General features: G+C 35.0%; 1 protein-coding gene across 1 annotated transcript; it reads left to right on the forward strand.

Annotated features, from left to right (window-relative positions):
• Positions 1-10,048: 10,048 nt before the first annotated feature.
• LOC118264549 (uncharacterized) lies at positions 10,049-39,109 on the forward strand. Its single transcript, XM_050705131.1, has 6 exons — positions 10,049-10,322; positions 29,075-29,247; positions 31,025-31,211; positions 31,722-31,808; positions 32,497-32,715; positions 34,369-39,109. Exons 1-6 carry the CDS (start codon positions 10,289-10,291, stop codon positions 34,464-34,466), a joined length of 798 nt encoding a protein of 265 aa, XP_050561088.1. The 5' UTR covers positions 10,049-10,288; the 3' UTR covers positions 34,467-39,109.
• Positions 39,110-72,089: the final 32,980 nt, after the last annotated feature.

A 72,089-nucleotide genomic window follows, 5' to 3' on the forward strand; every position in this document is an offset into this window, starting at 1 on the left:
TGATCGGTCTTCTCGTTAACCGGCTTATACCATAAAAACGACGAATCCAAAAACAAGAATAAAATACATCGTCCACAACCTACTTGACCTGCGCGACAGTTAAGTTGACCAATAAACCCCATCTTACATGATGTCAGCTTCTCAATCCATTCAATAACATATAAACGCTATAAAGTCCACCCAATAGCCAGTAATAGTCGTCTAAACATCGTCAGGTTGTGGCCACGGGTCACTATATGTAGTATGTGTTGTTCGTACGTCTGTTTGTTGCGAGTCGTCGGCCATACTGTCAATATTGTTAGATCACAGACCTGTCTCCAAGTCACTGATTGCTATTTGAGGTGAATTATAAGGTAGGTTAGGTTTGGATAGAGTGGTGAAAAGTATAGTATCATTACTGATGAAATTATGAAAAATAAGGGAAGTAAGTAAGTGCATATGGGCATATGAAAGTGTCCTATTCTTCACAGGATTACCTAAAGGATTAAATAAAGTGAATCCTACAATTACTTTCCCGAAGTGTATTGTTATAAATGTAGTAATAGGTGAGTTTAAAACCGCCAATTCAGAATAACACTTTCACCAATCAAGAAGGCAGTCAATTTCGGACATTCGCTGAATCTCTTTGTATGCTCTAGAAAGTTTTCATTTCAAAATATTGCTTCGAAATATAGAATATTGCCAAAACAAACACTGAGTCTACATCAAAAGTTCTATCTCAATTTTTCTCATAATATAAAAGCCTTGTCAGAATAAAACCGAACATATTTCCTTCAGCTCTGTTCAGCAAATCCAACACAATCATAAAATCTAATTGAATACAGAACCACGAAAATAAGATAGTGTACAGTCCAATTTCATACAGCACTACATCTCTCCGTAATTTGGCCTGGTGATTGATAACCCAGGCCATGTCGCAGGGCTGCCACCCCATCTGTTCACGTCGCGGGGACCTTCCCAGCCCTTGTTAATTTCTCTGATTTATTGTACACTAAAAAGTAGATGTCGTTTTATTTTGTTGTTCGTGGTGTGAACGTCCTTGCTAACATTTTTCCTATTTCGTGAAATTCTAGATTAATTAATTGGACGAAACATGAAATGTATTTTTCATTTGTTGTTTAATTGGATTATGAATAATATTTTTTCAGATAAACGAATTGTGTTTACTAGGATAACATGACGTGCAGAAGACCTCGAAAGAAACACGTTGGGGATCAGTAACTTAATAAAATCAAAAGGCCTGTCGAAGTTGAATAAAGGGAATGCTGCATGCAAAAAGCACTTTTTTAAGAGGAGAAAATCATCCAATGTCTTCTTCCACCTTGGTTAAGGCGAGAGGGAGTGTCAGACTCTTAGTGATAAAAACCACCCCCTTCTTACTGCTGCTTTTCGAGTCAGAGCCTCGGTAACCCGTTAGGCATTCTACAGCTCCGAAAATGCACTGTGTGGTATAAGAATCAATACCAATTTCCTGCAGTAAGAGTTAAAATAAAGAAACACTTTTTTAAGCCCGAGTGTATAGGTTGCTTATGGACAGACGTGCTCCATCGTAGGCCGCATCGTCACTAAAAACGATTCTACTTTTAAATAAAACATACTATTATCCAAAAACAATTTGCAAATACGAAACATAAACCGGGTTTTTAACGAAGTTTTAATAAAAATAAATGTCTGTGCAGTCCCTTAGAAGTGTCCTTGGACTATATCCGTCCCTTTGTTTGACAAAATGCCGGAGGACTTGTTAACTCCCACGGAGTCGAGAAGCTGTGATGTTTTTCTTTATTTCTCAATCGCAGGTTCCCTTGAAAGTTGTTACATGGTAAGGAAATATGTGTTTAATTAAAAGTAATCAGTCCATGCAAAGGTATTGTGTTCATGGATTAAATTACTCAGTACAGAACAAAGGTATTCAGCCCTATTGAAAATACAGAATTACACTAATATTGTAAATGTGAATGTTTGTTTGTTTGAATGTTTATCCGTCAATCACGCTAAAAGTACTGAACGGATTTTGATAAAATTTGGTATACAGGCAGGGTATTAGCTGACTTGGTTGATAGGATACTTTATTATCCACGGAAACGCGGGCTTAGCTGTTGGCAGAAGCTAGTAGACTATACATTAGTGTGTCATATGACTCCTATATTGACTCCAGGTCCAAATGTACCAGATAAGATTATGCATGATTTGCAGCACATGGTCCTCTGTGGTTTTCCACCCATGGAATAAAGGCGTGACTTTATACCCAAGCGTGTGCAACCAACGCAAAAACAGAACGCGAGCAAATAAACCGTCATAAATCTGTATAAATCCGAAAACAACTGGAAATGTTCGAGCAATCTGTTATTAACCACGATTAAGTTTAACCGAGCCGTCGTTCCGTATCTGTGGGTTGTTACAATCACTGTATTTACCACAGATATCATGTAAAACCTTCTTTTATTTAACGGCGCGTGTGTAAGCACTTTTTTGTTCGAGATTACCATGCGTGGGCGTTTGCTTACACAGATGATGTCTTGCGGGATTTTAATTTCATTTTAAATTCCTATTTTAGGTTTTATTTTGAACTTTATTTTTTTAACACAGTTAACATTATTTGATAATTGAATTCCTTAATTAATTCAGTTTTATTTTTGCTATTCCTTTTGCTGATGTTTTTTGACTTAACGCAAATGCCATTAACGAAGCTATAAGTTATTATTTTGTCTCCGTTTGGCGCAATGAATGGCAAATTTTATTCGTAGCAGCTGATATTACCATAAAATACCACTTGAACCCGTTAAGTAGACTTGTGTTTACACGAACCGGCTACGTTTTGTTAGCAGAATGATGTCTCTCCACGATATTAAATTATAAGGCTCGCTAAAACATTTACACGAGAAAAAAAAACCATCGACAAAAGAGTTTTTGGGCTAGTCTAGTAAGACAGACCTGGCCACCGTCATTAAAATCAATCGGGAGATTTATGGGAATATATAGGGGCCATAATATAACTGATTGGAAATAGACAAACAATAAACAGACCTCTGATAACCCCTTGGAAGAATAATAGGCATGATGTTATATGCATTCGCTCCTTTCATCTACGCAAGTCAGTACCACATCTCTGTAAAGTGTCACTGTCTACCATAACACGGTCCTTTATAAATAACATAAACCCTTCGGAAGGATTAAAGGCGTTCAATATTGTTGTACAAGTAGTATGGTGTAGGTGGGATGATAATCATGAGGTACTGTAGTGAATTTTAATACATAGTGAAAATATTCGCGATTAATATATTGTAAAACATTGTGTTTATAATATAAATATGTATAATGTAGATAGTAAGATTGCCTCGTTGGTCGAGTGGTCGGACAAGGGGTCTCGGGTTCGATTCGGTCAGGCAAAGCATTACTGGTTTTTTTTCGGTTATTCGAACATTTTTCAGTAAATAGCACGGAGTCTGGAACCAGTATAATATGACAATAGGCTCATCTTATATTACATGGGACTTATAACACAAATGGTGAAAAGTGGGTGTACATCGTATAGCGGCATTACGTGCCATAATGTGCACCTCTGCCTACCCTTTCGGGGATTAAAGGCGTGACGTTGTTGTAGATAGTAAGAAGTCACTGAAGTCATTTGATCAGGTTCAGAAAATGACGTCTTGTGCGTAGAACGATGATAGTGAATATGACTTCTCAATCTTTCGGGTATGTATTTAATATTCGAACAATAAACTCACCTCGTTACCTGATTTGAACTAAAAACTGAATTGAGGCAATCCGATTAATGAGCACTTGGGCAACCAGACAGTTCCTGCAATTAGCATTTACATCAGAAGCCTTAGTATAAGTTTGCTTTATGTTTAATAAGATCGAAACAAGAGCGCGATTGGCGCTCTAATTGGCCGGCACAAATGAACCAACCAATCAGAGCATCGAATACGCTCTCATTTCAATCTCGTTAAACGTAAAGCAAACTCGAACTAAGTAAATAAATCCACAAAACATTTTTCTTGTGAAAAAAATATACAATATAAGAACACAAACATTTTACATATTTCAGTAATATGCCAAAGAAAACGTTAACAAACATATTGTGTTCAGTATTCAGAGGAGAGTGGATGGAAACAGACAGGCGGAAATTAAGTCTGTAAGCAAAGCCTAGAGCTGAACAATATGAGCTGATTATGTAGTCAGATATAGCAGATCTGGTTTATTAGCTATACCTGTACAATATTTATGTTATAAGCAATTTGGACGGTTAAATGTAATATTTATTTAACTACTTGTTTACGTTCTAGAGAATAAAGTAATAGAGAAAAACTTAAGAAGTTATAATGTTTAACGTTCAATCTTTTGGTGTGAATTTAATTATAAATACGAGCAAACGCATAAAAAAGGAAATTTGAACATCATAACCATGCTAAATTATAAATTTTTATTAAAATTTTCATGATACAAAAGTATGCATAAACATTTATCATACATATTTTCACGAGAAATAATTAAAAAAACATCAATAAACTTGTTTTCTTTTTTAAAAGTGAAGAAATCTTTCCTTTTTAAATTTTAAGTACTAGGATTGCAGATATACGTAAGAGCTTAACAGAAAACTCGACGGCTGTCTACTATGAAAGGTGCCCGAGGCATGTTGCAGGGAAATGCTAATGACAGCGGGAAATGAGTTCTCACTGACCGTCATCCAGCGGTGAACTGGGAATTACTGGGCCGTGTCAAACGTATTGACGGGATTCATGTTTAAACACCTTATGCATGGGATCACTGGAAATGAAAATTGAGTGTAATTGCCCTAAAAGAAATGGCGTTTTGATATAATTATACCTACGCATATTACCTAAAATGCTGAAATTAGGCGTGCCCAAATCTCAAAGCGAGAATAATTTGTTAATCACACAAAATACCTTTAGTTTTAAGTGAGTTTATGTATGTAATGAAATGTAAATGTTAGCAAATAATGCCATAATTCCAGCAATATTCGAAACCTCAATACCAAATGCAATTACATACGAATTAATGGGTTAGATAACTCGTTTACGCAGAAAGCGTATAACAGAACAGGCTTGTCAAAGGGACTGGTAGCGACAGGCTCGCTCCACTTATACTCGGCTAAACATTGAATTACAAAATACCTTTATACTTCTATCTTTTAGGTATCTGGTTTCCATCGACACGTGTCTGTCTACGTCCTAACTGCAGTTTTCATTTATCGACTTGTCATACACAGAACTGGAAGGCCCCTCGACTTTTTGTTAAGAGCCCGCTTCGTTTAAATGTAGCCAGAATAGTAAGGTATTTTTCATTTCAATTTCATTCACCGCTACGGTAGCGTTTTGGTCTATATTTTTGAGTGCATCGAATAGGATTAGTTGTTGATTAGTTTTTGGAAGGTTCTTTGTCTGTAACTGAATTAATATACAATTGTTGGCGAGTTATTTCGATTTTATTTCGGATTTTTCACGCCTATTATCATCATCATTTTTGTGTTTATGGTGTATAGTGCTGGTAACCTTTTCTTCGTGTTTTTTACCTAACACATTTTCTTAGAACGAGAGAGCAACTACCAGGAGATCATAAGTCATTAAGAATTGAGTCTAATCATACTGCCTTTTCCAGTTGAACAAACTAAACTCAGTATGGGCTAACTGATGGAATCTAACTCTGTCAATGAACTATGCCGCTTCGTCCGGCTCCGTTTAATAATTGCAGCATATCGGGTCCGTTCTGTGATTAATGGACGCAGACAGCTTGCTGGCTGGAAATTTGAAATATCATGGCTTCGACAGGATTAAGGATAGGTTTTCAGTTAGACTTTATTTTAAGGGGAATTTGAGTTAGAAAACTCCCTTTATTAATGGTCAAGTTTCCAGTAGCAGCGCGACAATCGCCGCGTCGTGTGTCGCGGAATGCTGCTCATGAATATGACCCTCTAGCATGGCTTGAAACTAGTCGAGTTCCTCGTCAAACAGTTACGTGAGTAAGCCGATAACATAATAATTAATTTAGTATGTCTAAAGTTATAATAAAATTATAGCTCAAGTTTCTAGTTTAGTGTGGTATGATATAAGCTTTTACAGTTTTGCTAGTTTAAAATGGAACACCTGACTTACGGCATAGTAACTAATTCATTTCCACTATTTTTTTATTCCCAATAATATCTACACTAAAAGAAATGTTTACCAAACAAGCCTAGGAATGACAGAACAAATAAAAAGATAATCACGCGCCATGTAACATGTAACACAAACTTCCTTCTCGTGGACTCATTACTCGAGTTCTCCCCGATTGTCGGCCCACTAGGACAGGTCCCTAACGGCACGCGTACGTGATCCTCACGGAATATTCTTCTATTCCACGCACTGTCCAGTACGTGACCATTGCTATGTTGTATTTATGTGGCAAGGAAGAAACGTAAAAATGGAGTGTTCAGTGTTCCTATTTTTTCTTTTAAAACATGTTTCCAAATAGAGATTTTCGCATGTGTTCTGGGTGCGTTTAAAAATTTATAAATTCAGAAAAACATCACACTCAGACCCAGGACAAACATTTGCGGATCACACAAAGAATTGTAAATATTGTTTTTTAACAAAATATTTTTAAATCCTTATTTGTACGACAGTTAAATAATTACTCAATAATTAAGATGTTTAGTATAAATAGGAAAATACTCTTTTCTTTTTTTTACCAATACCTAAGACCAGGTGCTATAGATAGTATCAACCAGTATTTTACGGAGAGCTCAACTCTTCGCGATTCACTTGGCATTCCATTTCTTAGATCATCTGTGTGATAAGGAAAAACTTTAGCGATGTCCCAAAGAATAAAGTTTCTTTGTGCTACGTGAAAGAATGCAAAATCAATTGCTAGATATATATTTTCTTGTGACCGTAAGTTTGGTGTCGTGATCATTGAAATTATTGTTAAATTCATTGTTCAGTTTTCCATGTATTTAGTTTTTTTAGTAAAAACCCTTTTTTAAGGGGCGGAAAATCATCCAATTACTTGGGCGAATCCCGCCTTGGGCGAGGCGAGAGGCAGTGTCAGATTTTACTGCCTAAAAACCATCGCGTTCCTACTCCTGCATTTCGAGCTAGAGCTCCGGTAACCCGCTGGGCAGTCCGCAGCTCCGAGGAATGTAATAATTAATTGAGTAGTCGTAATCTCCATTTTATAGATTACTATGTTCCGGTATTAAAGTGTGGATTGTCTCGCAAATATATTATTATTGAAATACAATAATTTAGTCTTTACCTTTCAATGAAGTGCAGGCGTGGTAATATTTTTCCCACTTTTAGGAAAGAGCGTAATCCTTTTTAAAAGCCCAACGACGCACCTGTGTCTACTCTGGTGATATGGGTGTCCATGAGCGGCATTGCTAGCAAGCAATGCAATGTAGTAGTACTTTATAGTAAGCATGTAGTAGTCTTTATAGTAAGCATACTATAAAGTACTACTACACCTACTTGTTTGCTTCCTATCCCATAAAAAAATATATGATTCGTCTTATTCTAAACATCATCTCGGAACATTCGTTACCCATTTTTTTGTGCGAAACAAGAGCTCAGATTTCGGTATGTTCATGAAAGTTTCTCGGCTCGTTTATTTTACACAGGTCAAAAGAACAATGTGAAGGCTACAACTTTTTTGATTTATGACGCTGAATTCTACGATGAAAAATATTTTCTATAGTTTCACTAAACTTGGAAGGTAGTCCTGGCCTAGAAAAATTAAAAAGCATAAATAAGTAATACCTCTCCCTACCTCGGTCGTTTAGAGGTCAATGGCACAAACTGGGATTATTTAATTTACTTTCGATTTACGGATTAAAATTAAAATTATTAAAATAAAACAATATGTTAATGTATTTAATTTCAAAATTTTCATAACTTGATTGGCAAAGCATCTATTTATTATATTGAAGTGTGTTTAATTTCATTTTTCTGTCTATGCTGTCTCATTTTTATTATTTTAAATTACACTTATTGTATTTAATTCAGGTCGGTAACACGCAGAATTTATAAAATTAATTCAACTATAATAACTACTGAACAAAACAGTTTCTTTAGTAACGGCATAAAATAGTAAAAAAATCACGTTGTTAACAATTTTATCAAGGGTAGGGAAGTTGTTTTCGTTATTCCCGTCAATAGATTATAAAAAAGTTAAAAAGAAAATGGCGGCTGCATGTTCATTTTGCTACAAGGCGCAGTTATGGACATGGGTCAGGATGTCGATAGATCAGCTATTTGTCACCACTTATCCACTATCTTTACATTTTAAGCTCGTATTTTATTCCCACCACTAAGTCCGGTTGTGGTTTATGACGATAAACCCTGAAGAACGCCCTTTTGGTGAACCAAACCATAATAAATAATAATCAGCCTCTTTGGGATCCTGTAGGTAGGAAATATTGAACTTCTTTCTACTTTTGCAATCTCACAAATACGGTTTTAATATCGAAAAGATATAATTTTATTATATCAAGTTTACTAGACATATTTTATTCTTAATATTATCTTACTTACTTTAATTCTATTTAAGGAAATGGGATGAAAATAATTGTAATCCAATACGAGCTACGGATTGCCATTTTATGGTAAAAGCCGGTAAAAGAGCAGATCGATCACCTGATGGTAAGCAATCGCCGCCGGCCATGAACACCCGAAACACCAGATACGTTATAAGCGCGTTGCCGGTCTCTTAGGGGTTAGGAATTTAAGGGTGGTAATAGGGCCTCCGGTAACCTCACTCACATAACGAAACACAACGCGAACTTTGTTACACGTCGGTTTTCTGTGAGGCCGTGGTATCACTCCGTTCGAGCTAGCCCATTCGTGCCGATACATGGCTCTCCCACACTTAAAACCTAACAGAAGTCATTAGATGATTTTCCGCCCTTAAAAGAGTCGTTACAATACGCAATTACAATGAATATGTAAAATTCGTATATCAATAGAAGCGACAACGATAATGCAATATTCCATTCGTTCACCAATAAAGAAAATGAGATCGTTCCAGTGCACAGACATCACACCGTATTGACACTTCACTGTGAATTGAATCTTAGAGGAACTTATCCGGTCCTCATCAAATCCGATAAGACCCATAGATACTGAATTTGAAAGACTTCAAAGTGCAGACCTACGCTATAATATCTCCAGCAAGAGAAATGCAAGCAATCTCCTTCCTTAAGTCTTTCCGTTCATTTTCATAAAACTCTTCATATAAAAGCACGGAGATTTGACTCTGACAAACTATTCTTAGTTCCTACTTTATTGAGCAGAGCGAAACTTTTAAATTCATTGAAAAATCGATATCCGAGTTTTCGTTTCGTTCTGCATGCAACACATCTGCATAATGTAATATTGTATCAGTTACTACGATCTCTTTTAAAACACGTAATGCTATCAAATTTCAACTCGTTTAATAAGGTGACAGTGTGCTTACAGTATGTCCTACTTGATGTTCCCAATTACTATCTACCCAAAATTTTATAGCGCAGTATTATAGACACTAACTTTCCAACAGGATCTTAAACCTGAAGTAGTGTAGGCGATACTACTATTTTACGATCCAGATATAAACCTACATCCTTCCAATAGCTCATTACAGTTATGATACTGATCATATCTTTTTAAAAAGTAACGCCATTCACACAAAAGTCAAGCAAGATTGTTCCTCAAAAAATATGACGATGAAAACAAATCTGAAGTGGGTGGAAACTGCGAGTTGTGAGATGGAAGCCCCATAAACTAGTAGCAATACGGCCGAGACATATTTTCGCGCGGAATTGAAGCACACACACACACAGGCGGCCGTACAAGACAAACAGCATTTACGTAAATGAGCGTCTCAAACGACGCGGAGTCTATTACATTGGCCGACAAAATTCGTCGGGGAAAGAGCAAAAAAACACAGACAAAAGCAATGACATTTATCTAATTACGGGATCGCGATAAGGGCGCGTGAGGGGGTGAGAAGGAGGAAATTTGAGGAGGGCAGGGGAGGTGCAGGACTGGATGCTGTGCCGCAGTCGGCTGAAGGCACCCGGGCCACCCGCACGTCTCGACGTCTCAATTTTCGCAGTTGATCTCGCGTTGCGAAACATATTTCTTGTGGATTTCGTGCGTGTTTCGGATCTAGCTCATGGCTCCGTATGTGGTGTCTGTAGTTCAAAGTTAGGAAAGTGATAACATGGAATAACGTTGGATTAAACATGTGAAATGTATAGTGGAGGAAAAAGTTTTTGCTGTGTTACGGATATTTAGTTTTTATTTTCAATATGCCAGTACTTCTAGTTTTTGGACTTTTTGTGGGTAAGTTTTAGATTTTTATTATTTAATTTATCATTTAAGAATAATTAAGATAATACTCTATAAGTTTACATAAATCTATCTCTCACAAAAAATTTAATGTAAGAGATGCGCACTGCCTTCTAATTGAATAAAAAAAATGACAAAAGAAAGTCTTCCCACCAGGTACGAGTAACAATTAGGGGACTCGGTTACCGCCCTTTACATGAACATTTTTTGTTCAAACTTGACTTTTAATGGGGAAAGTAAAACGGCTAATTAATTTCTTTCACGCGAATAGCCATCGTTATATTCATTTCTTGAAAAAGCTTCTAGCTTAAACCTTTAATTATCGATTACCAACATTATTGTTCTCATCTTAAAGTTCTAAATTACTTGATTGTTCTTAGTCACGATAGCTGAACGAATGAATGAACGATCATGTAGGTGTTCAATTGTGAGTTGAGTGACTGTGACTGATGATGATACGGACGCAAGTTGTGCTCAGTAATGATTGTGGAATTTTAAACTAGATATCCTGCTTTCTGATAGAATAATAGAGAAGGAACTACGCGTTGAGAGGGTAATGAGATCACCAAGATATGAGGATGAGCGGTAATGAATAGCCAATCAACGTCGATCCTGATCAAAGAAGTCTCTGAAAGGAACTGAAAGATATATTGAAGCTGCCTTTATAGAAACTAGAATTCGCCAATCAAGAATATCTATTTCGAAGATGAATAGTCGATATCCAATTGCTACGGTTGACCGAAGGATAATACTTAGGTACCTATTACGACTGTAATTTCGCTTACGTTAAGGGTCTTCTTTATATATCAACTTTCACTATATACACTTTACAATAGGGTTGTATTGAATAGAAAATTGTTTCTACATGTTCTTAATGATTATTAAATCACTATGAATATAATTTTAATTTTCTAATCATTTCAAGTTTTTATAGTATTCATTAGACGATTTCCCAAAAAAGCCCAATCATGTGACGTCAGGCTATCGACTTGCAGCAGGCAGTTTCTTCTAGACAAGCTTATACTCGCAATTTTGCAATAAAAGCTTGATAATCGCTGTACATAACAACAACTGTACTATCTACATACTTACTTATATGCTTATCCAAGATTTATCAACAATCTATGTATTAAAATTATTTATCTAAACACTGATACGAGTCCTAACTACTGTAGGTTGACCGCACGGAACATTACTTTTATGAGATTCAATAATTGTTGTTTAAAGTCTGGATGTGTGATGAGTGTGTCGAATTATATTATGTTTGTATGTAAAACGACCCGTGGAAAAAGCATAAACTTAAAAAAAATACTCATTACTTCCATTTAATTTATTAGGCATAGTAATTGGTGTGTCTCATGTAATAGGGCGACAAAGGCTGTTCATCGTTTAGACGCAAAAACTTCAACATTATTATGCTGTAAGCCCGATCAAACATGGCAAGTATGTGATGATAGAATCTGCTTAGTTTTAATGTGAAAACAAAAAAAAATGCTGCATGCTGGTATACATGCTGGATATGACAGGCTCTAAACAAATTAGTTCCCAAACTACAAAAGTGAAGCTGCAATGTATCTGTCTGAAAATGATAACAACTGATAGCAGGCTCCATTTTTCGTGACCATTCTCATAATAATATATGTTGAATAAAATTTTGTATTTTGCAGTAAATACGTTTATTTTAAGAGCATACATGTTTTATAAAATAAAAACTTAAAGAAGACAAGATTATAATTTATTACAAATTACAACAATATCTTTCTGGTTTTAATCCGTGTCACCTCAACTGCTCGTGATAATCCATTCCTATAGGCCTCCTCTACGTAAGAGGACTATGCAATATTCTCCACGCTAGGCAGGTGAATTGGATTAAATGCGCTGATATCCGATATCCGTTAAATGCGGACCCTTATGGTGCTTTTCCACCAGAGATGTGCTATGTAGCTATGCTGCAAGGATGTAATAACTAAGCTGTGAAACTATGTGACCGTTTCCACTGATACTAAACAATGTAGTGGTGCGAGTAAAATGTACTATGAAGATGCGCAGCTCGAGTATGCGATGTATCGATAGTAGGGAACCCATCCATAGCAAGCAACCATTGCACACATCTATAGCACGCATCTTTCTATATAAAAACATATCTTAGTTGAACCCGTTATCATTGGTACCGATAGCTTAGCACATTATTCTAAGCTCTGTGTAAAAGTGAATGTGGTGGTGGAAGTCAAACGCATCCACAGCAACGTAGCATAGCATATCTATGGTGGAAAAGCACCTTTGTACTCTTATAACTCTCTCACTGTCATACTTTTGAAAATTAAATCGTCGCCACGCTTTTTTATCCCCGAAGGGGTATCCAGAGGTGCACATTATGGCACGTAATGAATTTAATCGAAAATTAAACTCATAAGTAAATCGTCAGAACCAAAGGTCATTTGCTGTGGTCACTCTACCAACTGGCAGGTTGAAGCAGTTCTCATCTCCAGCAAAGAACCTCCTCTAGATGTTAACAGTTTATGTTTAATTTAATTACATGTTATATCAATTGTAAAAATAAAACGCTACGTTTTAAAACAAAGAAATAAAGGTAAAAACTAAAAAGCAAAAAATAACTATTATTAGTACTGATAGGTTACCCACCCACTGATAGGTTAGAAGTCGGTGCCATAAGTTGTAAACAAAATTATTCATTAAAACCATAATAGATACCTAATATTAAGCTATTTACAATTTTATGACCATTAAGTAATATTTTATAATTGGGACCCTTTCGCTAATGAAACTTTACAAACACATAAAATAGTTTTGAAAATCGATTCATAATTGGCGGAGTAATCGGGGAAGAAATAAAAAAAACTAACATTCGAACATAGTACCTCCTTCTTTTTTGAAGTCGGTAAAAATATAGTAAACAGCGACATTTACACGCGAATACAAAGTAAGTGAGCAATACATACATTGAATGAAATTTTGATTAATATTTTTTTTATCAGGCGCTCTCTGATTTCTTTCTTGGCTCTTTGGCGTAACATAATACGTTTTGTTTTTGTTTTATATTGGTGAACAAAAAGTACGTTTTAAGCCCCGAAGAATTCATCAGAGATGTACCGTACATTACGTACATTTACAACATAACATTCTCCTGTCACAATATGACACCCTGGTGGGTGTAAAGTCATAAAGCCATAAATGTTTATGACATGAGTTCTTTGTAAAAGATTAGTATTCCGATATAAAACAAATTAACGTGTAAGAGCCATACTTCTAGTGATACCACAGGCCAGCCTCACAGGAAACCGGCATAAGAAAACGCTTGCATTATATTTCGTAGTGTGTCTAACCCCGTCGAAGGCCGGCAACGCACTTGTAACACCTCTGATATTGTGGGTGTCTCAGGTGGTCGTTTACAACCATATTCCATAAAAACTATTAACGCGGCATTGACTAATGTATAAGCGTCATCATAAAATTATAATTTGAATGCACATACTCCACAATACGCAATGATGCCATAGTTATTTGGTATACTGCAACAATGACTGCACCCATCCGCTCCCGGGCGACTCACCAATATCTATAAAAAGATTCCCAAAATATTTCTCTTTATCATTACATTCCTGTTATGGCGCAGTTTTAGAAAAAAAAGTTATTTAACCAATTATTTTAGCAATAGATGATGATATTGGCTACACGGAGCAGATTTTAATCAAGGCTGTAGTACAGTAGTACTAATAAACTGGTATAAAACCGTAACTATTTTGGCAAATGCTGCCGCATCTCTAAATAATGCTGTATCATGTATACAGACTCGTGAGTTCCGATATATAACAATTAACATCTTTAACTTAAACGCCGCCTACCTACCGGCTACCATACTTCGGTTAAAAATCGCTTCTTGTGTTCGTAGCGTAATTTTAGGTATTTCATCCGACTTATCGTTGAATGCTACTTATATTTATTGCACTAAATCATTTTAGAGCATTAGTCACCATTGACACACCATACTTGCAACACGTTCCATTATAACAAAATTAAAGTTTCGTTAATAAAGTAACTAAAAATGAAGCAAGAAAATGCTGATGGGCCCACACCTGCTAAACGACGATTGTTAAGCCCAAGTGCTAGTGATAACGGTTCAGAAGAACAACGGGGACGCAATACTGGTGAGAATGTTCTGCAAAGGCTTATTTTCTTAAAATATATTAAATAAAAATGTTGGCAACAATTTTTCAAATATGGATTCACAAATTATCAGATGCCATGTGCAAAAAGATTCTAAAAGGAAATTATTCCGAAAGAGTACAACAAAGAAAAAGATAAATTAATAAAAATGTTGTGAGAGACCAGCTCGACGTGTTGGGCTGATGCCTGATCCGGAGCTGCGGACTACCTAGCGGGTTATACTAGGAAACTTTATTCCAATATAAAAATGTTACAAGCATTACCAAAGCTATTAAAGGCCCGATTGACATTTAAAACGTTTCCTTGTAAGCAGGAACTCAGCATTATCAAATTAATCGTCATTCCCAAGCACAATTTTGCAACATGAAAGGAACTATATAAAAAGAATACTTGGAACTTTGCTAGGGGAAAGTAAAAAAAGTAATTTTTCCACTTCTCTCGTGTACTCCAGTCGTTTTGTGGTGTTGAGCACGAAGAGACTACTTCATCACCCCGAACGGATGAGTGCTCTAATGAATGAATGCAGCTGAATTTCTGTTTTTAATAAGAGTCTCGTGCATCCGAAGCCTTTTGTAAGTGATCGTTAGTTTTTATATCATTACTTTAATTGGGTCCTTGTACCGCAGCCTCCCGTCCAGTTGTACTTCGGCTTATAATATCTTCGCCGTTTAATATAATTGGATTATTATCGTCAGCTGAATTGATACCATTGATATCATTTTGAATGTTATGGTGTTAATCTGTAGAAATGTGATCTGGTTTGTAAGGTTCATTATATGTATTCTGTATTGTAATATTTAGTTTTTTTTAATGACATATTATTTAATTAGAATTGAGTGGGGTGACTAAATAATAATCGTTTGGTTGCAATTGCTACCTAATAGTGATTATAAGTTTTTTATATTTTACCATTTGTATTTTACATGACCATAATCTGATGCAGCATTTTATTTTTATGTAACTTTTTTATGGTATATTCCGGAAACGAGCGAGACGGATCACTTTATGATAAGCAATCGCCACCGCCCATGGACACCCGATACACCAGTGGCGTTACAAGTGCGTTTCCGGCCTTTTGAGTGTTAGGAATTTAAGTGTTGTTTGAGAATCGGGGACTGGGAAGATTGGAAAGGGGTTAATTGAGCCTCTAATCTTATTCACACAACGAAACACAACTCATGCGTTGGTTCACGTCGCTTTTCTTTGAGGACTTCGGTCGAGTCGGCCTTTTTTTTTTTTTTTGAGGGGGAAAATCATCCAATGACTTCTCCCGCCTTGGGCGAGGCGAGAGGGAGTGTCAGACTCTTACTGACTAAAAACCACCCCGTTCCTTCTCCTGCTTTTCGACCCGGAGCCCCGGTAAACCCGTTAGGTAGTCCGCAGCTCCGGATCAGGCATCAGCCCTACTGGGCCCCATCTTTGGTGGTCTGATGGCTCTTTGAGGCGGTCGAGTCGGCCTATTCGTGCCGAAACATGACTCTCCCACACTTGTATGTATTTCTATCAAGTAGTAAAGTCCAGTCCTTGTACTATTAATTTGCACTAGGGTTGCTAAGTGAGCCGTTTACACACACACCCAGACACATGTGACAAACTAATCACTTAGAGCACTATACGAGTTTCTTCCTAAACGTGTTGGGATATAAACAGCGAAATAAAATCGCTTTATTATATATATTAACTTTTTCCTCTACCATTTTATACGTTGACTCAGATGAGGCGTGAAAGAATTCAGCCATGTGCGATGGATTAGGTGTTCATCGGAGATTAGTCAACCCTGGCTTTTGATCCTTTATCGTTGAATTCATATGTCAATTCTGTTCTCCTGGTAACATCTTTTTATAGATTCCTACCTATATTGAACTTTTTTAATACATTTATGAGTATTTCCAAATTCTGAAGCTATTTAAAATTTGTTTGAAAATATCTAGAGTACCTAGACTAGTATCAGTTGCTTTTTAATAGTAGTGATGATGATGGAGTATAAAAGTTAAAAATCTATTTAGTTCGTCAGTTAGGTAATGAAAAAAATATTAGAACGCTATTTTTTGTTTTGTCATATAAGAAAAAAATACTCGAATCACGATAAAACGAATCAAAGTTTAGGTGTGCATATGTATGTCATGTAATGAAGTTACGTTACAAATATCTTCGAAATTATTTGATTCCGTAAGAAAATAAAAAATACTTGTCTAATATTTTAAAATAATACTCAAGACGGACATTAAAATAAAAATTGCTCGTCTACCCTATTCTAATTGTTGTTGTATTTTTGGGTTGATACTTTTATGAAGAAGCTCGAATGCTTATAAGTGGTTTGATCTTCCAGATCAAATTAAAGTATACACAGATTAAACAAACTACCAATCTCAATCATAGTCAAAATGAAATCGTATGACGGCAGCTAACAATAATATAGCAACAACTCCCCTTTCCAAGAAAGGTCTTCTAAAATAATATTCAAGTAACAAACTAAACACCTACAGGATATTCCAATGAAATCCTAACCATATTTCTATGAAGTCAAGTCTTAATCGAATATATAATTGAGTTTAGGCAGTTAAATATCGTTGCTAAACTATGCAGACAAACATTTGGGCTTCAGATTGCCAATTTACCTGTACGACCTTCTAAACTGAGTAAAGGCAGTTCCAAGTTTAGTGAATTGATCTAACTCGACTTATTGAGAGTTAGTTTGTAACTATTCAGTAAAAGATTTTAGTGTTTTGATAGTTTACTTATTGATTAGGTGAGAGTGTGTCAATAATATGATGGATCGGATCGGATGAAGGAGAAATAAAGTTTTCTGATTGCAAATTATTACTAAATTAAAAGGAGAACAATCAATTAATTAATTTATTACCAAGTATTTCTGTTATTATGAATGACTAGCCCGCAGTTTTGCTCGCGTTCACGTAGGATATAAAGTAGTCTAAAAATATTCCAGACCGCAGAATCTATCCCTGTTCCAAATTTCATCACGATCTGTTCAGTCGTTTTGACGTGATTGACTAACAAACATACATACATTCTCACAAACTTTCACATTGATACTATTAGTAAGATTCAATAGAACATCTAAATTATGAACTGAAAGACCCTCTTAATCTAGTTGAAAACATCCAAATTGAAAATGTAACATCTACTTTACGTCAAAACAAATCCATCTTAGAATGGGTTTCTCATGAATTAGTGAAAGAGCGAGTGAGTCATCTGCATGGTCAATGGACACACGTACTCAGTCGTTTGGTGACCCATTTCGAGCGAGGGTGCAACGCTCATCGCCACTTATTCACTTGCCCGCTTCAATCCGTCAGTGATTTGATAAACACTACCATCCTTATTCGCTACATCGATAAATGCATTTGTGTTGCGAATCAATTTACAGAGAATGGGAGAAATTCAAGATGCTATCGGGCCATTTGGTTTGGAAATCAATAGTTATATAACTATTTAAAACGTATGAGAAAAAATATTTCCTGATTAAAATATTACATCGTTCTATTGAATGGGCTTTTCATGTGTCGATGCTTTAAATCATGCCCATCTTCTCTTGAATCTAAGGAAAGAAAGATGATATTATCTATTACTTTCACGACTTTATATAGCAGTGACATCAATTGACGGATATAAAAATCCTAGCCCTCAATCAAGTCCCAAATACCCTGAACCCTTTTTAAACCGTTATACCTACCAGGATCGCATAAGATATGGAATATCTAATAAAATTTCATTCCTACACATCTACGGCGTGATCCTTTAGAAGACTTAAAGCCGGGACTTCAATATCTAGAATATTAGCAAGGCCCCGACCTATTTACAGCGACGTTTGGAAGCTATCGGCACGTAGATAGCATTAATATGTAACATAATATACTGTGACACAACCAAAGCCCAGTTAGCCTTATCATATACGAATTATGTACGATGCATTGTTTCGACATAACTTAGTTGGAGTAATTCATCGCATTCTCGCACAAATAGGCGTTAGAATTAGATAAGGATCTAATTAGTAAACTGATGTATAAACAAACCAGTATACCTATGACCATAGGCTCACCCCCTATTGCATGGGACCTGTTACAAAAGTGGTGAAAAGTGGCTGTACATTGTAAATTGGCATTATGTGCCATATAGTGCACCTCTGCCAACCCCTTTGAAGATGAAAGGCGTGACGATACGATAGTTACAGTGATAACTCATCTTCTAATGATTTTAATTTTGGCAAATAAGGATGTTATAAAAATAGATAGTAATAAAACTAACGGCAAACTTGGTACTCATATTACATATTTTTACAGGCTTCATCATCTTTCCGTAAACATATTAAAAAACAAACATCGCAAAACTGGTATTTTATACCTATGTATGACCAAAGGTACTAATTGAAGAAGGTAGCCATTTAAGCACTACGTGGGTGTCGATGAGATTGAAAGTAAATTTAAAACGGTATAATGTATATATTAGAGTTTTCTATCAGAACTTTTAGAATTTTCTCGATTTCTATAAGGAAAAGATTTGAGTTTTTACTAAGTACTTAATTTTGTCGTTGTATTTTGACAAGATTTTTTTAAACGGTCTAGGATTTTCTCCTATATTGTGGATGCGTTTCCAAACATACAATTTCACATGGACATGACACCCGGATCCAAAACAACGATCACACAAAGACTTGCTCCGTGCGGGAATCGAACCCTCTACACGTTGCACGTTACCCAGGCACCGCGCCAACCGTGTAGTCATAATTATGATTAGTAAGTGATAATATATTTCACGGTCTTTGGAGTTATTTGTAGCGTGTGTCTTCACGTTACACATGAAATACGATGGTACACTCTAGTAGGTACTTGTTAGAAAACAAACTAAGCCTGCCTACGGATATTTTTGTCTTAAATAATACGTAATACGAGCCGAATGTCAACAGAATTTATCAAAATCCTTCATCAAGTAAAGCGTGCTCATAAATATTTTTGCCCTTTCTGGAACTTTCTTTTCCTTCCACGTTATATGGCAATCTAAATAGAGCAGGGGTTGAAAACATTCGATACCAACTTCAACCACTACGGAACCACATTTTCGCATAGTTAGTTCTTAATGAATCATTAATTACACAAAGTTTTTCACAGAAAACAATTGTGAAACCGAAAACAGACTGGAAGCCATTATCACGTTGGAAATACTTGTTCTTGTTAAGTCCATTAGCTTCTCTACAGTTTTATGAGGCAGAATTGAAAAAAAGTATATGAAATAAGCGACTCTCTTTCTTTTGTTGTTCTATTATATTCTCAACAATGTAGAATGTAGATGAAAAGAGAATTGTAGAGTAGAATAAAAATTGTGCATTATTTATTTAGGTATTATGTTTTCGAAGTATTTATTTTTTAATTCAATATCATGATTGTTATTCGTGGTAACTATAGACTGGGAACTAAACCCAGAGTTTTTTTATGGTATCTATAAGCCGGTAAACGAGCAGACGTATCGCCTGATGATATCTGACATCACCCGAAACATCAGTGGCGTTACGAGTGCGTTGCTGGACTTTAGGAATTTAAGGGTGGTTGGGTAATCGGGGATTGGGAAGATTGGGGAAGGGGTTAATTGGTCCTCCGGTAACTCACTCACACAATAAAACACAACGCACGTGTTATTTCACGTCGGTTGCCGGTGAGGCCGTGGTATCGCTTCGGTCGAGCCGGCACTCTTATATTATATCTATTTAAAAAACGGTTTAGCATGGAAATAAGTAAAACAAAAATGAATAAACATTAGTTGATATTTTACTAAAACTCGTTATTTCAAAATCTAGCTTTAGAGATGAGTATACAAAATGCCACAGTTATTCTATTTTCTTATCTACTTATATCACAAAAAAATTACTATTGTCTATTTTAACCGATTTACTCGCACTACAAAAACATCAAATAGATTTATAAGATTTTCTCAGTTACTCGTGATTGCATTAGGATTTATATCAAAACACTATTTTGTCGAAGAACTTCATCCAATATTCCGAGCTGAACTCATTTAAAGAACTCGAGCTTTGCGAAGAAAGTCTGCTATAAAAATGTTTTAATTTTTATTATTAATTTATATCCTACCGATTCTGGTTGCCTAGTACAATAATTTTTAAACAAAATGTATTTAGGTGGGTAATTTAATTTCGTAATTAAATGCCTCGATGGGTGAGTTCAATTCTCGGTTCAGACAGAATTAACGGATATTAGTTTTACAAATTACTTATGTATGTGTAAAATATCATGGAGTAAAGAATGTTTCAGGTGTATACATTTAGTAAGCTTATCTCCTAGTAGACAGACATGTACTAGGACTGAAGATAATATAAGTATAACTAAAAAAAAAACATACATAGCTACCTATTACGTTTAATATGGGTTACGGAAAATGTTCAACATTTTCAGCAATTATTTCGTAGCTACTCTGAATTCGTTGAAATTTATACATACTATATTCAAATAAAAATTATGCTTAGTCTGTTTTTACTTTAAATAAACAATAATTATTAGAACAGAAATCAAAAGCCTTCCTTCACTGTTCTCGACAAAACCATTTCTTCCTTTTTTACAATATCCCGCTAAAAATGTGGATAGATAGATAGAAACCTTTGTGGTGGCTTACTTCGTGTCAAAGGAGATTGTTTATGGTTTGAGTTTTCAAACCAAAGTAATATTTATTTAACGAACTATAAAACTACAAATATAACAATACATTAAGTGTTAACGATAATTTATTTTGTATTAATAAATGTTCTGTCGGCAATAACACATCAATTACATTGTTTGACGACATTAATTAATCGCCGATTACTAATTACACCTGTTACAATAATTTCCAATCCGACAGAAGTGGCCGCCATCACTCACTGTCACACAGACCTACCTACCTACGTATTATAATAATATCTTGATTAATACTATTTATAGATAGGTAGATTCCTATTTGTACCTCTAGGATTGTCATTTCATTATCATCATCAACATCAATAGCCAATAAGTAGCCACTCAAATCTCAGATCAAAGGCAATCTTGAGCTTTAATCACCACGCTTGCTCAATACAGGTTGGCTATAACAAATTTATTATTAGAAAATGTAAGCACTTCACCGTTTGTCAGTGGTGTCTAAATAATCTTAGAAAGTAACTCAGAAAAAGTCACCTTCTCGCCTTTTACCTGAGATCCCTTGTTGCGTAGTTGCGTGGACCACTCGACTACAAATGCAGTTTCACATAATAGTGTGGTAAAAATAACTGCTAAAATATGCTATGAAGAAATGAAACAAAAAATCGCGTTATTTTCTCATAAAAGTTATAAGAGCATCGTCATTTAGTAGTAACAAATTCCGACATGTCTACACCTAGTCTATGCGACCCTAGTACATGAAAATAGGTCAAAAGGTTGTCACTTAGTCAACGGCCATGATTTATTTATTTTACGTGCCCAAGATCAAAGGCTGGCCACTGGGCAGAAAATACGACCCTTTTTTATGTCTCCCAGCCAAAACTGGCTTGAAATTATTCTCCACTTTCAAGTTCTATTTTGAGTACAAAGTATTTGTGAGTGCTTTAACTATTTTAAAGGATACTTCAAGTTAAAGTGGTCAGGGATTAAACACTAAAGTAATGTTTCAAAGTCTCGAGTATGCGATATCTTGTCCCTATGACCGGTCTACAGTTATTGAAAACGCTTAAATACGATCAAAGATATTTTAAAACTCCCATATTTCTAAACCCTAAAAAGCCGACAACGCACTTATAACGCCTCTGTCCCTGCGCAGCAGCGATTGCTTGCCATCAAGTGATCCGTCTGTTCGTTTACCGGCTTATACCATAAAAAAAGAAATTTTAAAATAAGCTCCACAGATGTTAAACATGAAACTAAAGGAAGTAAATACGCAAATCAAAGAAGCTTTATATACTTACAGGTTTGCTTAATTAACTAGCAAATAAGTAGAGAAGAGCTCTTTGTAGGGAACTAAGTACGGCATTAAATGGATATTACTGCAGTCGAGAATTTTCACAGTGGAGTACTTCAAACAGTATTGATGTTACTGCAATTACAAGCAGGGAAGGAAAAGGAAAGGAAACGAAATCTATTTTTATTTTATCATCGTTGAGAGATAAAATTATTGAGGTGTTCTCAACGTTTACCTATATGATCGGAAGACTAGTAGGTATTTTGGAACTTAACGCGCGCATGCTAATGAAATTTTGTAGTTTTGTTATTCTGATAAAAAATAAAACTAATGAGTATACAAAAAAGTTTCTTTGGGAAAGTTGTTCGTTATCATGAGTACAATCACGTGTTAAAATATCGTTCACTAATTACCAGTCACCGTATATAAGGATACATATACATAACAAAAAAAATCTTACGACTAATGTCATGACTAAACTTGAGTGCTTACTCATGAAACTAATCTCAATTTCAATGCAATTTAAATCCAATAATTATTTAATGTCAAAACTATACAACCCCAATCATAGCTGTTTAAATAGCATTCAGAGTACGGAATTTAACGCCAAATTGAATACCATGTCGTACATTCAATATCCGCGCAATACGGATGCAACGGGCAACACTAGCGTGTTGCTATTCAACAATATCAATGTCGATCGATCGGAATTGAATTCAAAAGTAAGCCCCCTGGACCTGTGACTAATAGTATTAATGTGCCTGTTTCGAACAAATGTTTTTAATACTAATTTTTAAACTCTATGGGAAAATCTATATCCTTATAATTATTGCCCTATAAATATGGTATATGGTTCGTCCTTTTCATGTTTCGTCAATTTCATGGGACTCATACACATAACTTGCAAAAATTAGTTACGTTTGATTCTACCTATACTTCAGATAATAAGGAATAATAATTTATGTTATCATAGAATACATTATAAGATACGCAGAATCTACATTAGTCAACTATATGCATAGGAATAATAACAACAGTTCGACAGACAGACTGCTTTGACGTGTATTCAATTAATTGCAACTAATTAGGCAGGTGATTAACTGCACTCGAAGTGGTAGGAAATGGAATTGATTGCATGCTTGATGCAGTAGTAGAAAAATACTACCCAATTTTATCCCAGGTAGGCAGAGGCGCACATTACGGCACGTAATGTCACTGTACAATGTACACCCACTTTTCACAATTTATGTGGGTCTTCGGCCAAACGGAGACTTAACAACACTAAAAAAATTATAATTCCCATGTAACAGGGGATGAGCCTATTGTCATATACTGGGCACAATTCCAGACTCCGTGCTACTACTGAGAAATTTTCTGACTGTCTCGTTGATCGAGCGGTCGCAAGTACGACTACCGAGCAAGAGGTCTCGGGTTCAATTCACGGGTCGGCCAAGTAAATACTGGGTTTCTTCTGGTTTTTCAAAAATTTCTTATTAGTAACACGGACTGGAAAAATACAAAACGACAACTACGATGATTAACTGAATTTACATAGCCAAGAGTTTAAACCCGTGACCTTGCGCCCACTAGCTGAGCACACAACCGACTCTACCGACGAGACAATCCTCGTATCATATGACGTTTACTCTAAAAGATTAGAGAGAGAGAGAGGTGTTCTCCGCTCGCTATAATGAAAATTTCATCAGAGAATTTCGTCTTACCTAGTAGACCCACTTATCCCCGTGCTTAACCTTTGTTAATAATTTATGTGGGACTTAAGAAAAGTTATCAAGTACCTTCGTGCCTTTTAACAAAGAACATTACTGTATAAAATATTCATAAATTATACCGTGAGAATGGAATTACGCTGTGTAGTCATAGTCGGTAATCTGCTGCGTAACATGAAGAGAGCCTTGTTAATCATCATCTTTTACTCGGCAGTGTGGTTGGGACCACCACATTATGATAGCAAATAAACAGCTTGATCTGAAGTATCAGCTGAAGTATGATTGCATAAGAATAAGATATGGTTTTCTATTTTTTTAACCATGTGTCATATGCGGGTGTCCATGGGCGGCGCTGATCGCTTACCATCAGGTGACTCGTTTGCTCGTTTGCCTCCTATTCCATAAAAAAAGGATTTTTAACCGACTTGAAAGAAAATCATTTATTCTACACGCTAATTAAAGAAATGATTTGTACCTATTGTATAGTTTACACAAATATTCGTTAATACATGAGATTTTATAAAAATGTTCCAAGACAGACAAGACAAAAAGGAGGTTCTCAGTTTGTATGTATGTATGTTTGTGTTTGATTATCTCACGTTTGGCTAAACTGATTTCAATGTGGTTTTCAGTATAGTTTTTTTCAGACTTAGAAGAAGGTTTTAGGGATATTACCTACCTGACTTAAAAAAAAAATGAGACGGTAAAGTAAATTGAAGGCGGAATTGAATTTTTACTTTATTTACGCTTACCTAATTTAGTTATTTGAAAAACAAGATGCCGCTTCTAAAACAGCATTTTTTCGTTTTTGAGTAATTGATATCAATTTAATGTAATCGAAGCACCGAAATCCTACCAAACTTAATACAGACGCGTGCCAAGAAAATGGGTATTTTAAATAAAAACTCTCATAATTGCTGAGGCTTCATCTAACTCGAGTGAAGGAAAATCCTCGAATAAAATGTACTTAGACTAAATTTTTCCCGAAACCCATTACGCCGAAAGGTATACACGATGCCTACGGAATATAGTGAGTAATAAAATCTTATTCCGTTCGAGAGATCTTACGGCTACCATCTATACATAAACCGGCAAATATCCCATAAGGACATAAACAGATTCATCAGCATAAAAATATTAGCAAAGGAAATTTTTACGACTACATTTTGATGCAAACTCAGTTTCCTTATATCTCATAAATTAATTTTATATTCATTGTTTGTGTGCTATGCTCTCCTGGTAATAGTTGTTGGTAACTCGAAGCGTTTTGTTTTAATTATGTTTTTCTTCGCAACTACTTTGTATTTGCGATGGAGAATTGCCCGGTGCTAAGTTTTCTTAGCAAAAACTTAATGTACTTGTGAGCGGGATGAATTTTTATATATTACTCGCTTCTGCCTGCGGCTTCACCCGCGGTCCTGTGGGATAAAAAGTGTCAAACTTTAATCTTTAATCTACCTCTGTTCTAAATTTTATCTCGGCTCCTTCAGCTATTTCGACGTGATTGAGCAACAAACATACCTACACACAAAAATTTGCATTTAAATATTATGTAGTAAGATCCTCAGCGCTATGTCTCACGCCACGTGTAAACCGCGAGTGGTTCAAAAGCTAATTTCGACTATAGGGCCGATAATCGTAATACACTCACCTACCTATATCGTAATCGTCGTCCAATTTCTTTAATATTATTTCTGTCTACAGTGAACACAGGAATGTGATTAAAGCTGAATAGATTCAGTAACAACTGGAATGTTTAAAAATGTATACTACTATATTTTTTTTTACTTTTTCGTACTCACTTAATTTTATTAATAAAATGAAATTTCCTGTAACTACATTTAACTCCGCTAAACAGATAAAATATGTACCTATATCGAAGTTCAAAGCATTACCAAAACCTGACGAATGAATTCTAACAAAAAATATTTCGCGTTGGACAATTTTTTGCTGCAAAATTGTCACCAGTTGGTTTATAAAGTTTTAAAACTCAGTTTTGTGGAACTAAATAAATTGCTGCGGATTGCATGGAGGTCCCTAATCCGTGGTCGGAACTACAAGTTTTTCGTCGCTTGGTTTTAGAGTTTTTTCTCCATATTACGTTAACATAATTTTCGTAAAATTTTACTGGGTAACATAAGTTCCTAACGTCAAAATGGTTTATGGATAGTTTAAAACAAAACAATTAATTAAAAGACTGCGCTGTTAGTACAGTAAACTAAGCTATGAAGTTAATTGAGCTTAATCAGTAAACAATTACAACATGTGCGATATAATGACACATAGTGAACTCATGCGACCCCAGTCTGATAAGTTCATAGAATATGCCTCGAGTTTAACATAATTTATTACCAAGTCCAATTTCTATTTATGATATTATTCCCTTAACAAATAAACGAGAATCTGTCTTTTAGTTAATTTCCTAGATATACATGACTTTAGCTCAATGTTTTTCTTAGATTCTGCAAGTCCAATACGAAGAGTTATGAAAACAGTTGGTTGTTTATTCTCAATCTACCTACGCAGCTACGCCCGAGGGGTATCGTCTCAAATCAAAGATAAATAATTGAAGAAAAACAACTACTTGCTTGCTTTAAAAAATGTGTCAGAAATATTGAGATTTCTATCATAGCTCTAAAACATTAAGAACATGTTATTTCAATTATATTGAATTAGATATGTCGTGGTGGCCCGGAGGTTTAAGACGCCTGCTTCTTGTGCATTAGAATGCGGGTTCGAAACCTACTAAAGAAAGAAAGAAAGAAAGAAAGAAAAAAAAATATTTTGCACCGGGCACGATGCACCAAAAAAAAACAAAACGAAAATTAAAACAAATATAAAAGTAGCAAGTACCAATGTAACTTTTTCCGAGTTACGAGTACATATATGTACTTTCTAAGATTATTTATAAACCATTGACAAACGGTGAAGGAAAACATCGTGAGGAAACCTAGGCTTATAATGTCTAATTATAGGTTTGAAATCGCTAACCCGCGTTGAGCGAACGTGGTGATTAATGCTCAAACCACCCCCATGTAAGAAGAGGCCTTTGGTCACCATTAGTCATTTATTAGTATATGCTGTTGATGTGATGATTGATTTAGAAAATCCATATTTTGTTGATAGTGGAACTTAAAACGACTGTAAGTAGATACCTAGATACATTGAATCACTTACGGTTACAATTCTGTCCGTTGCCAAACAACATTCCCAGCACAATGAGCCACATAATTGATTAAAATTCTCACCAGAACATCGGAACTAAGCTATTAAATCGCTTTCCTATTCGGTGCACGGCACTAATTAGCCAGCTATCGCATACTACAGCAAAATTGGGGTATTATGCTAATTCTACAATCTAGCGCTTTCAGCGTTGAGCTGGCAATCTGCTAAGTACAGGCTTAGCGATAGTTGCTACATCATGTGCGATATGAACGCGATTGTGCTGAATGGCGATTAGCATGTATAGGTGTCGAAGTTATGACTGTTGTATCGTTTATGTCAGCCTGGTAGGTCAGATGTGGCGAGACAATCTGTTGATACATTTCCATTCTAATAGCCTGGAATTAATAATATACATTATAACGTCTGATTATTTAGAATTGATTTCGTAAATGTAACATATAAGCTAATTAGATAGTTGTAGTTTGTAGACGTAGTAATTAGAGTTAAAACAACATGACATTAAACAAAATACCTAGTACAATATCGAACTTAAACAACGTAATTCTAATAAAGACAGTTCTAGAACAACAAACACAAAGTTTCGAATAATTTCACAATACACCGATACGCAACACAAACAGACACTAACTAAAATGTGTTACATTTTGCACATTGTGCAAAATTAGTTCGGAACTTCTTAATCAGTGTCCGTCGCTTAACAAAAACTGCACAAACTTCGTGCAAACTTGTATATTGCACAATGTTATCGGTATTGTGAAATCTTCGCAATGGGTTCGCTTGTAGTGTGGTATTTTCTTTGTTATTGTGAACACTTGTAAAAGATACGATTCCTGTTTAAAGTTTTGTTTAATGAGAACTGATAGTCAGCGAATAGGAATGAGAAATACGAAATATGGAAGGAATGACTTCTTACTAAATTCTGCAGTCCTAGTACAGTGCTGAAAGTAAATCTAGCAACTGTGTGTGTGTAGTCGAAATCATTTTTTATTTCTATTAAACTAAGGAGACACTTTTGACGGTCTAAAAATAAAAAATATCTGTTATAATAAATTAATAATGAAACTATTTCATCAAGCTAATGTGTAGGTAGATTCTTATAGAAAAGAATGAGTCAGAATAAAAGTTACGTGGAAAAATAGCTGGCATTATTTAATTTGTTGTGAGCTGAACAGCTGGTGGTTTGACCTTTAAAATATATTCCGTCTTCACAATAAGGGTTACTTTATATTGTGATCTAAGCAATACAATCCACAAGGAATATTTCTAGTAAATAATCAAAATACTCGTACCTGTAGTATTTATATTATTTACTGGACTAGATAATTTTTGAAGCAAGATATTAAAATTAGTAATTATTTATTTTAATATCTATCAGCGGATTTTTTTCATAAGACTTTGCCCCCTTCTAGGATTTTTTCCTTTGTCGTGAGTGCGTTTACAAACATACAAGTTCACATATACATGATACCCAGACCCGAAACAACAATTTGTGGACCAAACAAATAGTTGCTCCGTGCGGGAATCGAACCCGCTACGTGCTTGCTCGGCAGTCAATTGCTCAACTACCATACCAACTGTGCAGTCAGTCAGAATATAATTGACTAAAAAGGTCCCGCGGAAAAACTTGAATGTTTAAAAAATCACCCTTTCTGAAATTGATATTATTTGTATACCTAACCTTTTTACGCATTTAACCAATTTCTCTATTGTCCACAGTGATAGCCACAGCTCACAACATCACGTTTCTGGAGGTACCGATGTACGGCGACCCCCACCAAGAAGCGAACCTCGTGTGCCACTATATGAACGACCAGGGCGACCCTGCCCTGCACTCCGTCAAGTGGTACAGAGGTAGCAACGAGATATTCAGGTTCACACCAGGACAACAGGTGGGTGTCTTGCTTTAACTTCGTTGTATTTTAATCAAATTTTTATGATGATTGACTTCTTAGTACATTCTGCTATCCTAGTACAGTGATGGAAGGATAGTACTGAGGAGGTTTTATATGTATTGTGGGACATCCATCATCCATCACTCAGTTGATATCTAGTTTTTCCCTCGCTTTTGATTTCTTGGTCTAATATAATAAATACATGGCTTACAAAATAAATTAAATGAAAACTACATCAAAACATCAAAATGTTTCGTAAAAACAATATTCTTAATTGTAACGTTTTTAATCCCTTTTGAATAAATTAGATGAAACTTGAGTAAGTAGTGGAAATGTTTTAGGAAAATTCCTTTGAGCTTTTTGTAATGGAATCTAATGTGCTTTAGATAGAAACATCTTTAAGACATGTATAATTTTATAAGTAAATCTCGTGACTAAGTAACAGACTTGTGTATCGATCGCTTTTTCAGTTAAGAACATAAATACCTAAGCTTATGTATTCATGCTATAATTATGTTATCAAATGTTATTATGTATACTAAAACAGTCAGATATTTTAGTTAATTCAAGTTGTTATAAATTTAGAGACAATCTCAATTGCATTGTGTATAATAACTTTCCATATTTCATCATACCCATTAACACTCAATCGATATGAGCAAGCGTTTGTTAGCGAATCTCTTCAAGTATTATGATGCCCTGGTACCTAAAACACGTTCACACAATGTAAAGTATATTTTTGTACAGAACCCGTACATTTTAGCTGGATTAAATAGAAATGGGGCTGTTGTTGGTTCAGAAAATAAATAGCAGTGAATTAAACGGGAATATCAGGTTTATTGTGTATTTTTTCAGGATTGTAAATACAATGATTGTGTGTTTTGAGATTTCGTAAATGTATTTTGATTCCCATTATTATCTTTTGTGTGTATTTTTTGTCGATGTTATCCTGTGTGTATTCTGTTTCAAGCTAATCTTTTAACAAAGGTTGTTGTAATAATGTTTCAATATTTCCTTCTTCCTTACATGTGGACAACATTTGTTCTTTTAATTTGGATAAATGAATATGTGAAGATAAATTATAAAAGTTTTTTAAATGTTGCCCGACACTAACATTTTCTCCTATGTCGTGGGTGAACAATTTCTGGCTCACACAAAGAGTTGATCCGTACGGGAATCGAACCCGCTATACACAGTAACCGGCTGTGTGTCAGCCACTGAACCAACCGTGAAGTCATATATTTTAAAAGTGTAGATACTTTATCAGCATCATTGCTTAACTCTTTTTCATTAATTTTATCTGTTACCGATACATACACTTTAGTATTAGACGTCTCAAAAATATCTTAGCAGTACCATAAACTTACCTTCAGCGAATATTATGAGAGACTTAACCTTCAGTTTATTTCGCAGCATTTCTTCTCAGACATGGACGATAGGAAATGCCGGCCTCAGCTAGTTATTTAAGAGATTTGCAACGTGTAACAGCTGTGCCATTGTATTCTATTTGGTAAACTCATTTATCAGGAATTATTATGTTACCAAGCTCTCGTTCACTTGTAAGTGTCCACCGAGGAACTCCACTAGTTTGCAGCCAGTGCTAAGGCTCAGACCAAGGAAGCAGCACTTACTGCGACACACGACGCGGCGATTGTCGCGCTGCTACTGAAACATTACGTGAGTAAGCCGATAACATAATAATTAATTCAGTATGTCTCACGAAAGTTACAATAAAATCATTTATTATTATTTTAACAATCACGTTTTCTCGCAGCCTCCAACAAGGACGTTCAACTCGACAGCGGGAGGTGTTTCCAGAGGGTCCTGCAACCTGAACAGCTGTGCCATCAGCGTGGTACTGCCCAGGAATTACAACACCAAGCTCTCGTTCACTTGTGAAGTGTCCACCGAGGGCCCGCGGTTTGCAGTAGTCAAGCAGACCAAGGAATTGACAGTGGCTGGTAAGCTATACATATTTCATGTTAAATACTTATCTAGTTATGAAGCATTAAATTAAATGATATCTTAGCTGATGAGCATGCATGAAAAGACTGATGACTGTTGATGAAGCGAAAGAGGTGTGTAAGATTCGTAGCAATTGGCATTCCATTGTCTCTGCCTACACCCATGGCGACATAGGCGTGAGCGATATGGCGTATCCTACTGATGATAAATTTATACATACGCGTTAAGAATCGAAAATTAAATTATAAAGAAAACGTTCCGTTCTTTAAAATGCATGATAATAAAGTATGTATTTATTTAACAAGAAGAATTTTGATACAAATCGATTTTATCTAACATCTTGTCTAGTTACGGAGATTTTTGAATTCAAAGTTAACTCTATTTCTTTTTTTCAAATCACCGTCTCTATGTCTTCACAGTATTTATGTTACTTTTAATCGATAATACTAGTATACTGCAACATTTCAGAGAGTTAAGCAAGTGCCTAACGTGTTCATTTGTTGCAGTGACATTGAAAGAGGACCCGGTGATATCGGGAGTGCCGGGCACTGTGCAGCTGGGTGAAGACGTATTGCTTAACTTATTATATCAATGTGACGTTTTCTTCCTTCTTCCATTCGCTTCCTTTCATCGTCTATATCCCTCTCTTTCACACATAACTCTCTCTCTTACACTTCTTCTTACGTTCCGTTTCCCACATTACTATAACTGACTGCCTCGTTGGCCGAGTGGATGCAAGTGTGATTGTCTGGCAAGGAGTCTCGAGTTCGATTCCCGAGACGGGCAAAGTATTGTTGGGATATTTTTCGGTTTTTTCGAAAATTTCTCAGTATTAACAAGGAGTCTGGAATTGGGCCCAGTGTATGATAATAGGCTCACCACCTATTACATGGGACAGTGTATAGTGTCATTTCTTGCTGCCTTGCCTGCTTACGTCTGGTAATGTGCACCTCTGCCTACCCCTACGGGGATAAAAGGCGTGACGATATAAAAAAGTATTACAATAAAGAATGACATAAAACTCAGTTAGACGTCATAAAAGTAATTTAGACGACACCCATTTGAGCTTCCTTATTACTACTCATATTACTAAAAACTGCAAAAATGGAAAGTCCATTGTTCCTTTTTCAAATCTTTGGTTGCGCTGAGGACTTTCTTTTTCCAAACGCATGTGGCGAATCGGTTTTAAATGCTCTACGATAATCTTATAAAAAGTAAGTAATAAGTTTTGTAAGTAATCTATCGTTTAATTCGTATTTTTTACTTTGTCCTAACAGACAGATTTTGGTACGAGGAATAATAACACGCCAGTCTCGAACGCCAACGACTTCAACCTCCGATCGAGTTGGCGGGCCATCCGACTCCGAGTGGCCACCTCTAGGGGCTTCATGGCCCTACGCTGTGAAGCCATTCAGCCAATGCAACCCCCCTACATAAGGGCCACGAATGCGACCCTGGTAGTTGCGAGGTCGCCACATTTATCTATGTTTACAGCCGCAGGTGAGTTACCGATACCTCCTATACAATTATGAAACCTGGGTATACTTTATATTATTATGTAGTATTTTTTTCATATTATTTTGATATGAGTTTTAAGCTTAATTTTTGATAACTGGGTTTTACAATTTATTATTACAACATTCAAAATACTATCAGATGTGGAATATAATAAAAGCCCAGAAGCCTAATTTTTAAATAAAATAAATAAGCATATATAGTTTCCATTTGAAGAAAAAAAATATTCAATACCCGTTTTTGCAATGAAATTGATCTCAAATCTGAAATTCTACACATCCTAAAATAATACGACCAAAAAAATTCAAATACAATTGTCTACTTAATGCCTAAAAAGATTTTTTTACATGGTAGGTATGTAGAAAAATATTTTTATCAAATCATGTTTTCGCGGCACGTACCTACTTTGAAAAAACTCGGGCACAGTTTGTTACCGAGTTCCTTCAGAATTATGCTCGCCTGGTATTTTCATATTACACTCGTACACCATTCTGGAAACGGCTGTAAAAAGATAAAAAAGTATAACCGACAAACTTCATCTGTCACCGACGGACGCTATGATGCTGCAACGCGTTCTCTGCCTGACCCAACTGTATAAAATGTATGATAGAAGATGCTTAAACTTTTGTAATTAGATCTCGGTTTTGCAGCACATGTAACTTCACCTACTGTAACTACGACAGCTTGTTCCATCAAGCTACTAATTAACATACTATGCTACCCTGGTAGACGTAATTAAGACATGGCAGAGATGACTTGCATTCCGTTCCACGATTCTGGTGAAAACCACTTAATTTTCTTAAGGGTTATTTGTCTAATTTCGCAAAGGGTCTGGATAGCGATAAGTTTTCGAGTCTGGCTGAGTTTAAGTGAAGATTCTCAACTATTTGGGAACTTGCGAAATACTCTAGTAAAGTTGGTCTGTTTATCCTATACATTTTGTGTGCAATTTAATTTGGCGGTGATGACAGAAAGTTTTGCCTATACAAGATTTTGAAGATGTAAGCCACAGCATAATAATAAGCTAGCATGTCATCTATAGCCATGTTTTTTACAGTAAAAAGAGAGAAATATAAAAAGACCAACTTTCATATTTACAACTTTTTACGCGTACTCGAGCAATTTGATTTATAAAAAAATGAAGTTGAGGCGGGCTCTCTTCGTTTCATATGCTGGGATATTATAGTACAATTTTTGATTCAGATATTCGATATTTCAAAGGGCTTCATCGAGGCATATGCAATTTCTTGCTCAGATGGACGATCAATGGTATATCGGCAATTATGACTGAATATGGACGCACATGATTCTCGAATAACTTCGTTTCAATACTCGATAACAAATCTGTTATTGGTCGAGTGGTTTTCTCTGTTATCAAAGAAAAGTTAATTGCCTGAATGTGTATGGCTCATTGAGCGAACAAATGATAGAGTTGATGGGTTTGTGATACATGGTCGTAGGATTTAATGGTCGGCTACTGAATTGTGGAAAATATTAGTATATCACATGATACAACTTTTAAACTAATTTAACAATTTTTTATCGATTGTATCGTATTTTTTCATTCATTTTGATCGAGGTTGTCTTCTCTTTTTGACAAAAATATAAAAATTCTAATCGATATTCTGTTGTCCACAGGTTCAAGCTCAACCATGTTGGAAGCAACAGTACTGATTCTCACGTTGTGCATCTCAGTACATATATTTTCTAAATACAGTGCCTTGAGTGAAGTCTAATCGATACTGTAGGTGTCAGCTTAAGTATCGAGCGTTTAGTATAGTTAGATATCCATTCAATCACTGCAATGTTTACACGACAACGCTATCCGAGGATTTGAGAAATCCTTTCGATATGTAAATACGGTATTTTTCTAAAGAGGAAAAAATATCTGTCGGTAAAAAAGCAAGGTATCAATTTGATAAGGTTCCTGGAATTTTAGAAGAAAACTTACCGATCGACTTTAATGGGCCATTCCTTTGAACTTAGAGACGTACTGTAACTTTCCGATACTGGGAAATGAATGAGGAAGCTAAAACTGAACAACTTCTTCAATTTAAAACAGTTCATTTAGACGTACAAACTTAAAAATCTACATTTTAAGTCAGGGAATTAATTCAGAAGATGGGTAGAAACGGAGGTCGGGAGTAAAAAATGTAGATTTGCTACAGCAACAGTTGGCAAAACGTTCAGTTACTCTACTACTCAACTACATTTTGACGTTTTCCAACATCACTCTCCTAAGTTCCGCTGTTCGCCTGGTACCACTCAACAAACACGAGAAGTGAAGTAAAATGAGCTATTAGATGCGGAACTGAAGAAATGTTACCACTATTTAAAACTGGTATAAAAGCATCATTTTATAACTATATTTATAGTTAATGCTGGAAATAATTTCGCAGAGAAAATAACAAAAGAACTTTAGCTTTATACCTGCTCGTACGCGACAATAATAGTTCATTGAATTTACGATAAAATAAAGCGTGTCCGATCTGCATGGAAAAATAAGCTACCGTGAAATTGTGCGCTATATTATTTAACATATCCGTTCAATACTATAACGATTCACTCACAAACAAAGCATCAATAAAATGACGAATTGTATATATGTATGTACATTGTACATGTATGTGACTATGCCAGACAGCATCAAAGAGTCTCCGTATCAATTGTATCTTCGTAAATACATAACACGAACAATCGTAGGAACATTCAGTGATCTTTTATTTTCGTTCCCCATTCAATATTTATGAAATCCTGGTACATTGTACAATCAAATGTGAGTCTGTTTTGGCGTGTAAACATTGCAAATGTTACGTAGCTGTATTTTAGTGGTGTATGATGAAATTACGAAGTGGATGTGATATAAAAAGGTTGTTTTCTTCCCAAGGAATTCTATTATTTTTAAGTTTATTGTTGTTTGTTATAGGTGATGTTATCCTAAATTTTTATTCGCAACTTAGTATCGGTCCAAAGCAAATTACAAGAAATACTTTTAAAAGAACAGAACATTAACATGTTTTTGAAATTCATTAAGTATAATTTAATAATTATGCGCCTAAGGAACTTTTGTTAAAATACAATAAAATAATATTGTTATGGAACGAAAACCATACAAGTTATTAATTTTAAGCGAACTATTCAAAATATTTGCTTTCAGAGTAAACCATGAGATAAATAATTGCACATTATTAAAAATTCCACATAAAATTCTCAAATGTATATTGGTAATGTGAGAATTTTACTAACTAAAGCGTGGAATATCTATGAAAATATCTATTCATATATTAAATATAATGTACCAGGAGAATAGAACGCATAAAGAAATAAAACATGTATTAAATTTGAATGAATTTGCAGTGTCCGCGACCCGCGTGCGTCTGTTGTCTGTTACATTCTTTGAAATGGCGCTGGGAATTCGAGGCTCAATCCATTGTCAGGCCCAATAAGCTTTTAGAGCTCTTTGACCGTGCCTGCCTACTGTTTTACTCGCAATAACGCGCTGTTGTCTGTTATCACGTTCATATTTGATGTGATATGACTTTTCATGGGGGTCCCTATGGAAGTTTACAAGGAAACGACAGAGATTGGAAGTTAGAAGTTTGTTTTCCTGTAAGGCATCGCGGGGAGATGTGATTTAGATAGGTGTTAATGTGAAAATAATGCTCAGTAATTTGTAGATAGGGAGGTAGCATGTTATTCTATAATAGCATTTTATTTTTAACGGGTGTTGGATATTATTTTTAAAGTCCATTTATTTGATAAAAACAAAATACAGCTACGTAATTAGTGATAATTGTAATAAAAAATGTCGTAAAAATAAAATTATATTATAAAATCAATTATTCTATAAATAGCAAGCACTGAATTTCGATGTTTTATGTCACGAGAAAAAAATAAAAATTTGTAATATTTACATATGTTGGAGAGAAGCTGATGCGAATAAGATTAAGTTAATGTAATGTACAGAATAAGGCCGGGACGAGTTGTGTTGACAGTTTAGCGCTAAACCTACGTTCAACTTCAGCGTTAAGTTCGCACGTTAAGTTACTGTAATAGGTTTTTAAGTCACCTCACTCCAGACATCTGTTGAAATATAAGTTTTGGAACAAGTAACTGGAAAATTGTGTAAGATTTTCGCCATTGGAGATTGCTATAGTAGCAATAGCCAGTTTTACTGTAAGAAGGCTTTTGAAACGACTAGATTCAAATCTAAAGTATGTACGACAACTAATTTCAAGTTGTTCTGGGTTAGTATTGAAAGCAAACAGTTGGGCCAATAACAAAATGCTCGGAAACAATGGAAAGGAAAACATCGGGAGGCGACATTCGATGCGAGATACCACTGCTATTGTCTACTTGTATGTGACTCGTACCTTTTCAACGACGAAGCTATAGCACTCCAATCTAGATCGTTTATTTATTTAATAAATATTGAATTCTTCAGTAAAACTTGTCCTCTATGTATATTAAGTATTAATAATTAAACTCTGCTTTGATGTTTCACTGCCGCCATCTTGTCCAACTGTCAACATGACAACGTCAAATTGTTGTTAGAAAAAATGTTAAATCAAATTATTTGTACGTTGTTTAGTTTTATGCAACGAATTTATTACTTTTTTGTATTTTCATAATGCTCTAGTGTTTTTATTGCTATTCTTGAACAGCTATTATCTTAATTATTTTTGGATAACATCCTAGTCCTTTTTTATTGAAAACATACAATTTCATTTCATTTTCAATATTCCTGGTAATTGGGTAAATGAGTAAATTAAACCCGTTCAAAAATCAATCTGTATGAAATTATGGGAATAAAATTCATTAGTTTGGACTGTTTCACTGACATTATTTTAAATATCAATATTATACATACTTACAATAATATTTTCACGTAATGAGATGATGTACTTTTTATAACCGAAATAAAGTATAAAGATTCATATTTTGAAGTGCGTAAGTACGTACCCTTCCGCAATCAGCAACCCATTTACCAGGAACGCAGTTTATTGCAGGAAGTCTTTTGTATATTTTCAACATCCCGACGTTCCTAAAATTCGTCTCATGTACATAGTATTGTATTTAATTTGTGCCAAATTCTAGGTAATTTTAATAGTGAATCACTGAAATTCTTATCTTTAGTATAAAATGTTTTTCACAGCTGAACGATTTTGTAAAGGTGTAAATTAAAACCTCCATTATTTAATCCTGTTTTCAGTTTTCCGAGGCTCTGGTAAAGTTTATTTTATGGAAAAAGTAATTTAATAAATTAAAAATTCCTTTTTCACCAAAATAACAACAATGTCTTTGATATATTGAAAATATATTTTTCATATTTAACACTGCACAGCTGCACGAATGTAGAATCCAGAGAAAAGTGTAGTGACGTCATCAAAATTCATGAAACCGAACAATTCCGTGCGTAATGTGATTTAAAAACGACTGACGGGGCGCGGAACGGTGGCGCGTGACGTCACAACGTGTTACATACAAACATTTTCTGCAACCCTAGTACTACGGAATCGCTCACGTATTGAATCATAACAAACTTACATTAACTCCAGACATCTATGTTACTTTACTATTACTATATTCTATCTAGAAAATAGAGATGTATTTATTTAGGATTGATTGATATATAGAAATTCTCGAAAAGATACGTAGGGAAAATGAGTTTTCGGTTGTGATATTCGTGGAAAGATCATACCCATTCCTTTTTGGTCTTATCTCAATATCGTATTTTCCCGTTAGTCCTAAAAACGAAGAAATATTTTTTATCAAATCCAATTTTGCCACATTGTGTCACTTAATGGTCTTACGAGTCATGAAAGTGACAAATCCTCTTCATCCTTCGTAAAAAAGTCAGTTTCTTGGATTAATATAGTTCCTAGCATTCACCAGCAATATAGATAATACAGTCTCCAAATATACCGATCTAGATCTTCCATTCCAGTTTTTTCTTTGACCTTACATAAGGGTGCTAATGAAGGCATAAATTTGATTTCTATCTTTGGAGCCAAATTCTCACGTTCGATGGTAACAAGGTCAAGAAAGTCGATAATAAGTACAATGGTAGCAAATGACGGTCCAGATTGTTGTCATATTGTCTACTGGATGTGACACTTGGCATTCTTTCTACTTGTTACATATTGTGAATAGTTTGAAATGTAATAAGGTAAATGGAACATATAGGTTTATCGGAGCCTGTAGTCATAAAATGTCTAGAGATGGACATTGAACTTATACGATGATTTATTGTTTATGAAGGCAAGGATGGTCAAAGGTAGTTACAGAATAATATGGACGATTTGAATCGATTTATTATTGTCATTTTGGTGATATTTATATTGTTAATGAAGAAAACATTCTGTAAGGTTGATACGTAAATAATTCACTTCAACTTCTTGTAGTACTTCACTGTTCTGGTAGTAGGAATGACAATGATCGAGAATTTTATTAGTTGACAAAAATATTTTTGAATAACAAAATACAATGTAAACTTGACCAGAGCTCGTTATCTTGTTTCATCTTTTTTATTTGTTACGTAAACATGTAAAGTTTCATCGTAAAATCTTCTTGCAATGTTGTACCCAATACAAAACTAAAGTATAAAAACGTAGCAATTTCAGTTCATTCACTTAGTTTGCTTGTAAAATCACAATCTTCCCTTCAAAGGAATGTAGAAGAGAAACAATTTCAGCTGTGTCAAACATTTTCGTACAAAGAGCTCTTCTGTCACTCGTCGTGCCAACTATAAATATTAAAGTTATTATTGTGTAAATTGTATATAAAATTAAAGACAGCTAGGTAGTTAAAATGTCTAAATTTAATAAATCTATAAAAATCTATGACGATTCGTTTGTTTTTTATATTTAATTTTAAGTAATTGGGAGATCGTTCCAGTGTGTGTGTTCGTTCGTTATTAAATAATAATATTAAGCTCATTATGCTAGGTTTTAATTACGCAAAATGTTGTCTCTTTATTCGAGCTCAAAGAAAATTTTAATTAGGTTTAATATGTTATCTTTTCCGACTGTATTTTTTCGCTGTATTTTTTATATAACACAACATTTTCACAAACTTTGATAGTGCTCGCTTTTCTAAAAGAAATATTGACATTATTATTACTGTGTACCTATATTACTTTGACACGTTTGTGTTTTTAGTTAAAACGTCCCGTATGTTTAACCGTACTTTACTGAGAAATGTTCTTAAAAAGATTATGTGTGTAAATCTTTAGCCTGTTTATGGAAACTCATCTAGGCTTTAGCGTTACTTAGAATATTATGTGAAATATTTTGAGGTAAAACTAAAATCCTGCGTGAATTTCTGAACTCCGGGCTTTAGCTTTGTCGAGAGGAGGCAAACAGAAGGACCACATAATGTCTGCATCCTCTTGACAAGGCTTTATAGTGACATCGTCGGGACTAGTACGGTGACTTAAACCTAAGTTGCATTTAAGTTTAATAAGTCTCCCACTATAATTAAAATTGTATTGTAATATAATTTCCACGTGACTGTAATTTGGTTTCCTTAGTGATCGTCCATGTTGTATAAATATTGGTCAATTTTGAACACTATCAAAATATTCTGTGATACATTTGTTTGTTAGTTTAATATTGCATTATATGGATATATGTAACATATTAATATTGTCATTGGGTGTCACGTTCTTAATGGCGATAAATAAATGTATTTAATGAAGTTTCTGATGTTTTATTTGTTGGTCCGATTTAATTAAAGGTTTGGTAAACAAAACCAGTAAAATATAGCTTGTGTATATTTAACTATTGAAAAAATATACTGGCTCACTATAAAATGTAACGTAACCCAGTTAGCAAAAATAGCACTCACAAAGTGAAACTAACGAATAGCTAAACAATTGCAAACACATTAATATAAAGCTTCTCCGAGCACAAACAGCATTCATTCTTTCCCATTTTATAGGTAACTAAAAATATATTTTTACACGAACTCAACACTGCAATTTTTATCCCATTCATACAAACATTCTGTACGGTACAATAACACGGAATCGCAAACCAACCGCGTATTAGAAGAAAAGGGGGACGCTAGCAACGATTTACGGGTCGAGAACTCCGAATAGAGCGGTTTTTTATCGCAGAACCACGTCGCTTCATGTTCTCCTAGTACTTTTTATCACAAACACATACACAGAATAGAATTTAGGTTGAGCAAAGAACTTTTAACGAGTGGGACTCGTCGCATTGTCTCCTAGTTCTTATGACGGTCTGGTATGTTAAATTCCTAAAAGACAAAAACATGCTTTTCCTTTATGGAAATTAAAAGCAAAAGAAAAATGCATGCTGAAAGGCTTGGAGTGGAGCAAAAGGATTTATAAAGTCAGGTTTACCATAAAAGTTTGCGTACATATTTTTAAAAACAGTCTTTATTAAATTATACATTATGTACGTCAAAAGATTACATTATTTACTGTCAGTAACGTTAATTAACAAAGAAGGAATACAAGTATACAGACAGATTTACACCCTCTTTTCCCGGTAATTTATACCGTGATTTTTCTCGAACTTTCCTCCCGCTACAATTTCCACCGCATGCCAGCCGCACGTGTCTACTTGTCAGTATGTGTAAACACGTTGCGAGTAATTAATTCTCGCTCAACGTGATAGCTATGCGCTTACTACCGCAGTAACAGCTCTCGTTAACTTACTAACTTTGGAATTTATCATTAACATGAGTTGTAAGTGAAGTGGAGTCAACTCAGTCACTACAGCGAATGTGTAGCTGAATATGTAGTCCTGGTACGCGTGATTGAATGAAGGCCATTTAACACCTATTGGTGTCTGAGCTTTGAAATTATATAGGTACTGGGAAGTTACACCGAATTTCAGTGACATTTAACGATTTGTCAAACTTTGTGTTTGCTATTTTGAGTGAAATTCTATGTATTTCGATGTCACTTGATTAATTAAACGATTACAGAAATGGTATTGGATTCATTATGTAAATAGGGAAACGTAAGGTACATTTTATTAATTTAACCTCTATTGCTTGGTGAAAAAAAAAGAAAAATTAGAAAGAATTAGACAATAATTACGATCACAATCACCTATTTATTGGCTGACCTTTCCTTATAAGTAGTGGCTATAAGCGATCATCGCAGCTATAATGATTCCGTTCGACCTTCAGCAAATTATTTGTCTATCACAAAATGATGTTATTACTGCAACATTTGATGGTCTCTGATATCCTTTCTATAATCCCTTAGGCGCCTTTTGTATCCCTGATTGGAGGAGGAAAAGAAACAGGAACAAATTGTATAAGTAAATAAACAAACCATGGTATCTTGGGATCAATACAGCGTGTAAGTTCATTCAAGTAATATGAATGACTGACAAAGATTGATTGACTGCTTGAGTGATGGTCTCCTGGTACCCTGTGTTGAGATTTGCATGGAATAAATTAATGTCGTTACATTGCGGTTATAGAAGATTGTGGTAGTAAGTTCATTTTAATAATCTTGTAACGATATTTAATGCAATAATGATAATCAGAACATGAATGCTTAAATAAGCATACGATTATAAAGTAAAATACTTATCAATCTTGTTTACATTATTTAATAAACATCCTGATATTGAGCTAATACGATATTCGAACATTACAATGCAAAGCCATTTTTTAATATTTTGTAAATAAATAATTTCTTCAGCTTCTGGTGTCCTGGTATACATTGAGAGTAAAAGCCGCCTGGAATCAATACCGTGGCAGACAAGCTCCTTAACATGACGTAAACATTCTTAATTACATGATACATGTCAACCCGCGTCAGATGAAAACATCGCTCACATGTCTAATAGAATTAAGTTACATTTTAATAACAAACCAAGTTTTTATTACCGTGTATAAATAAATATAGAGTCTTTTATTTTCTGACTGCCTGGTAGGAAACGCGACTTTTTTATTTAATAGGATGAGTTTTAGCCATGACAAACTGGCGACTGGCTTAGCAAGAGGCTTCCGGTTCGACTCCGGAGCCAGGCAAATTAATATTGCGGTTTTCTATTTCAGTTTTAATCATAGCAAGTGCCAATGGGCCGCCTCGACCGGAGTAATACCAAGGCCTCACAGAAAACCGACGTGATACAACGCTTGCGTTGTGTAAGTGAGGTTACTGGAGGCCCAATTACCCCCCTTCCCAATCCCCGATTCCCCAACAACCATTAAATTCCTAACCCCCAAAAGGCCGGCAACGCACTTGTAACGCCTCTGGTGTTTTGGGTGTCCATGGGCAGCGGCGATTGCTTACCATCAGGTGATTTGTCTATTCGTTTACCTGCTTACATCATAAAAAAGTACCAGCCGGTTGTCAAATCATTGCGCAAAGCGTAACTTTCTCACTAAAGCGAAAAGTTCAAGGTTTAATAATGTAACCAAGTACATATTTAACATATACATAAGTACATGTTCATGTTTTATTTAGTCTAAAAAGTAAGTTTTATTTAATAGCAAAGCGTGGCAGCTGTCGTAAAAGTTACAACTGATGCTATAATAAACTTTTTACAGAATACATTTGCGAATAGTAAACTAGGTTTCAGTAGAACTTCTAAAAGTGGCGTTTAAACTTAGGATAGTCGACACGATAGTAGTGGATCTTAAAACAAAATTAAGCCCCCTTAAGGCTTGTGTAACAATGTTCTGTAGCATTGGTGAAAGTCAATTTGTTTGTGAAACAGGATTAAAAAGAGATCTGCCGAGTTCAGAAAGAGTTCAGTTGGCATCGTTTAATATTTTTAGTATCATAGAAAGGAATCTTAACATATAGCTAACAATATAGGTACCGTAATCTGTACCCTTAGTGCGAGTTTCCTTTATGTTGAACGAAAAGGAACGGGAGCGCTCGGCGCTCTGATTGGTTGTTTCATTCGCGCCGGCCAATCAGAGTCGGCGCTCTGATTAGCCGGCGCGCTCTTGTTGAAACTTGTTTCCATTCAACGTAACTGTTATGAGGTTGACTACGTTTTGACACTATGTTTTATTTTATAAATCAAGATATCTTTCGTTGGTCGAGTGGTTGCAAGTGCCACCTCCGGGCATGGGGTCCCCGGGTTGATTCCCTGGTCAGGCAAAATATTGCTTTGCTTTTTTCGGTATTTCGAAAATTTCTTAATAGTAGCGCGGAGTTTGGAATTGTGCCCAGTACGAGTATATGGCAACCGGGTCACCCCCTATTATGTGGGATTTATACACAAAATTAAATGGTGAAAAGTGGGTGTACATTGTACAGTGGTATTACGTGCCATAATGTGCACCTGTACCTACCCCTTCGGGGATAAAATGGGTAACCATGATGACGATGACGTTTTTTGTCAGTATAAAACTTATTAAGTTTAAAGATTTTATTAATTTTAAGTTACATAATATGGATATGAGCCTATTGTCATATACATCAATCAAATTTTTCTATGATCGTGTAGCTTATAAAATATGTAAAAAGAAATACCCGTGTATTTTTTTATATTTCAAGCAAAATCTTCTATTTTAGACCACTTCACCTTATTTCCATATGAACTTTAAACCTGGGAAGATGTTTAGATAAAAATCTTATCCATACATCCAGTGAATTGGGTTCTACGTAATAAAATACAGGAGTGTGCGATGCTGCGCATACATTTTTAAATTTATTGCTAACCAACCTGACTACCTTTATAATGCAACATGTGGGATAGTATTCTGGAGGTCTTCGGCGATACGGAGGCGATGTTGCTCCTAAAATATTGCTGATAGGAGTTTTCTCTTATCGTAGCAAAGTTATTATGAAACACTATTCATAACATTACGCTCATTGTCGATGCAGTGATAGTTATAAATATGTCAACATTAGTATTTTTTATTTTAAGTGAAAACATTGTTGACTTTTTAGTAAATAAACCTTAATGCCATGGGTGGCAAACAAGCTCAAGGACTGCCATATTTGGAGTTGAAAAGACCATCCAATGACTCTTCCGCCTTGGGTAAGGCGAGAGGGAGTGTCAGACTCTTATTGACTACCGTTCCTTCTCCTGCTTTGACCCGGAGCCCCAGTAAACTATTTCATATCGGGCATTAGCCCAACTGGACCCCATCTGTGGTGGTCTGATGGCTTTTTGAACGTACGCACGGGTCTGGTTCTAGTATATATCTATACGGCGGCCGGAGATCTTCGCGCGACGCCGCGGACTACCTGACTGCCCAATTGCAGTCCTTTTCTAATATACTTTTTTGCTACATTAAGCATTGCCACTTGAGGAGTTGGTTACTTGCTTTGTCACCACATTTATTGTTGTTAGTTGTTTCATAAAAAGGTGCACTTTTATTTGTATCTCAGTATTTTCCATTTACAATCCAACAGTGAACAAGTTAATGTAGATTAGATTAAAATCGCTCCAATGTTAATAACAGCACAGACAGAAATCGCATCAAAATTACAAGCCATAAGATAAACACAAAATACCCACGAAATCATCTCGACGAAACCAAAGCGGTTCTAACTCTGTAATTATTTATGAACGAGTATACCATAAATATTAATCAAAACATTAATTAGAGGTCTGTACTCGAGTAAAGCTGTTTGTCTAATGAAAAAATAGCTTCAGGAAAACAATTAAACCATAATTACAATAATTGCTATCAATTATTTTCAATTCGATATTACAGAATTGTTTTGCTAATGTTTGTTGTTCGAAATAACATGATCGCGAGGCAGGATTATTAAAATTCTACGTTATTTTGATTTTGTATTAGTACAAAACAATGGTAATTACTGACGATAGTTACAGTGGTAAATTGATAGGGGCCTTTTTTAAGGGGTGCTAATCATCCCATGACTTCTACCGCCTTGGGTGAGGCGAGAGGGAGTGTCAGACTCTCTCTTTCAGCTGGAGCTCTAGTCGTACTGGGCCCCATCTGTTGTGGTCTGATGGCTCTTCTCTTCAAGGCGAGTGCAGAAAATTTTGACATGATTGGGTGCAGCTAATATTTTAATTATTAATTTTTGAATGTTCGCAGTTTTTATAGGTTTATAGTTTGTTTTTCATATTCAAGTATTTAAGCAAATTATGTAGAGTAGTAGAGTATTGTAATTATTAAATTGTAAGATATTAGTATCTGTGCTAAAGATATCTGCTATATTACATGATGTTATATTATACTAAACAGTATACTCATATTTTAATGTTAGCCATAAAGTGTTTAACGAAGTGTGGGGCCGGATAAACGCAGTGTGCTACCTGAAACAATAGAACGCGTTCAAAACATACTGAACGTTCATTTTATACATACTGTTTGTGTATTTATAGGCAGGTGAAATGAAGTGTATAGGTAGATAGATAATATTCTAATATCAAAATAAACGTCGGCTCCCTTTCATCGCTTTAAAAACATCATAAACCCCATGTAAATAATAAAAAATGTTTACGTAAATAGCAAAAACATTAACCTATTTGACTTTAATATTTTCTTCTTCACGATAAGCCGGCAATTTCGTACTTATTCAATAAACGAAAAAAAATTGAATGAATAAAACACAAAATATCTCAAAGATGAACATTATTATGCCTTTGAAAGAGCTAATAAACTCAAATTACTTACTTTGTGCCCGAAATTAGGTAATATCATACGGTAGGAGGGAAGTTCTTGACTTCATTTCCAAGTTATCATTGAGTGAGTATTCGAATACCTAAGTTTGTTTGTAGTTTTATCTGATTACAGTTATTTGAATGACTAAGTTTCTACTTGAAAGTTGTTTGAATAATTTTATTTCGATCACGAGGTTCTCCGACCTTACTCACCCTTATTTGTGCTGTGTTAACTTAGACTACATGCGTACGTGTTATGCACACATGGTATATAAAAATTGCTTATATGTATTTTGTGCGTATCTTGAACGTTCATAATAAAGTTATAAGATTCTGTACAAACAGATCACCTACCGTAGCTTCAATACTGCCCCAAATAGAATTTAATTGAATATGACATGACACGAACTAAGTTTCCTTCGTCTCAAGTAGACAACTCCATGGCCCCCACAATACGGCTGCGGCATTAATATAATATGACACCTCGCATCGTCCGCCTCGACATGGTGGGCTTACAGCCGACTTGGCACGTTTTCGATTCTATTTAAAGCCTCTGAATAGTTAATCGGCGGACCTCTCTAACGGAGCGTTAGTCCAAGTTATCGTGGCACTACGGATAGTATTCAAATATTTAACGTCTAGTTAACTCTGAGATAGTTATGGGACATTGTTTTGCTTGGTGACGTAACCGTTTGAGTAGGGTTTTTATGCTGGATTGTGTTCGGGTTTTATGTAATCGGGGTCAGAATTAGCTTGTGTTTAAATGGTATGCTTACGGCTATGATGCCCTGGTACATTGTTAGTTGAAACGTGCAAAAGGGTTAGTTTGAGCTTAGTGATGCTTTCGTTGCTCGTGTCAAATGTGAAACTGAAAAGAGCTACACATACATACGTCAGACACAATTTTCACATACAAACACAGATCAAAATTACAGGCAGTTTTTTTTTCCGAAAAGACCTTCGTCATTATCATATTTTTACTCTCAGTTTCGCAATAAAAGCCAGTAAAATCATGAATACATATAGTTAACTATATCATATAACAGAAATATAATTTTCAGAAACCAACACAAAATATTTTTAACCAAAAGCATGCAACTATAAATACGTATTTTAATAAAATTCTTTAAATATTGTGCAGTTAATTATAACAATAAAGTACTATAGGCAGAAATATTATTGAAACAACACTACTATTACTTCTCTATAAATATTCCTTTTTAGTGTGGCTCTTGTAAAACAACATTCTGCGTTCCTAGTCCAATATATTCAGGTAAGTCTTCTACATATAATTTCACCTTGACATGTTTTACATATAATGACGAATTGAATATCATTTACCCGATTGTAGTTCGTTATACTATAGACCAGCAGTTCCTAAAGTTGTTTGGACTACGACCTACATATCTAAATTACGTTAGTAATAAAATACAGAATGGTTGGTTAGTATGCCTTTCTACAGACAAGGCCCACTAAAAATTCGCTTGCGACCTACCAATGGGTCGCGACCCATAGTTTGGGAAACCCTGCTTTAGAATAGAGGTATAATCTTTGAACACAACACTACTTGCCATTAAAGCCGTGGCCGACACATTAAAATTACCTTAGATATAACTTACAACCTACATAATTTTAAAATTACACACGAACAATTCAAGAACCATTTATTTTTCGAATGAAAAGACAACTGTTCCTGTATAATACAGTACAATACATAACAATACCAGATAATACGATTTCTCATTTCAACATTAATTTCAACGCAGTACACATTGTGTTCAATATGATCATCCGCTAAAATATTGTTCAAACAAAACAATAGCTCATATGATAGCCAATGAATTGAAAGATACGTTTTCGGAAAGTGTAGCATATAGCACATAGCATATAGCATGTAGCATGCAGTGGCTATATGGAAAACTATTGAAATGGCATCGCCCGTGTATGATCACAGTGGGTAGCCATTTTAAATATGTTTGAGTTGCTTCGGAGCGTGAAACAACGTTGTCATACGTGGCCGCGTCTGCCGCTAGTTGGAAATTTAGATTTTTGTTATGAATATTTTTCGAGCTAGAATTAATGAGTTTTTTGTACCTACATTGTTGTTGTTTTTGAATAGAGTTTGGTCGTGTACTGGTATTGGTCGATGTACATTTCAATTTGTCATTTTGTTTTGTGTATTAAAATCTTTTCATGTCATCAGCATTAAATGAATATCATGGATGTTCAATGAGTCTCTGTATTTTATTTTTACATTTAAAATATGCATGTTACGACCTAAAAAACAATCTCTCTCAATATTTCCTTGTACTAAAGGTAAATTTAGCTACAGTTAGTTAGTCAAATACGATATCAATATTTTGTAATTATTATATCCATACCTACTAATTTCAAAACAAATTAACTTTCCAATCAAAAACATTAAACTAGTTTGAACATTTAAATTAAAGCGTAGAAATGTAGGTAGTTGGCAGAATGAACTAAAATATAGTGAATTTGTTTATTTAGGTTCAAAAGTTAAATACTAAGGTAAATAGGTAGTAAACCTACACGCTCGTAGTCGCGGTTAACGTACAGTTTTACTTTAATGTTATTATCTCTTGTCGAGTAATGTCGCCCTGGTACAATTATTTTATTATGAAGCAATTGGCGTGGCGGCTGGACAACTAGTAGCGGGTTCGATTCCCGCACGGATCAACTCTTTGTCTGATCCACAAATTGTTGTTTCTGGTCTGGCTGTCATGTCTATGTGAACCACCCACGACAGAGGAGTCAAAATCGAGGTGTGGGGTTATGTTTAAAAAAATATCGAATATCAGCGTCAATTTATATTCTTTCATAGTATTAATGCGAAAGTTTGAGTTTGTGTGTGTTTGTTACTCAATCACGTTAAAACGGCTAAAGATGAAATTTTGAACAGAGGTAGATAATGGTCTGGAAACAAATATAGGTTCCTTGGTACATGGGCGAAACCGCTGGTAGAAGCAAGTGGTATTATAAAACACATATATGAAACAGATTCATAATTATCATCGTTGGCGAAAGAAAACAAGTGTTGAACAAATTCATATCCCTAAAATGGTTTACGATGTAACTATTGATGTAAAACAACAATCACAGAGCAATAAAATCCAACCAACCGCCACAATTCTAAGATAAAAACGAGAGTATTTTCTAAAATATCTTCATACAACGTAAACAAGTTTAGGGAGACCGCGGAATACGACACAAATCCCATATGTTTTTACATAGCTTAGGGTAAATCGGGGTAAAACCCACGCACCCGACGTGGCGCTGAAGTGTAAACCCTTTCGGTCCCGACTTAATACAGCCAGCTAGTGGAAACGATCGCCCACAACTACTTACAAATCATTCCTAATAGTATTATTTTAGTTTTTGTTTGAAACCTGTTATATTGGACGTTTGAGTTAGTTGTGACATTATAATGTTTAAGGGTGCTTTTCTACTAGACTTGCTAAGCTACGTTGCTGTGATGCGTTTGGCTTTCAGCAATTATATTCATTGGTACGCATAGCTTAGTACTGGTAGAAACGGACTCAGGTATGTTTTTTAAATACCAGGATGCGTGCTATTGATGTGTGCTATAAATGGCTTCTCTGCTATCAATCTATCGTATACTCGAGCTGCATATCTTCCTCTCACAAATACATAGCTTAGTATCAGTGGAAACACATCTTTAGTGGAAAAGCACCCCATTATATTGTCATAATACATCTTTTATTAGTTTGATGAGTAGGTAAAAGTGATACCGATAGTGCTTACAATATTTTTATCTAATTGTGTTATAAATAAAATACCTATCAGTGTTTCTATTAGGCGGCGGATCTACTTTCGAAGAATTCAAAGATTTGAAATTCAAAAAACATTGAATCACTCTCTTTTTTGCTAGTTTAGTCCAGTACGCTTATACATACGTTCGGCGCTCTGATTGGCCAGCTTGAATAAACCAACCAATCAGAGCGCCGAACGCGCTCTCGTTTCGATTACTTTCAACATAAAGCAAACTCATACTAAGGGTACAGATCACGTTCCTTTACACTAGAACCAACTAACACGTTCTGTTTGGAACCAAATCAATAACAATATAAACCCCATTGTTTAATTGACACATAACATGTGACTGTAATGGTCAGGAGTTGATTTTATAACGTACCTACGTGACTACCGTGCAACCAAGTGACTACTACGTGCAAACAAGTGACTACTACGTGCAAATAAGTGACTATGTACGCAGCTAGGGCATGTAACTCCACTATTGATCTTTTAGCTGTTTTGTAGTGAGCTTATGTACTAACTCTAAAATGAAACGCCGAATTGCAGACATTACATTCATTATTAAAACCTCTTTTTACCAAATATATTATCTTTTTATCGTCAATATAAAACGTGGTGTAATAAAAACAAATGTGAAATACTTTTTAGATGTAATATTAAGATATAAGATAGTAAAACAGTTGAATTACTAAAAGGGTAAAAATCTATCTTCAAGGAGAACGTGCATTGACCACCATTATGAATTTATTATAAAAGTTTTTAAAATTAAAATTACTTTTAACCTGATGTATTTTATAAATATGAACGAGGAAGAAGATTTGAAGAATAAGTTCCATTGACGTCAATGATAAATGATATTTATTTTGCAAATAGCAAAATACATTTTGCAATGTAACTCTTTTACACGTCAATCTCTTAAATAACTAGATGAGGCCGGCATTCCCTATCGGACTGCTCTGAGAAGAAATGCCGAAACAAACTCAGAGGTTAATAGTCTCTTTTAAAGTCCAGAAAAAATCAATTAAAGATGTCATATATGTAAATACATACATACATACATACATACATGACCTCACACCTGTTTCTCATGTAGACAGGGAGACTGCGGATCGTCATGATAGGTAACCTATAAACGTATGACCACCCACATCACATTAAACATTTCATTCCATTTAATGACAACTGTAATATAGTTTAACCTACTTGAATTTACGTCTCTTGAGTCCAAAGTAAAAACTAGTTCTAACATTTAACGAATATAACTCCGAGTTCTAGTGTAAAATCCCAAACCTACTTACACGTGTCGACCTACAAACTGTCCAAATAGCAGCATGTCAAGATACCCTAATCTGTACAATTTCGCCAAAAGACTTTCGACTTTCAGCAATAGTCATAAAGTTGTGAATCTATTGGAGATATTTGACAGATTTTATAGGTGTATAGGTATGCTGGTATCTATACCTTAATTATTTGAGGGTCGTTCGTCTAACTAACAGTTTCCGAACCACTATCTATGACCATTTCATTATCCCTATTATTTTAAATGGAGAAGTGAAATCGACACTTTAATGTTTGTTAAAAGTATCATAATAGGATACAATTTCTGTTATTCTATCTTTATCAGCGGTTTGCGAGCATGACTGCCTCGATGATCGAGTAGTTGCAAGTGCGACTCGGCAAGGAGTGTCAAGTTCGATTCCCGGGTCGGACAAAGTGTTGATGGGTTTTTCGATATTTCTAGTAGTAGCACGGATTCTGGAATTGTGCCCCGTATATGGTGCATAATGATGCTCACCCCCGATTACATGGGACTTAGTTATAACGCAAAAATGTGGATATACATCATTGTACAGTGGTAGAGTACCTACAGGTGCACATTTTCTCCCTTCGGGGATAAAAGGCGTGACGATATCAGCGGGGATAGTACAGGGAATTCTTTAAAAAGGGTTTTGATGTTTCCTGCTATTGAAATACTGAGTAATTTGGAAATAGCTATATATATCCTTATTACATGGGGCTCATAAGAAACTGGTGGAAAGCGAGTGTTTATGAATAGAGGTCAGAATTTCTATCAATTTATTTTCATGAAAATTCAGTATGATTTCCCATTCTCACTGACAAAACTTAGACAACAAAATAAAAAATAGTTTTGATTTTTAAAAGAGTAACGAATGGAATTTATGTCTTTATATGTTGACGTTTCAAAAGTACCTAAGTTTTTCTTATAGAACACGTCTTTTTTCACGAGCAGACTTATCACCTGATGGTAAGCAATCGCCTTAGTATTTATGGTGGTTTAACTTAAAAAAAAATTAAAAAAATTATTTATTTCATCCACTTATTTCATTAAATGTACATTTTTAGGAATTGCCTTTTAAGCAAGTTTTTGCTTGTGATAGGTAATTCCGTTTTTCTAATTTACAGTAACGACATACATAAGTGTGAAAAAGTAACAATTCAAAACAGTTGGCAAAATAAAATAATATAAAGCAAGTAAAATTTAGTCTTTTAGTTTTTAGTTTGCGCTCTTAAGTGTATGTGGGTATGCGTATGTGGGTATGTGTGTGTGTGTGTGTGTGTGTGTGTGTGTGTGTGTGTGTGTGTGTGTGTGTGTGTGTGTGTGTGTGTGTGTGTGTGTGTGTGTGTGTGTGTGTGTGTGGGTGTGGGTGTGGGTGTGGGTGTGGGTGTGGGTGTGTGTGTAGGGGTGGGTGTTGGTGTGGGTGTGGGTGTGGGTGTGGGTGTGGGTGTGGGTGTGGGTGTGTGTGAGGGTGTGCGTGTGTTGGTGTGCGTGTGTGTGTGGGAGTGCGTGTGTGGGTGTGCGTGTGTGGGGGAGGATGAACGTGCGGAGTGTGTATGAGGGGGGAGGTGCGTATATGTGTTTTGAACTATATGATAGTATGTAAAATTGATTCTATTTCGTTATAAGTTTTGTTAGTCAGCCATTGATTGATTGTTTTTTTGCAGTTGTGGTATGACATTGAATATATGTTGGTTTCTTTATTAAGTATATTGTATATGTGTGAGGATTGCTTTGTATATTGCCTTGTAGCAAAAGAAGTTTTGACTGGTGTTTCTGGAGCGGCTTTATTCTTCCTCCTAGTTTGTGTCCTGGCTGGGATGAAGGGAAGAGATTTATGTTTTTTTAGAACGATCTGAAGGATGTATAGTTTTCTAACTGACAAAAGGTTTGTGGCTAAATATAGGCTTTCAGTGGGGAATCTCAGTGGTTTAAAGAACATCACCTTCAGGAGTGCTCTCTGCGCCCTCTCCAATTCTAAAAATTTTGTTTTTGTGGCTCCGCCCCATATTGGCAAGCAGTACGTTATTATAGACTGACCCAGGGAGACATAGATTTGTGTGATAAGTTCTTTGGTAGCCACCTGTCGAAGTGACTTAAAGGTCCATATGAGCTTCCTAACCCTATTCATTATTAATTCCAAGTGTAAGTGCCATGATAGCCTTTGGTCTAGCATAATACCTAAGTATTTGGTGCTACTTACTTTTGAAATTTTGAGGCAGGTACAGGTGTTGTTGGAAGGTTCAGAGCATGTGTGGATTTTAATCTGTAGATCTTGTGTGGGTTGTGAACTATTATAAATAGAAAAACAGATATAATTTGTCTTAGAGACGTTTAATGTTAAGAGATTGTGATCGAGCCAGGAAGCTATGATGGACAAGCCACGCTCCGCGATACGGCCAACACTGTCCCAAGATTTTCCCGAGAATACTATTGCTGTATCGTCCGCGTAGGAGAATATATGAGCATCTTCTAAGGCCATGTTACATAAGGTGTTTATGTAAATGAGGAACAGTGTTGGCCCCAGCACACTACCTTGTCCCACGCCGTAAGTCACAGTTTCTTCGGAACTGGTGGCTAATCCTATCCGAACCACGTATCTGCGCTCACTCAAGTATTCCGCGAATAGCTTTAGTGGTATTCCTCTCACGCCAATGTCTTCTAATCTGTGTAGAAGTGTAGGAACAGAGACTGTGTCAAAGGCTTTTTTGAGATCCAGAAAGACTGCTAGGCACTTGCTTCCACTGTCAACTTTTTCAGTGACAGCAGAGACAAGCGCCAATACTGCATCCTCTGTAGATTTGCCCTGTCTAAAGCCGAACTGTGAGGGTGAAAGAATGTTGTTTTTTGTCAAATAATTAATCATCCGTTGGTTTATTACACGCTCAACTACTTTAGACAAGGACGGAAGGACCGATATCGGCCTATAATTCGACGAGTCAGCTCTGTTCCCACTCTTGTACACAGGTGTTATAACAGCTTGTTTTAGGGCGGTGGGGAATATTCCCTGTTCAAAACAAAGGTTAATTAGATAGGAAATAATTGGGGATAAAATTTGCTTTGCAGTTTTGAGAAAACTTCCTGGGATTTTGTCCCAGCCGGTGGCACAATTGGATTTTAAACTTGCGATTACGGTTGCAACTTCATGGGGGTCCGTATTGAAAAATACAAAAGATGAGACTGGCGCATTTGCATCCCTTAAGGGTAAAATGCTGTCATTTTTAGCGAGCCTTTTGGGGTTATTTAATATGTCGTCTGCCAGATGTTTACCTATTGTGGAAAAGTAATTATTAACCTTGTTGACTGCTTCATGAGGGGTAGCGGCTGTTTCCAGTAACTCTGTGTTTTGAGCTTTAGGTGGTTTGCGTTGGGTAATTGTGTTAATACATTTCCATAGTTTTTTAGGGTTCTTTTGTGTTTTGTACAGTAGATCGCGATCATGTATACGTTTTTGTCTGCGTAGTATGCTGCTGCAGAAGTTTCGGTATCTTTTAAAGGTGATTTTCAAAACCTCATTGTCCGGGTCTAACTTTAGCTTCCTCTGCATACTGTTGCGGTTATGTATGCAGCGTAGTAAACCTAAAGTCATCCAGGGTTTGATCAGCCTATATTTTACAGGGATATTTTTAACAAGAGTGCTACTCGTGAGACATTGTTGCAACAACCCTATCAGGGTATCGGTTAGGAGATTAGGGTTGGTTAGGTTTAGAAGTTCTTGTATATTGTTAGTTTTTAAGAGTTCTATGGCTTTATCTAAGTTTACTATTGTTTTAGTTTTAGTTAGTTGATGTTTCTCAGTTAAATGGGATAGTTTTAGAAAAATCATATTGTGATCTGTAATTGTGGCGTCTACAATACCAATAAAAGCAGATTTTTTACTTGGCGCTAATCTCAAAATGAAGTGATCCAAACAACTTTTACCTCTAGTTGGAAGTGAGTGTCCAGGGAGTAGACCGTGCAACGCCAACATGTTTAGATAATTAAGTCTATTTGAACGCTCGTACGATTGTTCCTCTTGCTTAGGGATTAAGTTTATGTTGATGTCACCAGTTATTATGACGTTTTTATTACTTGATGAAATTGTATCCAAATGAAGAGACAAAGAATTAATGAAGTCATCTGCATTTGTATTTGATGGAGAGCGATAAATACCTATGACTATAAGATCGGGCTTGATGTTTACTTGTAAGCAAGAGGCATGGGTCAATCTAATTTCCTTCACTTTAAAATTATGTTTGCTGCAGACGTAGACGACGACGCCGTCAGCCTTGTTTAAATGTTTGGTGGTATGGTATGCCGAGTAATTGTTTAATTGAGGGATATTTTTATTAGTATTTAGCCTGCATTCACTTAGCACAACAAGGTCAACAGCGAATTTTAAATAAGCTAGGTTGAGTTGAAAGTCAGAGAAATTAGAGTAGATACTTCGTATATTCTGATAACTAACTGAAATAAATAATTTGACTTTGACTTTACAAACAACAACTACACCTGATTAAATGTTATTACACATAATATAAGTCCTATTATAAACTCAGTTTCATAAAAGATCGGCCTAAGTGATACATAGGACCCTTATCACTTATATTTATAACTGTCGCCCAAGTGCTGTCACAGATGTCTGACACTCGAGTCGGTACACAGATAGTGCTTTAAAACTTAGGCCTTTTGGCGATACATTTTCAATAACATCTAGAAGTAATAAGTAGTTCTTAATGTAGGTGTAGAAAAGAATATTATGTAGTAAAATGTGGAGTTGAAGTGTCTAGATATTTATTATATGAGATTCTATATTATTATAACTCTCGTGAGATATACTAAATTAATTATTATGTTTTTTCGGCTTACTCACGTAACTGTTTGATGAGGAACTCAAGTAGTTTCTAGACTTGCTAGAGCTATTAGCTCGTAGAAGCGCGACAGCTGCATATCGTGTGTTGCGGAATGCTGCTCATGAACATGAGCCCTTAATATGGCTTGAAATTATTCGCGTTTCTCGTGAATAAGCCTTGCATTTATAGTGATAAACATAGTAGTATAAAATTGTTTACAAGTTGGTTGCTTCAATTATGCGTTTGAAAAGTTGCTTAGCTAATGTAACAAGGGCTTGATTGTACTTGGAGATTGTAGGTAACACACAGCGTGTATCAACTGATTCACTGTTTAAAATTCATCTCACAAAAACAAACTTTCTCATTCATAATATCAGTACGATTTTATCAGGGAACGTGATGTCAGACGGGCCATTGGCCTAATTTGCCTCATTTAACCCCCTCACTGTTAGCGCGTAAAAATTCAGCATGCATGTTTGTTCGTAACAGCAAAATGGAACAGAAAGTGACACAAAGGGGCGCCCGACGAACTATTGAACCACTTCGCTGATTAACTCCTACAGAGCAGGGCCTTCAATGCTATTTGCTTTGACGACAAAGCTCCATGGATTTACTCCGAAATAGTAAAACGTTATGTTTTAATACTCTCTTTCTGTTTTCGTGTAAAACTAATAACGTTGACCGTTTTCTACGAGTGTTTAGTTAGTTCTTTTAATTGAGAGTCTCTTTATTAAGATCCGATTCGTAAGCGATTGAGTTATGAGTGGGATATATTTTCTTTCTTCATTTTTATGACTAACCGATATAGGGAATATTGACACAAGTTTTATTAAATAAGCTGGCTTGATTTTCAGAGCTTGGTGTTGTAAATGGTTGAATACGAGAGTAGATCTGGTCGCCATTACGTGGAACTTATAATGAAGTTGCTATAAAGTTACACGATCTTAAACCTGATAGTTGATTTATAAGTGTGGGATAGCCATGCTTCGGCACCGCTGGGCCAGCTCGGCCGGAATGATGCCACTGAAAACACTTGCGTTGTGTTCAACTGAAACAACGCTTGCGCTGTATTTCGTTGTGTGAGCGAGGTTACCGGAGGTCTAATTATCCCACTTCCCAATCTTCCTAATCCCCGAAAACCCTTAAATTCCTAACCCCCGAAAGGCCAGCCACGCACTTGTAACACCTCTGGTGACCATTAGCGGCGGCGGGTTCTTTACCATCAAGTGATCCATCAGCTCTTTTATCAGTTTATGACGTAAAAAAATATTTGTATTCAACAACCACTTTCAACAGTTCCCTACGAAGCCAGGTCACATAACTAGTTATTTCTATCCCAATATTAATAGTATATAGCCTTCAACAACACTAGACATAACGATAAAATTTTATAGCCAACCTATTATTTATTTAGACCGAAAATGGAATTAGGGGGTGAGGGGTGTCTATTAATAAATTAAAATGGGTCGGAGTGAGTGTTTTACGATACTTAGGTACTATGTCTATCTACTGGTATAACGTAGTATGTATTTCTGTCTCATAACCTATGAACAGAGCTGTTTGGAGCTTATATTTCTTTGTTTCTCGGTTTCAATTCTTGGGTATTTTTGAGAATAAAGTACCTATTTTTAAGTTTGTCAATTTCTGGTAGCTAGAATATAATAACAATAAAGATTTTTTTTGCATAATACATTAAAAATCAAAACAATTAGCTTAGTAGGTATCTAACAATACCCAAATTACATTATCACCTATAAAAACTTCATTTATAATTTTAATTTGTATTATTTAGATTATTATTTGATTTTATTTACGTTTGGCAGCAATAATACAGATTACACATAATAGAACCCACATTATCAAAATGTATAAATATCCCTAAATAATTTAAGTCATTGTATTAATAGGGATAGGTCACAAACTTGCTTAACAAAAGAAATCATCAAACTTTTCAACCACAACTTTTTCAAAACCTAAAATCTCAAGTTTGATTCACAACAGAATAAACATAAAACTATTTAAATACAAGTAATTATTCCAGCGGCGGTTTATTTGTCTTTGCGAAGTTCTTAAAGTCCTCGCAGTAGACAAACACAATCGTTCCAAATGAGACTTAGTCTTGGAACATAGGCAGACTTGTATTTACTTGCACAGATAGACGCATTATTTGGACTATCTTAAATTACTTTCAGATCTTAGAAACAACGTCATGCCGTTTATACCCGAAGGGGTAGATAGAGATGGACATTAAGGCACGTAATGCCGCTATACATTGTACACCCACTTTTCACCATTCGTGTTATAAGTCCCATGTAATTGGAGGTATACGAAACACAACGCAAGCGTTGTTTCACGTCGGTTTTCTCTAAGGCCCTAGTATTACTCCGGTCAAGCCGACCCAACAGTAACGAGGCATGCCTCTCCCACACTTACCACCATGTGAACTACACCTGAATTTACATCATTTCTAACATGCGATTAACATTAAATTTAATATTACATATGTGCGTAATGTGAACAGAACTCACCTAATATTGACTTATGACCCCCACAAATCATAATTTATTAACAACCTTCATATATACCAACTATCCCGAGCCCCTAACTTCTACACCTAAGACCCCAACAGGGGTCATTATTTCAAACGTAATTAACTCGTTTAACCTGTTAAGGGGTCTCTTGGGGGGTCGAAATCAACACAATAACTAAACAGCAAGTAACCCAGCCTGATATTTATTTCCCTCGGGGGACATATTTGTCTAGAAAAACAACGCGAGAAATATCTAGGACAATGTTCTATTGCTAAATAAATCATAAAGCTATTGGGAATAAGTGTTTGAATTACAATTTTGAATGCGTAATGCGTAGGTTGTGCATTATGTAATCTATTTATTTGTATTTATGACCTTATTTCTTTGTGCTTATATTATACCATTAGGTTATGCTCGCGGCTGCCCCGCGTTTCCTTGGGATAAAAAGTAGCCTTTGTGTATTTTAAACCACACCATCATGTTCTACCCCTGTTCGAAATTTTTATCTCGATCCTATCCTATCACCCAAATTAGCTCATACCGTGTCTGTATCATCAAGATCTGTTCAATAGTTTCAGCGTGATTGACGGACAAAAATCCAAACACACAAATGATTTATAAATAGTAATATAAATTACACTAGTATTATAAATGTGAAAGTAAAGAAATAAAGATACAGTTGTATCAAAGGTTACATTGACATTTTTATTTTTAGACAAAAGTTCCTTCATAGTTAGTTCATGACGTTAGTTAAGTACGTCATTTATATGTCTATACGAAATTCCAGACTAGTCTAGGGAAATTGAAAATGATACAACACAATGTGTCTATCTAAATTTCAATAAAATACTAATTTGATGGTGATAATACGACGAGAAACTAGTTAACATATATTACTGGAGACAATACGTACTGTCTATTAAAGACAAATACGTATGTTCCTCGAGATCCGATTATTCAAGCATAATCTGTGCTCGGTTCAAAAGCAAGCGAGTTCCAAATGTTAATCTGTCGCCATTAATGCTGTCACTAATTGAATTGATGACACTAGAGTAACTACGACATTCGTTTTTCTAAGGAAAGTCTGACTTTGGCGGGTTTAAAATAGAATATAATCTTTTGTATCCTATTCTATGTTGTTCGAGCGAGTGAAAGTGTTGCCCCATCAATCAATTTGCTGAACAAAAGGAATTTAGAGAAAGATAGTTTTTATGACGTGAAAATCTGATTTAGGTATAGACTAAGTATTTATTTTAATTAGAACAACAAAAGGGCTTTTGAAAGTCAAAAATACAAATATTTAAAGGACGTTACAATTTCTGTCTGTGAGCCTTTGGTAAAGTTTTGTAAAATTAAATTTCTAGGTTTTTTAAAACAGAAAATAGATATTTATTTCTTATTTTTATGCGATATTCTTCAATGCTTAATTCCTATGACAAATACAATCTGTTAGATAAATCGAAAATGTCATGCACCCGTTCACATGAACTTCCATTTAAAACCAGCGTGGTCGCGTATTTAAAAAAAGAAACCTCAAAAATGTCAGCCTTTTCACTGTACGGTTAGACAGTTCACATAACTGTCTTTTTTATGGAAATTGGTTTTTCAAAATGTTCTATGTCGTGCAAAGAATTTTGATTTTCCATTCCTGGGAGGCTTCGTTTTATCAACATATTTGTGGCTTCTTTGATAAAAGGACTCTATTGTAGTGAACGCCATGGATCCCTTGGTCAATAGAACTGGATTTCTAGTCATATAAAGTTCTATGTGTGTACTGTGTAGCCAAAGTCAAAATCATATATTCCGATTACATAAAATAAGGCATTTTTGGACGTCAAACAAAATTAAAAGATTTTCGGCCAGTCCTCTATTGAAAACTGTTTGTTTGTTTCAAAGTTTAGATTTCTATGGAGAATAATGAGCAAGAAACTTCATGATAAGCGGTACACATATACTAGGTACCTTCCTATGGTGCAGGATTGAGTCTTATCTGACTGACATTTACAGTAACAACATCACCCACTATTATTTGTGTTGGATATGGTAACTAACTAACAAATTGTTAAATAAATTCCGCCTGGTAGATTATTTTAAAAACATTAGACACGTATGTTTTATTTTCTTACAAAAACAAGTAATTTCGACGACACATTGATTTGAAATATCACATGAGGTCAGTGTTGAGTATAAAACATACTAAAAAGCTCTCACTCCTATACTTTGATTCGTATTATTTAAGTTTTGTTTTCTTAGACGACAAAATGAAAAAAATACATGCCTAATATTTTTTCATTACCTAAATTACGCACTAAATAAAATTTTAATTTTCATTCCCTGTCATCATCCGTATTGTTCTGTTCAAAACATCATGCCTACTTCTTTTTGTATAATGGAAATAATTCCTCTTTTGTTATTTGAAGACACAATACCTTAACACTGGGTGCTATAAAGCCAATATTAGTTACATATTATATCATCGACAAAAAAACACATTGTCATGAAATAAATAGTAACGAGAAGAAACTAAATTTCCAAAGGCAACACAAATTGCTTTCACTAGCCTCATTCACACAATACAGGGCTTATTTTTTTTTCTATCAACGACAAAGCCTTTTGTAGCACACGTCTATTCTATTATTGTGTACAAATCCACATTTGCGACAATATATAGCTTAAAACAAATCGATGTAGGCCTTCAGTACTTATATAAAGGGACTGGTATCGACGATGATCGATTGACGGTTTGCAACAAACATTAATGAATAGCCACGTTATAATACAATTTTGTATATTTTGTGTTTATTCATGTGTTAAATAACTTGTTATAATAACTTAACTCGTTGTAATAACTATCGTAAGACATACTAAATTAAATAAAAATCATGATTTACCCACTAAAATATTTGGAGAAAATGCTTTACTAGTTTCGAGTCGAGTCGAGTTACCACGTCTGCGCACGCTACTCATGATGAAGAGTCCCTCTGTGACTTGAAACTAGTAGTAAGAGCTTTTTCTTAAAATATTTACACTAGTACCTAAACCGTGATTTTTAGTTAAAACTATTAACCGTAGTATTAAGCTTTTGTACCTTTTAATGACCTTGATGAGCATAACTTATTATTTAAGTCACGAGCTTGTTTTCAGATAGATTTTTGCCTATGTAATTTTTAACTCATCACGTTTACCTACGCTTAATTCCTTGCTTATTATAGTCACCCTACCGTCTGCGGCATAGGACGATAAAGTTCCTCTATTTCCTATCATAATCCTATCCTCGTAACGTATGTATTTTGTCATCATACAATATTATGTGTCTGACGGTTGCTAGCGGATAATTTCAACCGATATAGCACCCAGTAATTAAGCGTAAAGATTAGCCTCTGTAATCGTTTCTCACTGTTACTTAGAGACGGGACTGTTTTGATTTGATTATAGTATTGTTATTTGTAAATAATTTTGTTAGAGTTGTAGGTGTGATAAGGGATCGGTTGAGTTCTAAGTTATTAGGAAATGGTTGTACATATAAGTGGTGTTATGCGGCCATATTAATCTATGAGATACATAGCATAGTGATTTCATTGGTCCTATTTTTGTGAATTAGCCTGTATATAATGTGGAAAATATTAGACTCTATAAATAACCTGCATCAAAAATAAATCGTTCCACAACAAATTCGCTGATTTGCGATTCATGGGAACGAAATATGAATGTGCCCAAACCCCATAAATGTAACCCAAACGTAATTCATTTTACCGACACCTTGAATTTCCCTTTAGTACCAGGCTAACATAAAAGCTAACAGTCCGTTACGTCGCACATTTGATACATTATCAGCCCGTATTCGGCTAGTGTCCGCGTCACGCCTGACGGATTCGCGGTCCTACCGTAATTGTGGTAATGGGGGCTCGATACCACACGGGCTTCATGCTGTCCTGGTAATTATATAGTGGAGATTTGATGGCATATTGAAGGTTCGGAGTTTAAAGGATTTCAATAATGCCTGCCTGAAAATGGGTAACAGAAATTTGAGTTTATCTTTCGCTATGTATTTTGCACATTATCATGAAACATCATTCTATCGTTCCAGGAAAAGGTATCAATTAATTGTAATTAATGACCTTGCTCACACGTCCCGTTATTGTTCCTCAAACTTTGATACAAGAAGTATCAAACTACAAAGTCGATGAGCAATATTAACTGCAAATTCTGACTACCCCCTTAAGCTCGAGATAATACCTAGTGATACGGCGGCGACTTAGCTCGCGTCTCCGTCTTCCATTAATTCCGCCTTTGACACGCCGTAATGACAGGCCTGGCCCTGACGCCTATATTAACGACGTATTCAAATAAAGAGCGCCCGAAGCTGACACACAGATAATGTATTTAGATTGAAAGTAACCTTAGACCTTTATTATAATTATTATTTTATTTTACGCCGTGTAATTGGCTGTTTATTTTAATTTTTTTTCCTTCTAAAATAAGTCAACTTCTAATTTGTATTCGCGTAAGGTCGCTTCATGTTTATGTGCGCCTAGTCAATTCAATCGACCGCCCGTACATTATCAAAACTATTATCTCTCCGTGATTGATTGTTTGGCACTAATTAAGTCAATGAACCGGTTAAATTGTAATTAGTTTGCATAATAATTATTTCTAGGTAGTAGTAGATACAAGGGTACATTATTAATTAAAATAATTTTAGATCTTCTTGGATTAAACGATCCTTTTAATATTTAGTTATTTTATACATCAAGAAATGATATTAACTAGTAAAGTAAACAAAAAATATACGTATCCTCTATTTGCTCGTAATATTAAACCTCTATTAGAGGTTAACAAACCGTGGGAGTTTTACACCCAGTCTCTGAGACAGATACGTTGCCCTTAGGCCATAAGTCAGACTTATCATTTTACACCAATTATATCTTCGTCGTAGTCTATTATGCTATTAATTATAAAGTGGGTGTGTTTTCTAAACATTCGTAGGGCATGGAGTAATTTTATGTTATGTCATTAGGTTATATATGTATATATAAGTTTTAAAATGAGTATAGTATATAATATATATTTTTTACTTGTACAACTTGATAACAATTTATCCTCATCCATGCAAAAGTACTCACACAACGACCTAAATGTATCAATCCAAACAATTTAAACATTCAAAAGGTTTAATAGATTGCTGTAAAATAAGATTAAGTTAATGGACAAAACAAAAAAGAACTCTCGAAAACATTAAAAGGACTGGAACATTTACTTCATAATAAATTAAATTTTATTTTATCCATTTAAGTGATCGCATCCATCTTCGTTCCATTACTCCATTAAGGGTACATTCCACTGGCCACTCTCCAAGCGGCGCGACATAAACCGTCCACGGCCCGCCGTCCGAACTTCACAGATTTGTTGACGGAGCTATAACATTCTCTAGCTTAGTATAGAAATATTAATACGTGTATGTATTTCATGTACTTAGATAGACATGAGTAGTCATTAATAGACCTTTATTCAAGAGTCAAGAGCTATAGTTAGATCAAAAGTGCCAAAAAATTCTACACGGATACTTAAATTTTACTCATATGTCCTGCCAATAATATTGCAGTTTACGCAACTTCTTTTTACTAGGAGCCGCATCCTGAGCCTACGCTCAGTAAAAGGTGCTGTTGGTATCCTCCGATATGGCGCTAGTCCATCAGAGCAAACGTTGAACCTCTATTCTATATAAAACTTCTTTTCTATAGAATATTTTAATGTTCTCCAGACGTAATATGACACTGTATAACATATTAATCGACCTGACATAGTTAACAACTTCGCCTCAAGTCTCCAATGTTTCGAATTTCAGGGCTATAACACTAGGTACTACAAATAACTTTAGTTCTAAAAACTACAGCACACAGCTATGCGAGCGAGACCTTTGTAAGCGACGTAAACGGATCTCGTCGTGACTTGAATTCCCTTAAATAGTTTACTTGTTAACTTCAAGGTCGAAGTAAATAATCGCTTCTGAGCATAATCTGTACGTTCATTATTTAGTCAGATTGGCAGTTTGACAGTTAAAACCCCAAGCTTTTTATCTGGGAACAAAAATTCGGCGTGCAAACAGGTGCTCACCTGATCCGACGTAAATATTACTTTTTTTTTCTTGTTGAACTCCAAACAATCATTGTGAATACAAGGAAAACGTAGTCATTTTCCATAAGTACCTTGCTATTATAAAAACATGTCCAAGATAAGCTTTTTCATTAGTCTCTCTTCTAACAATTTAGAGAGAGAACAAACAAGAACATTCTATTTGTTATATAAAAGAGTTTCAGAGCTATTTTCCTGTTTCGTTTTTTACGTTAAAATGTTAATTATTGTACCTGAAACTATTTCTCCTTGGAGCGGGTCCACGTGTAAATATTTCGAGTTTAAATATGATATTTATTACAATAGGACTTAAGATTTCTAATGAATATTCAAATTTCAAGTAAGAAGAGTAGTTCTGTTAAATAATATTGTAATTAGCTCGTTGCTTGGTATCTTCTTGGAACTTATAGTCAAACGGGTTCCTAGAAGTCCTAGATTGGTGCTTTAAACTAATAATAAGTTTTGGTAAACAGTGGGCTACGTCTAGTTGGTCGAAAGTAACTATAGCTGCGTGTGATCTCTTGAGTTCTTTAGCTGTAAAGCTGACATATTATGATTGCGAAATGCTTAGCAAAAGGTTATACATATTTCTCTATATAATTTCAAAATAAAAGGTTATTTATCACCATACATGCTTATAATAGAAATGGAAATGTGAAATAAAATATGAGGTTATAAATAGCTTCGCATTCATCATTTAAGACGTGACGTCAAATAATAATAAAGAAAACAAAACACTTCAAATAATAGTTTCCTTAAGAAGAAAATTAAGTTTTATTTTAACCAAAGTAAGTCTATAAATAAACTCCTTTGAAAATGTTGAGGTCGTAGCAAAGTTCATCTAAGTACTCAAAATCCATTTCAGACAATCAGGATAACGCCTAACAGAGTGGTGATAGTGAATGGAATAAATCCATTCATTCGTTCATTCGTTCCCTGGCCATTTGTATCAAGAGTGACAAAGGTACCGTCAACAATCCATCTTATTGAGTGACGGAACGTGTCTGTGGAATATTCAGCATTTGAATAAACATTTTTCTATTCAATATTAGGTCTTTTTAGGTCAATCAACCTTTTAGTAATGAATTCGCTGATGAATTTAATGTTAGTGATTATGATAATGACAGATTATAATTTTAGAAATTGAATTCCATAATCATGAATAGTGCCCTTGACGCTGTTGAATTATAAGCTACATTAAATGAGGGTTCTCTAAAACTTCCACACTTGACTTGTAGGTTGAGGATTCGAAATGTATAGATTTACTAAAAAGCACTGTTACTTGGTCTCTATTGTATGCAAATCCATGGTTGGTTTTTATACCATCCTGTAGACAAATACAACATTGTGGTACAATGAATATAATGTACTACTGAGTTTTTTTTTGTTAATCCCAAATAGTCCACATACCAATTTTTAGCTTTTTATCTTGAAACAGTGGGATGTTCCATACAAACTTCCACCACACCATTTTAAGAAGATGGAGTTCAGAAAGAGCCAAAAAGTTGCCTATGTACCTAACTAACTTTACACAAAAATCATGTCAAACTCGCTTAATAAACATACTTTACATTCATAATATTAGTATGGATGCAAGGAATACATGCAAGTTTTAAAATTAGACACTGCTCTACACTCAAACTACTCACAGCAACATATATGTATGAGATTATAATATATAGATGAACATGACCACTCATATCATATTCCCCACTGTCATAATAATTATGCTGAGTCCTGAGAAATGAAGATTAATCGTTGATAGAGAGTTGTACACGTCACAGATGATACGGTTTCAACTTATTTCAGCTCAGTTACAGTATTAATATGTAAATTTTATTTTAAAACGAAATTGTTATCTGCTCTTTTACAATGGACATTTATTACAATCATATTTTTTGTATTTGGTAAACAATAAATTATTTTTATCCATCTGAAATATTTTCATTTTCTTTCCATTTCAGTATTAAATCAGGCTACATCTAATAGATAGAACTGATTACAATGTTGGAAAGTCATGCTTCGGCACGAATGGGCCGGTTCGACCGGAGTGACGCCACGGCTTCACTAAAAACAGACGTGAAACACACGCTTTCGTTGCGTGAGTGAGATTACCGGAGGCCTAATTACCCTCTTTTCAATCTCCAATTCCTAACCCTTAAAAGGCCGGTAACGCACTTGTAACGCCTCTGGTGTTTCGGTTGTCCGTAGGCAACTTCGATTGCTTACCATGTGATAACACAAACAAACTTCAGTAGAAATGACAAGACTACAATATTTTTTATTTTATTTGATTTATTTGGGAACACGAACATTGTCACTTTACAAGATGTTTGCAAGAAAGAAAATTCTAACAAAACTACTCGATAGAGGCTCTATCTAGTCAACAGCAAAGACCAAATGCATGCATATATTATTGAAAATTTCGATTATTTATCTAGCTTGGATATCAAACAGGAGACTTTGCTCTTCAACCGCTTTGCCATACTGATGTGGGTGTCAGATAATCAAGTATAATTATTCCGCTCTCTGTAACGTGAAGATGCATACGTCACAGCTGAGATTACGTTGCGGGTTCGAGTCGAGTCACAAGCTAGAATCAAGAGTCATTTATCTCGATACTGACACCGGGCGACCAGTAATCGATCTTACAGCTGTCTGTGTTGCAGGGACACTGGGAAATCAGACTGTTTCTTTTGTTACTAGTTTTTATGGCCAGATATGATTATGAAGAAATATTATGCATAACCATCAATGAGTGCATTTAGTACTCATTGATGGTTATGCATGAAATTACTAATGAGTAAATAAGAATATTGGATTTTAATTTATTTCATTAATAAAACCTTTAAATAATTATAACAAAGAGTATAAATTGAAGAATATAGATTCTTATTTAATCTTTACCTATGTCTAATCCGATTTAAGACAGATTTGACAATAGACTTAAACTACCCACAGATACTTCTACAACTACTTTAAACAAATCTTACTTCACTCAAATATTCAGGAAGGGATACTAAATCCTTATAATGCTTTGCAGATTGCGTTTTAAAAAGGTGGCTTAGGGAAATGTAGCCCGTGCCGCAGAAATATGTCCGAATGTGGTTTAAGTTGTCAGCTCCAGTATCTTCTAGGATTTAATTGTACATGAGTGTTTTTGAGCATTCTTTATCAAGAAACAAGGTTTAGATTTACGTAAAAAGTAGGCTAATAGAGAATTATTGTATTTTGAGCATTTGCCCATACGATGATTGAATTGTAATTAAATTGATATGTCTCTTTTTTAATTACGTTGCCCTCCACTACGATTTTCTCCTGTGTCGTAGGTGCATTTACTAACACAATTTCACGTGCACATAACACAGACACGAAACAACAATTTGTGGATCGCACAAAGAGTTGCCGTGTGCAGGAATCGAACCCGTTACACGTTGCGCGGCAGCCAGTTACCCAGTAAAATATAATTAATATTAAACTATAGGATAGACATTAATTTGCTTGTCGTCTCTACGAAAACATTTCAAAATGAATAATTGATATAAATCAGCTAGATATTAGCAATTTCATCAAAATCCTCAATTTCGTAAACTGTATACAACATTACAAGTTCTCACGTTACCGATGGATGCCGGTCCACTAATCTCTCACTACCTACCCCGATATTTGAGAAGCAATTGTTCGTGTATTTGCATCGAATTGATTTCAGTTTATTGATGCTCTCCTGGTAGCAATTACTCTGGCTACAGGACTCAATGGATGAATGACCTTTGTCTTGTCTCGATGATATTGTATTGAAATATTATCATTCTCATTGTAATTTGGTTATTAGCGAGCCTTTTAATTGTAAAATATCATAAATTTAATTGTAGTACTGAAAGTTCTAATATTTGTGTTTATCCCAAGATCAAACTCGAGATATCGTGTATGCCATTAAAAAATATGGTAATTATTGGATATGAATGAATTTTCTTTTGATTAAATATAGGTAGTTTGTATGTCGTGGTGGCCCGGAGGCTTATGATGACCGCTTCTGATGGCATGCATGAGGGTGCGGATTCTAACCCTTTTTTTTTTGAGGGGGAAAATCATTCAATCACTTTTCCCGCCTTGGGTGGCCCGGAGTGGACTCTTACTGACTAAAAACCACCCCGTTCCTTCTCTTGCTTTCAGCCGGAGCCCCGGTAACCTTTTACGTTGTCCGCAGCTCCGGGCGGATTCTAACCCTACCAACGGCAAAGTACCAATGTGACTTTTACCGAGTTATGTGTACTTTTTAAGCATATTTAGACACCATTGACTAATGGTGAAGGAAAAAGTCGTGAAGAAACCTGGACTCGTGGAATGTTATTTAAAAATTATGGAAAGACAATACTTTTGTGCTATTTACAACCAAAACCCATTAAATGCGGTCTCGTCCATTAAGAGTTGAGTTAAAAATTCAAATTAAGAAGCTTTATAATTATTGTCTCTTAATTTACAAAGCCTGCTTCTTAAGTCTTTGATTAAATGGAATATTTTCACCGCGTTTTGTTTGTGCTGTTGAGGTTTCGTTTTTACTAGGATTAAACTGACTTTAATCCCTTTTGACATTAAATAAAAACTATCTTCAAAAACATTAATAACTTGGTTATACCTTTTTTGTTTCTACTTCTTAAAGGTGAACAATGGAATGTATTACCAACTTTTAAATAGTTATTTTATGAGTCCCGTAGCTACATTTGTACACCAATTCCATTTGGTAGAACATAGAGCTCTGACATGTTTAATTCTAAGACCTTTCTGTATACCTATGCTCACAAATAAATACATTTGAATTTGAATACATAGAAGTCAGTCAGCCAATCGCAAAGAACGTCATAAATAAATAAAAAAGAAATACTAATTATAATATAAGCGGTCTTATTTTATTCGTACAAAATATTTTTAATTACTGTTTTATTCTGAGAATTCTATAACGATAGCGATTTACTGACCTAAAAAATCTTTCTCTTTAATTCTGACTTCAATAAATTCTTTGAAGAGCCATTTAATATTCTACTAATATTCACAGCTAAACAAAATAGGTTTTCAATAAAAAATATATATACGCAACATATCCGGAGCTACCAGGATATCATGTGAACCAAGAAGCTTAAGACTTTCTTAATATTGATCATTGGCCAAAAAATAGAATACAAACATGGAATAGCTTCCAATACAGTCAATAAATGGTATTCAATAGGGGTACTAAAACTGACAAATATACAAACAGCTGTAATTCCTCCCTGAATAAGTAATAAGGAGTCTGGATAGTTTCAGTAGCTCATCTCCGGCCAAGTTTCAGTAATCTCGTGAGAGAACTGGGTCACTGAAGCGATGGTGCTCGTCATGTTGCAGTGTTGCAATCTTTACGCCAGTTAGATGCACTAGTTTAGTGGTTATGATGCCCTGGTACTATCGGGAGGATCATGAGCTTGAGTATAAAGAGTGATTGGAAATTTCTTGTGATTTTCTGCCAATTAACAGCTCGAAATTACCTGAAATCCACCTTCTCAGTACCTTAATAATGTATTATTTTCTATTTATTTTTGAGGTTTTCATCCCTTCCCATTTATTACAGCTGACTTATTTTTATTAAAACGTGAATAAAGAATTGACATAGACTTCTTTTAATACAATTTGTAAAATATATCGAGGTTTTTGAGACCACTCTCAAATATAAATATTTAATTTTTATGCTTTTCCTCATAGGATGGAGGCAAACGAGACTGACAGGATAAAAACGTTGTTTTCAATATGAATTGGGTCAAGAGATATTTGAAATGCGAGGATCATACATTATGTTATTTACATTACTTCGTAATTCTATTTAATCTCCATAGTGACTTAGAAGAATATTACTTGGCTACCAGGAAAACAGAATTTGACTGGAGGTATATTTTGAATTCGCTATAAAATCGTCCGAGTGATATTATATCCTATGAACTATGTTCTGTTTATAAAATAAAATACTAAAATTGAATGCGTATAACAACAAAATCATTGGATTATATTAAACGATCTGAATCACAATTTTCGCTGAATATAAATTGCGTATTACAATAAGCTGTTTGTTTAATAATTAAAATGCATGATTTCACATCAATGCGTTGATCACGGATTGTTTGAACACAAAATTTAGACGATTAATTTTATTGTGGACATAAGTACCTATATGTGATTAATATTATTATAGGTATTGTGATAGTATACTAGTAGAATAATACACAAATTGAACAATGTACATTGGAATTCAGTATTAGATGTTTCCAGTAGTTTTTGGAACATGGATACTGGGAACTAAATGTTTTGTTTCTGGTTTGACTGAGTTTAAATGACATGTTCTAACTAGATTTGTGTCGTGTTTTCGAATGTTGAGTAAAACTGTTTGTCACAAAGTAAAATTACATTTCCAATACAAAATATTGAAAACCCAAAGACCTAAAAATAAATCATAAATCAAATAAGTTTGATATCATTTCCAACCAAAATCGCTTTATCGGAATCAACATTTTTTATTTAGCTCAGAAAAACAGATCTAGCGTTAAACCTAACAAAATCCAATCGATTTAGCCTCGTGCAACATGTATCATTCGCTAATACCTGGTTTCAGTCTGATACGGTTCGTTGCCGGTTCCATTCCGATATTTTTGCTGGTTCGCTCCCGGAGCCCTAATAAAAACATTACAGACTTACCGCTAAAAGCTTTAGGTCGTACTCGAAGAAAATGAAAGTATGACCCACAAAATTATATTTACCGTCAACGAAATTATCGCCAAAGTAATTCTGTCTTTATCTCTTATGACATAAAGATCAAATCCAGGTACGTAGACGTTCAGCATTTGCTTAGGTACCTCCTGATATTGCACGATATATATTGTGTCAATATTTTTGATAAAATATAGCAAATATATGGCCTAAGTATTGTTATATATGTAGAAGAATTTGTTATATACAGAGATATCAATTTCTACGTTAAATAGAAATTCATCTATACTATTAATCAATGAAATACAGGCAACAAAGTTGACATACATTTTCGTACATGCTCACAATTTTTTTACATGTACATTATATCTAAACCTAGAAATATTTAGATTTTATGAGCATTAATTCTGTATACTGAAGGAGTAGGTATTTTTGTACCCCTAAGTTACTC

The sequence above is a fragment of the Spodoptera frugiperda genome, chromosome 26 (assembly GCF_023101765.2).
Source record: "Spodoptera frugiperda isolate SF20-4 chromosome 26, AGI-APGP_CSIRO_Sfru_2.0, whole genome shotgun sequence".
In the NCBI taxonomy this organism is placed as follows: domain Eukaryota; kingdom Metazoa; phylum Arthropoda; class Insecta; order Lepidoptera; family Noctuidae; genus Spodoptera; species Spodoptera frugiperda.

What these genes read in the sequence shown, in the direction of transcription:
- LOC118264549 (XM_050705131.1), top strand. Translation starts at nt 10,289, where the DNA reads ATGCCAGTACTTCTAGTTTTTGGACTTTTTGTGG. An exon ending in GCTTAACTTATTATATCAAT is followed by an intron (nt 31,809 to 32,496) that starts GTGACGTTTTCT and finishes CCTAACAGACAG; the next exon opens with ATTTTGGTACGAGGAATAAT. An exon ending in ATCTATGTTTACAGCCGCAG is followed by an intron (nt 32,716 to 34,368) that starts GTGAGTTACCGA and finishes TGTTGTCCACAG; the next exon opens with GTTCAAGCTCAACCATGTTG.